Raw genomic sequence first — 72,089 nt, 5'->3', positions numbered from 1 at the left:
TTATTTTGTAGGTGGTGGAAAGATTTGGATTTTGTGACAACACTTCCATATGCTAGGGATAGAGCAGTTGAATGTTATTTTTGGACGATGGGGGTGTATGCTGAACCTCAATATTCCCAGGCTCGTGTCATGCTTGCTAAGACTATAGCAATGATTTCGATAGTAGATGACACATTCGATGCTTATGGCATTGTAAAAGAACTTGAGGTCTATACTGATGCCATACAGAGGTAGAATCTTTTGTCTTCACAGTTTATGAATTTATTATATGGTTTCTTAAATGAGAAACTTACTATATCTTTAATTTCTCATGTATTAGGTGGGATATTAGTCAAATTGATAGACTCCCAGATTACATGAAAATCAGTTTTAAGGCTCTTATAGACCTTTATGAAGATTATGAAAAGGAATTGTCAAAGGATGGCAGATCCTATGTTGTCCACTATGCGAAAGAAAGAGTATGACTCACTGATTTATAATGTTTTATTTCGAAAATCATCTTTATTTACCTTATTTGCGTTGTAATCAGATTTATTGTTGAAATATTATATTGATTAGTTTTTGAATTTCGCCTTTGTTCGTGTTAAATAGATGAAGGAGATTGTGAGAAACTATTTTGTCGAAGCAAAGTGGTTCATTGAGGGATATATGCCACCTGTTTCTGAGTATCTTAACAATGCATTAGCTACTAGCACATATTACTTGCTAACTACAACATCCTACTTGGGAATGAAATCAGCTGCCCAGGAAGATTTTGAGTGGTTGGCTACGAACCCTAAAATTCTGGAAGCCAATGTAACATTATGTCGAGTTGTTGATGACATTGCCACGTATGAGGTACACATCGCATTACATTAAATTAAAACATCTTATATGATTGTTGATTTTAGATATATAAATCGATTTTATTGCCATTTTAGGTTGAGAAGGGTAGGGGCCAAATTGCAACAGGAATTGAGTGCTATATGAGGGATTATGGCGTATCAACACAAGTAGCAATGGAAAAATTTCAAGAAATGGCTGAGATAGCATGGAAGGATGTGAATGAAGGAATTCTTCGACCAACTCCTGTTTCTACAGAAATTCTCACTCGTATTCTCAATCTCGCACGTATTATCGATGTCACTTACAAACACAATCAAGATGGATACACTCATCCAGAAAAGGTTCTAAAACCTCACATCGTTGCTTTACTGGTGGACTCCATTGAAATCTAAACCATTGAGTGCTTTTTTCATCTAGATGATCGTTTTTTTGATAAATAAAGGATCAGAACTGTGTTTCTGTGTATCCCTCTTTATAAGCAACTTGAATTTCCTAGTTCTGTTACCATGTGTTGTTTTTGACGTCTGAATAATATAATTTTGTTTGTCTAACTTGGTTATTCTTGTTTGTTAAATTAAGTGCTGAAGCTGATTTTTTAAATAAGTATTTACGTGTTTGGATAAATGTGTTGAAACTGATAATAAGTAGTTGATGTGTTTGGTAGAAAATTGCTGATAAGTTGTTATTTTAAAATGACTAAAATAACCTTAAAAACTTTACAAAAGATTATAGATTAAAAATTTCATTTGTAAAGAAAAAGATGAACAACAATATGGAATGAAAAGAAAGTTAGAAACTTTATTTTGGGAAAAATATTTTGTGAATTATAAAATATTATTAGGATAAACTAGTAAAAACCTTGGTCAAACTAAAAGTGCTTATAAGCTAAAAAAACCATAAGCTAGGGGTGTCCAACTTATGACTGATTTTAGCTTATAAGCACTTTGGGTATTTACCAAATGTGTAGATAAGCCAAAAGATACTTATAAGCCAGTTTGACCACCTTATAAGCTTAGCCAAACACCCTGATAAGCGCCACAAATAATTAGCTCATGTATCGGCAGGAAAAGAAAACCCGAAATCACTTTTTAGGTAATTATAGTTTTTTCAGAATAATTTGTGAGTGTTTTGTAAGTGGAAGAGAACTCTGCGAATTTGCAAATACTTTGTGAGTGAAAGAATGTCTTGTTAGTAAACTGTATTTGTAAAATAATGCTGGAGAAAATAAAATAACATATAAACAGAAATATAAAAAAAATAGAATTTAATCCGAGCCCGAATTCACAGTGTTTCCTTAAGGAACTTAATCCCCTCATAGTACCCGAGGCTGTGGATTATTTCCTCCCAGGATAGAATGAATTACACACTGGTATAGCAGTACTTCAAACCCCAGTATTTCAGCAAATACAATGATCGGTAGCAAATCACACTTATCGTTGCATTCTTTGTAGTTAAAATAATGCAGAAGAAAGGAGGATAATTCAGAATTTCGTATGGAAAATCTGAGAGAATGGAATGTTATTTATAGCAAACATGTTGAGTTCAAAAACGAAGAGGTGCAACTCTTCATAGGTCAGTTATAATTGTTCACGTAAAACAACTATAATGTAAATAGCCATTTACGCAAATTAAAACGGGCAGAGGAAACTTTATTTTCCGTTACAAAAAATGGATGGGCAGTGGAAACTTTATTTTTCTGTTAAAAAAATGGATAATTTAGATTTAATATTAATTTTTCATTACAGAAACAGATATTTAATAATATTACGTTAATATTTACTGTTAACAAATAAATTTGGTCCAAAAAATTAATCAATCAATCGATCATTTGACCAAATATGAATTCGAATCTGTAGTCGAAGCCGAGCCGAACAAGCGACGACGACGACAACGCGAGGCTTGCCTTTTTCTTAACTTTTTAAGAGCTAAAAGAAGAGAAATTATATAATATATATATATATATATATATATATATATATATATATATATATATATACCCATCAAAACTCTTTTCCTCCTCCAATATGGGACTATGTCCCTTTGTCAAGGAGGAAAACTCAAATATTTTATTTTCCTTACATTTCTCATTCACCCTCTTTTAAGCTAAAATAAGCTTAAAAAACTCAACAATCCCTCATATGAATGGGGAATGACTATATCACGGAAATATGCATAAAAAACTGAAGCCGATCAATCAATCGATCATTTGACCGAATCCGAATCCGAAGTCGAAGCCGAGCCGAGCGAGCGACGATGACGGCTGCGCGAGGCTTGCCTTCTTATTAACTCGTTAAGAGCTAAAAGAAGAGAAATTGTATATATACCCATCAAAAGTCTTTTCCTCCTCCAATATGGGACAATGTCCCTTTGTCAAGGAGGAAAACTCAAAAATTTTATTTTCCTTACATTTCCCATTCACCCTCTTTTAAGCTAAAATAAGCTTTAAAAACTCAACAATCCCCCACATGAATGGGGAATGACTATATCACGGAAATATGCATGAAAATCGGTGTGATTCGCTAGTAATGATTAATCGCATCTGGATACGTAGGTTTTCCTTTGAACGTTTCATAGTGAACTTATGTCGGATATACACGGTCAATAGGAAAATTTGATATCTTTGAACCGTCGAACTTTGGTGTATACCTAGACAACCATAAGTCACACAATCAACCCTTAACCATTTTGGTTCTCATTGTTGTGTTCGTTTCAGCCATGAACACTACCTAGTTTCATAAGTGTGTAGAGAACTGGCCTTACAAAAATTTTCTTGAAGTGGCTAACACTTCACACTTACATAGATGATTCCTAAATGTGTCATCTCCTAGATACACTATTTGATATACCCGGATCAAATTTAGAAATCATTAAAAAGCCTTAATATTTTATCCTTGGTACTGAACATTGTCTCATAATGAAAATGGACCAAAATTTTAGTTGACAATGTTGAACCGTCATTAATGACTTTATTTGATATCCTTGAACCTAGATCTTGGGATCTCTAGTCTTCTAGGTAGAGTTACTGCCACAATGACTTATCCTCGGCCATAGTCTCATTCCCCTAGATGATTTCTCAACTACCTCTCTAGTTAGGCCTTTTGTAAGTGGATCCGATACATTATCGCTTGACTTTACGTAGCCAATCGTGATAATTCCTCTAGAGAGTAATTGTCTAACAGTTTTATATCTTCGTCGTATATGACGAGATTTACCATTTTACATAATGCTCCCAGCCCTTCCAATTGCCGCTTGACTATCGCAATGTATGCATATTGGTGCCAACGGTTTAGGCCAAAATGAAATGTCTTCCAAGAAATTTCGGATCCATTCAGCTTCTTCACCGGCTTTATCTAAGGCTATGAACTCAGCCTCCATTGTAGAGCGGGCAATACAAGTTTATTTGGATGACTTCCAAGATACCACTCCTTGATCACGCCCAACTATGCCTTATAAAAATGACTAAGCGGTCGTTGCAAATATAATATGGTTTACATGTCCGGAGTCGAATCCAATAGAGAACTAAGGTTTAGCTACAACTGTTCACTATCACCAAGAAGAGAATCTTGAACAATTCCTAACTTATAGATATTTAGATTTTTGTGTTTAACTAATTAACTAACAAATTAAAAATAGTAAATTAACAACTAAAGATACTAAGGGTTGGAGAAAAGATTAAGAGGTCTAGAGTTATGATTTCCCCAATTATCGAAATCCTTCCCGCTATGTTTGCTATAAAATTTACCTAAGTCTTCTCTATCGATCATGAGCACTCTGACTACCGTAACTCTTTTCTGAGTAATTACAACAATATACTAGATATATTCTCCCGAATGATGCTAGCTAGATTTAATTGTAGCTCACTTAGATTGCACCCAAGGTTTCGTTATCCCTAATCCTACCTTTAAACCCTTAGTATTGATCCCTCATATACGTTAGGAGTGATGATGTTCAACAACAACCTAAATATACACTCTCTCTTGAGTAATGCACACTAAATAGGAACATCTAATTAAGGGCCCTTCAATGAAAAGCAATAAGCATATAGTTGAACAAATAGAGATAATACGATGGCAAATCTATATTAACATAACGAGAAAGTCATCCTTCAGCAGGCTCCATCAAAACCCTAGATTAGGTATTTAGCTACTCATGCTCATAATAACAATTCTACAAATAGTTTGCATAATCAAATTACAAACTGAAGATGAATGAATGTAGAATTCGATGATAATCTCCTTCCAAAATAGTATCCCTAGGTCTCCCAAATAGCATTTTTACATGTATTTATACCAAGTAGGGCGGGCCCAGATGAAACACCCTTTCCTACGTAGATGAGGACTTAACTCTACAAATTTTGTACAGGCACGCTGCACGTTGTGTCGCACAGTGCGATGCGGTAGTGGGAAACTTCAGAGAGCTTGTTTTCAATGCCTGTCATGAAATTGCACACATGCGGCGCATACTGCGGCGCAGTAGTGCAAATTTCTCAGAATGAATTTTTTTATCTTCTTTTGACATCCAGACTTGGTACACGACCTCCGAACACGATCCCGACTTAATGCATTGGGATTTTACTCAGACTTCAAAGCTCCAAATTGATTGATTTAGCTCCAAATTAACTTTTGAACTCGGGATCACTTCCTGCAAGGCATAAAACACGTACTAAGTGTACTTCACTATCATTTGATCTTAAGCACACGTAAAAATGCAGTAATTGGAATGTAATACTACGGCTAAAACATGAGTTTCTAACATCAATACCCCACACTTAAACCATTGCTCATCATCGAGCATTTGAACTACACTTTACCTAGGGATAACCTTACATCAGACAACCTCCCTGATACACCATGCCAAGAGTAATTAAAGTAGACTGAGCGCCTTATCATAATATCCCACCCTCAAGATTCGACTCAAAAGTACCATGCATTATTCACAACTCTCCCACTCACTCTAACATAAAGGTTAATGACGTTACCTTTCCTTCATGAATCACGTGTCCTCACACAATAAAAGAGAGTAGTTCCACAAACAATAAAATTAAAGAACAATTAGGAACTCAAAATAGAAAAAATTCACTCACTCTCAAAAATAATATTCATATGCCACAAAAGATATACCATAGGCTTGTCCGTAGTGTACTACTCTACTAATCGAGCTCATTCAGTCTAGGATCAAGTAGGACTTTATTTGGTTGTAATGTAGGCTGGGGGACGAGTAGGATACATTTAGATATAAGAGTGACTACACCTTCCTAAGCACTTTAATACATACATTTTAACACTTAAAACCCCACTTGTGTCAAACCAAATTCCATCTTCACATTAATGTATATTACCCCATACTTCTTTAAGCACAATTACATCAAGAGTCACCATTAATCCAGGAATATAATTTTTTTTCACAACAATACAACTATTAATTTTTTTTCAATTCAAGTGGCTCTTATTCTTTTTTCAACACAGTGCACATTTCTCCTTATTTCATTAGCTCCACTCAAAAGCCAAACCAACCACCCCACACTTTAACCTTTGCAAGGTTCCTTCCAATTCAAGTGCTCCTGAGAGGTGAAAAGGTTCAAATATATGATCAATTCAAACAATTGGGTAAGGCTTGTAATGTGGTTGCCAAAAAACAGGAGTACATGCTCAAAGGGGTTAACTACGTTACATAATATTAGGCGGATAAATATACATATCTGGTTCAACAAAGAAATGCCTATATCACTTACAAGATTGAACAAAACTACTATTTCGCTTTGCAAAGACACGGGGCAAGTTCTAGACATTGAATGCAATGTACCGAATAATATAAAATCTCACACACACATGGCACATAATTCACTCAAGATCGGGCTCGTCAAGACACTCTAGCCAAAGCTGTTAAGCACGCTTATAATCACACAATTAAAGGAACTTATTTAAGAGTAAAAAATTGAGCCTAGGTGTCACAACTAAGGCACTTACCACTCTCAAGGCATATGTCGTTAAGGGAAATTGATCCTATAAATTATCTTTTTGACTAGAGATTCTTAATTCCTAAAAATAAAAGATCTAACTATACCCGGTTCAAGCAAAACCCTTGGAAAAAAACCATGACATAAAGAAAAACCAAGGGAGAATTGTTACACTACCTAAAAAACTAAAATAAAAGACATATTTTTGGATTTTCACACACACACACACACACACACACACACACACACACACACACACACACATATATATATATATATATATATATATATATATATATATATATATATATATAAATCTTTATTTTTTTTCTTTCGACTCATCTCCCTCAAGAAACCAGTCGACGAAATCCATCATCGGGAAGAGTCGACCAAACACTTAATTACTAGCTATTACAGACCAATAGAGTTCATAATTATAGTTTACAGACCAAAGTATCTTTGAAAGCAAGAAACAAATCAAACAAAACCAACTGGAAAATAAAAAAAACTACAAGTACAATAGAACAGGAGCACCCCACCCCATACTTAAGAGATTGCATTGTCCCCAATGTAAAACAGTAAAATCAAGAGTGAAAAGAAAGTGAATCCCTAAGGCCCAAGGCCTAATCATCAGCACCCTCGAAGGTGCACAAATACTCCGCATCATCGAAGGGAATGGAGTTCACATCCTCATCTGGTAGTAGCGGTCCTCCTCTCGTCAACCCCAACCACTACTGAGTGATATAGCAGAAAGGGGGTGATCTTGCTGCAACTCCTCCAAATCAGCCTCCCCTCGAGCAGCACGAAGGCTCAAGTCAGCAAATAGTTGTTATAGTGTCTCCTCAATGCGGACCATTCTCTGGTCCGAATTACTAGCAGTAGTAGGAGGTCTATCACCGACGTAACATTATATGCCTTAATAGGATATGTTACTAAAATAATCTGGTCATAGTGAAACTCCTCATCTATATGGTGTGCTCGCAACAATCGAGTGATCATACTCGGGTAATATAGATGGCGGACCTCCAGTGGTCGCACTCTAGCCATATCCTCCAGCATGAGTTTGCTAAGATCAACTCGCCCATGTCAATAAGGCATAGATCAAACACACTTTCAGTCGTGGGACATCAGTGTCACTCTGAGTGGGCATGATTTTGGCATTAATCAACCGCAACACAACCCTGGCTGGCCTCTGGAATGTACTCTTCTTCATGTCCTTATGGAACTCATTTGCATCCTGTGACCATGCGACAGAAGAGTCAGCGCCACTTAGCAGTCAGTGGATAGCCGGATAGTCTGGCCGACGGAGAAACCTCTGAAAGAGCATGTGGGAATGCTCTGTGAAACCTATAATCTGATTGATAACCTGAGAGGAGAGAGGAATCACTTTACCCCTTACCTGCACTTCGTACACAACATCCGGGTTGGCCGCAGGTTGCCAGTTGGCATAAAATTCTTTGACTAGGGTCACATTCACCGCATCACTAGGACGGAACATGCTATCAAAACCCAAAGCCCGAATGTTGTTGTATATCTCACTATATTTTTTCTCGCCAACTTCCCATCATCAATAGCCACCTCAGGCTCTGGTGGCACCGTGGGGATAAATGTCTGGAACCAGCGTCGAGCATGTGCTGGGACAACCCATATACCATATTTGCACTCTGGCACCTCATCTGCATCAGTGTCAAAGTTCTCTTATTCCTCCTCCACTGGGGCGGGGGGAGGTGCCTGTCTCCCACCTTGACGACAACTAGATACAACCTCAGAAGAACAAGTGTTAGATCATTTGCTCGGGTGGCGAGACATTGTACCTGCACAAGAATAACAATATTAGCCACAACACGGAAACCAAAACAAAACCAAACGGGGTAACCACCCCACACTTATATTATTGGCATGTTCACAGGTAAAATGTATATCAGGAAATCAGACTACCCCATTAGAAGTGTGCCACAAGCAATCAACAACCCAAACAACTACCAACATAATGGTGCAATCACAAAACTACGGACTATTCTAGCTTAAAATAAAAAATTAAGAAGTTAATCTAGTACTAAGAAGAGAAAGAAAAGAAGTTATACTAATGCACTACTAACAAACTTCAGAAAGTACAACACAACACTACACAAGCACAAAGCATGAATCGAATATTCCAATTAGTACCTAGCACCACATTATCTCAGAGCAATTATCCGCCACTAAGCTACAATGTCACTTTCTATGTCATTGAGGCATTTAATCAAGCACATGGCATTTAATCAAGCACATGACATTCACCAAAGTTACCTCATAATTTCAACTTTAATTCTTCCAAGATTACTATACAACCATATCAATCAACCATCCTACCACCACCACAATGTAACAAGGGCACAAAGTGTGCCAAATTTGCACAAATATTCCACCAATCTTCGGCCTTTAAGGCACATCCACCCAACTTCACCATTAAAATTTTCTTTAAGCATCAAGACATACTAAAATTTTTTCACAATTATAAGCACAATGGAAACCTCACAAGTTAAGCACCAATCTTCGCCAAAATAAGTAAAGAAATTGAAAAGAGAAATTAGCACCACTACACTACCTAGGGTTTAGTTCAAATTAACTATACTACTCAACTACAAGAAATTACTCAAAGAAAATAGAGGTAGAGAAACACTTACCTTGAGGATGAATGGAAGGGATGAGAGGTGTGTGGGGGAGAAGAATTTGAGAAGATAAGAGAATGGGGGAATTAGGGGAAGGAGTGAACTGTGTATTCTGTGAAAAACAAAGAAAGGAAATATGGGGGGGGGGGGGGTTGGTGAATGGGCTGGTTAAGAGAAACAAGAATTTTTTATATATATAATTTTTGCACTTCCGCATCGCACAATGCGACGCAGCGTGCGGCGCGGTAGTGTATTTTCTCATAAATCGTTTTGTTTTTCGACATTTAGCTTATGGTTGCACTCTGACTCTATTGTATACTTATTTTATGTCCAATTCATTCTTATACCTTCCCAAACAAGTCTCACAACTCCTAACTTCTAATAATCCTAAACTACAAGTATGGGTTAGTGATGTTAAAAATTGGGTTTCCTCCCAACAAGCGCCTGATTTAACGTCGCGACATGACACATGTAAGCGCATTTAAGGTACGCTCAACATAGGAGGCTCGATATAATGGGTCACTGACACTCCCTTTGCCTCATCCATGCCCACATAATGTTTCAACATGTTCCTATTGACTTTGAATGTGCGAGGGTCCTTTTCCGCAACAATCTCTACGGCACCAGTGGGGTGAATTTCAACCACACAAAATGGCCCTGACCATCATGATTTCAATTTGCCCAAAAATAACCTTAGTCTTGAGTTGTATAGCAATACCGTATCTCCGGGTTTAAAATTCCACTCAATAATATTTCTATCATGTATCATCTTCATTATCTCCTTGTATAATCTTGTGCTCTCAAAAGCGTGATATATTAACTGATCAAGCTTGTGTAATTTCGTTACTCTACTTGTTCCTACCGCTTCACTATCAAGATTCAACTGCCTCAATGCCCACCAAGCTCGATGTTCCAACTCTACGAGTAAATGACATGACTTCCCAAAAACCAACTTGTATGGCGGCATGCCAATTGGAGTTTTGAAAGCGGTTCGATACACCCAAAGTGCATCATCTAACTTCCTTGCCCAATCTATTCTAATTGCATTCACAATTTTAGTTAGTACACTTTTTATTTCTCTATTCGAGACTTCCACTTGCCCCCTTGTTTGTGGATGATATGGGGTGGCCACCTTGTGGTGTACATCATACTTCTCCACCAACCTTATAAAGGCTCGATTGCAAAAGTGAGTGCTTCTATCACTGATTATTGCCCTTGGGGTGCCAAATCGGGTGAAAATATTCTTTCTCAGAAAACCAATTATCCCCTTTACATCATTTGTAGGGAGTGCTTCTGCTTATACCCATTTGGACACGTATTCCACAGTGACTAGTATGTACTTGTTGCCATATGAGCTGACAAACGACCCCATGAAGTCGATCCCCCATATATCAAACACTTTTACCTCTTGAATTGGGTTTATGGGCATCTCATTTATGTGGGAAATGTTCCCAGTTCGTTGGCATTCATTACACTCTTTTATCCATAGATGTGCATCTTTGAATAGTGTTGGCCAGTAGAACCCCGACTCCAATACTTTCACAGCTATCCTTACTCCTCCGAAGTGCCCGCCATATGGTGACACGTGACAAGCATGCAAAATAGAAGTTTATCTTGGGGATACATCTCTGAATCATGTTATCAACACAAATTCTGAACAGATAAGGCTCATCCCAACAATAAATGTGACAATCACGAAAGAACTTTTTCTTTTGAACAGAGGAAAGGTCATAAGGAATAATACCGTTCGCTAGGTAGTTTGCAATGTCTGCATACCACAGCATTTCCTCGAGACTCGTGGCTAGTAGTTGTTCATCTAGAAAAGTTTCTAGAATCTCTTCTACCTCAACCTTCTTTTCAGCTCCTTCCAGCCTGGATAAATGGTCGGCTACTTGGTTCTCCGTTCCCTTTCGGTAACGGATCTCCAAATCATATTCTTGTAGCAATAGCACCTATCGAATCAGGCGCGATTTTAACTCCTTCTTTTCAATTAAGGACCTGAGAAAAGCATGGTCAATATAAACAATTACCTTTGAGCCTATCAGGTAAGACCTGAACTTGTCAAATGCGAACACCACTGCCAGCATCTCTTTCTCTGTCATAGTGTAATTTTGCTAGACTCCACTCAACATTCTACTTGCATAGTATATTGGATAATTTTATCTTTTCGTTGCCTATGTTCCCTTTCGGTAACGGATCTCCAAATCATATTCTTGTAGCAGTAGCACCCATCGAATCAGGTGCGATTTTGACTCCTTCTTTTCAATTAAGTACCTAAGAGAAGCATGGTCAGTATAAACAATTACCTTTGAGCCTATCAGGTAAGACCTGAACTTGTCAAATACGAACACCACTGCCAGTATCTCTTTCTCTGTTATAGTGTAATTTTACTGGGCTCCACTCAACGTTCTATTTGCATAGTATATTGGATGATTTTATCTTTTTGCTACCTAAGAATTGCTCCCACAACATAGTCACTAGCATTACACATCAGCTCAAATAGTTGCTTCCAGTTGGGGGCAACTATGATCGGTGTTGTTACTAGTCTCTTCTTTAATTCCTCAAAAGCTACCCTACAATCATCAGAAAACACAAAAGGGTGATATTTTTCAAGCAATTTACACAAGGGGTTAGCAATTTTTGAAAAATCTTTTATAAATCTCCTATAGAAACTTGTGTGCCCAAGAAAACTTCTGATTGCTTTGATGGAGGTGGGTGGTGGAAGCTTTTCTATCACATCAACTTTTGCACAATCCACCTCAATACCTTTACTTGACACTAGGTGCCCCAAGACTAAATCTTCTTGTACTATGAAATGACATTTTTCCTAATTAAGTACTAGATTAGTCTCGATACACCTTTTCAAAACTTGCCTCAAGTTCACAAGGCAATCATCGAATGAATTCCCCACCACTGAGAAGTCATCCATGAAAACCTCCATTATCTTATCTACCATATCTGTGAAGATAGCCATCATGCACCTTTGGAATGTGGCGGGCGTGTTGCATAGGCCAAAGGTCATTCGCCGAAAAGCATAGATTCCATAAGGGCAAGTGAACGATGTTTTCTCTCTATCCTCTGGGGCAATGGAAATCTGATTATACCCTGAGCACCCATCCAGGAAGCAAAAGTGAGGCCTCTCTGCCAGTCTATCTAGCATATGATCGATGAATGGAAATGGGAAATGGTCCTTCCTGGTAGCCAAGTTTAACTTCATGTAGTCCATACAGATTTGCCAACCTGTTACTGTCTGTGTAGAGATCAACTCGTTTTTCTTATTTTTCACTACCGTCATACCTCCCTTCTTTGGTACACACTGCACTGGGCTAACCCAGTTGCTATTAGAGATGGGGAATATGATTCCCGCATGTAACCATTTAATCACTTTCTTTTTCACCACTTCTTTCATATTAGGGTTCAAACTTCTTTGATGTTCTCTGGAAGGTTTGTGCTCATCTTCCAGCAGAATCTTATGCATACAGAAGGCTAGACTGATCCCCTTAATGTCTGCAATGGTATACCCAATTGCAGTCTTGTACTTAGTAAGTACCTGCAAAAGTTGTTCTGCCTACACATCTAACAAACTAGATGAGATAATAATAGGTAGAGTTGAGTTAAGTCCTAAGAATGCATACCTGAGAGGAGATGGCAGTGGCTTCAGTTCCAACTTTGGTGGTTCTTCTATTGACGGCCTAGCTGGAGGAGTTTTTCTTTCCTCCAACTGCAAAGGTTCAAATTCAAGCTCCCTTTTCCAAAAACCTTGGCCTTTGAGAGCGAGTACCCATTGCCAAGTCTTCACCATTAGCTTCATCTAAGTTCATGAGATAAGCTGCTAGGGGGTATTTAACATTCAATGCTTCATCGTCCTCCTCCAACACTACATCCATTGTATCTATTAGAGAGCAATTGGCAAATTCACTGGGTCTGCGCATAGATTTATGAACGTTAAATATTATCTCTTCATCGTTTAATCTCATCTTGAGCTCTCCAGTTTCACAATCAATTAAAGCTCTCCCTGTGGCCAAGAATGGTCTTCCCAAAATTATAGGAATTTCTCATCAACCCGATAGTCGAGGATGACAAAATCTGTTGGGAACACAAACTTCCCAACCTGCACTAATACATCATCTAGAATCCTAGAGGGAATCTTCACGGTTCGGTCAGCCTGTTGTAATAGCATAGACATGGGTTTAGCTCTTCCAATGCCTAGCCTTTTGTAGATAGATAGGGTCTTAAGATTTATGCTAGCTCCCAGATCACACAATGCCTTAGCAAAAGCAAAGTTGCCTATTGTGCAAGGGATTGTGAAACTCTCTGGATCAGACAGCTTCTCGGCTATGGGTCTCATCACAACAGAACTATAGGTTTGAGTCCGTATAACCGTGGCCAAGTCTTGAAAGTCGAACTTGCGGGACATCAAGTCCTTCATCATCTTTGCATACCTAGGAATTTCCTTTAAAGCATCAATCAATGGAATGTTTACCTGAATTTGCTTCAACATCTCCAAAAATTTCTTGTACTGCTCATCTTTCTAATACTTGGCCAATCTTTGTGGGAATGGTGCTGGAGGTCGCTTCTTCCCTGTGATTTGGTTTTTCTCTTATTCAGACACTACTTCTACTGTCAGTTCCGGTGTAGCCTCAGTCTCTTTCACACTCTCTTCTTCTTTGTTGGTGTTCTCCTACGTATTTTGTATCGTCACCTCAGTTAAACCTGTTGAATCATCTATCTCAATGGGTACTAGCACCAGTGTCTCAGTCGTCCTACTTTCGCGAGTAATTTCTTGCTCCAGATCTAAGTCCCTACCATTTCGGAGACTCACTTCCATCAGCTGCTTTGGGCCCTGCTCCTTCGGATTGATTTGGGTGTCTGCAGGTAACGTCCCATGAGGACGATTATTTAGGGCCATGTAAATTTGTCCTAACTAGATCTCTATATTCTTAATTGCTGACTCATGTGAGTCTACTCTGTCAGCTAGTTTTCCAGTGGACCCAATCACTTGTTGCATCATACCCTCGAGTTTAGCAAACCCATCTTCATGTCTCACAATTTGTTGTTGTGGAGGTTGTTGATAAGCCTGTTGCTGATTTTGCTGGTTGTACCCTTGTTTCCATTGGTAAGGCACCATTTGCCCCTGTGGTCACATAGCCCCATGATTATTGTTGTTATTGTACTGTTGCTGATCTGGTCTGTATTGTTGATTCTACTGACCCCAATTCTGACCACATGGTCTCGGTTGTCACACCTCCTTTTTTCGCCCCCGCGAGGGGTGAAGGAGTTTTTCCAATTAAAGGACAATCGAAACGGGATTTGTTTGTTTATTTTAGAGTCGCCACTTAGGAGATTCAGGGTGTCCCAAGTCACCAATTTAATCCCGAATCGAGGAAAAGAATGACTTTGTATTACAGTCCACGAACCAGAAATCCGGATAAGGAATTTTGTTAACCCGGAAGAAGGTATTAGGCATTACCGAGTTCTGTGGTTCTAGCACGGTAGCTCAACTGTCATATTCGGCTTGTTTATCTGATTTTATATATGTTTAACCTAAGTGTGAATTTTAACTTTTAACCGCTTTTATCATTACTATTATTTTTATCAAGAATTGCAACATCGTGGAAACACGTCTCGAACCACGTCACATCAATGCACCCGTGGTTGTTGGCACATTTCAACTCTGTTGAGATTTGGATTTGGGTCACATAAATGTGCATCCGAATTTAAGAAGATAACATTATTAAATACGCGCCTAAAGCGACTAGCGTATCATTATTTTGGGTAGGGCCGTGAAATTTGCTAAACGGCCCGTCCCGGAATCTAAGTACTCGAAATAACTATCCGTTGAGGGCCCCGCACTTTGGGTATTCTTGTTTGTCGAGGTTCGTCTCATTCGTTATTTATTATTATTATTATTATTATTATTATTATTATTATTAGGGGAATTTGCAACGTTGTGAAAACGCATCTCGAGCCACGTCACAATCAATGTACCCGTGATTAGAGACACATTTCGACTCCGTTGAGATTTGGATTTGGGTCACATAAATGCACACCCGTATTTAAGAAGGTAAGATTAATTAAGACGCGTCCTAAAGAAACTACGTATTGTTGTTTTAGAAAAAGGCCGTGAAAAATTCACTAAACGGCCAAATCCAAAGTCTAGTCAATGGTTATGTATTTATTAAGGGCCCCAGTGATATGTGATTTATTTGGCGAGGCTCGTCTCATTTTTTATTTAAAAGGTCGTCCTATAGTGTCTATGTTTTCTATTGAGTTTGTCTCTAATAAAGAAAGAAGAAGAACGGTCCAACTTTATTTACATGCTTACAAGTTAGTTATAGTCGGGTTCCGAATATGATTTGCCAAATCCAAAACATGAACACGTGTCTGGGCAGTCGTTTAGATATTATGGGCCCAGGCCCAGCGCACACTGTATGGACTGGACCTGGGCCATTCCTTTTCCTATAAGGGCCTGTTAGTTCATTCGACTCAGGCCCAACATTTATAAGGCTGAAATGGAAACTGGTGTTATTTTATTCTAATGGTATTGTTGCAAGTTATAGCGAGGCAGCCTGCTAAATGGAGTGAGATTAACTAGCAATGGACAGTTTAACACTTAACATGCGTTAGAAGATATGCTAATCACAAACACAGCTAAAATTCCAGATATTGTTTACTACATTCTCACTTCTTTTCTATCTACCAACATACATACATAAGGTGATACTAAGTAGCCATACGTGATGTCTAATTATACATGATGACTGCCTTCATTATCCTAATAGATGATATGAACTATTATATATACAACTTTAATGTTCAATATACAGACTGAAATAGATTCGAAAAAAACAACATCTTCAGCTCTTCATTTTTGTATTCATGTTTCAACTTTCAGCTTACATTGACAGTGTATCAGTGGTGTACCTGGTATTTGGGAAAGCAAGAGAAGAAAAGGAATGATCAGTGGAAGCAGTAGCATACACAACAACAACAGCAACAAGAAAAATAACAATCTGCAGCAACACAACCCAACAGTAAGATTTTTTAACACTAAAACAAAGAACCCAATTTGCAACCCAGCAGCACCCCAAAACAAATACAGGCAAAGCAGAGAAGAAAACAGATGCAGAAAAATAGTAGCCTCTGATTGTTATGTTCAAAATCCAGCACACTCTTAACTCTATATCACTCTGAAAACAGATTGTCCTCTAAAGGTTGAAAGACCAGCCTTGTTTTTTGCTTTTGTTTTCTCTATCCAAACTTAAAACTGTCCAGCCCCTTTCTTAGCCAAAAATAGCTCTATTTATAACCTGAAAAAGACCCCTAAGGTCTGCCTAGAACTTCACAGCCTCTAGGTCTACCCATACACTTCACTTCCCATGCCTAAGTGCCTTTTCTTGATGTAAACTATTTTGTTCCCCATGCTTGTCCTATTGCTCTAATCAAGAGTTATGAGTTTATTATAATATTCACTTAATTCCCATGCTTGTTGTTTTGTTCCCCATTGTCATTAGGTTAATAGTATATTAATTACCACTTGAAATGCTTTTAACTTAACCCCTGATTAAACTCTGTCAAATGCCAAAATTACCCTTAACAATTGCATATTACTGTATTACCCTAATTTTAATAGTCAGTATATAAACCCCTCTGAATTTAGCTAATCACTAAACTGACTGTATCAACTTAAGCCTAACACTGATTTCAGGTTGCCCTGTTAGATTTCTACAACCATACCCAATTCTCAGCCTAAGTTCAACCAATGATTCAAACCCAATCAAACAAGGGTGCCAATCAAATGGTATAAGTTGGTCATATTGGGACCAATCCTGACCAACTCAAAACCAGAATGCAAACAGGCAACATCCAACAGGCTAAGATCAAAGCAGTAATGAACAGGCTTCCATAGCAGACTATGAAGATCATCAGGTTACTGAATGAAGGAGTAGTCTAGTTCAAAGACAAAACTGAACATATTCAACAGGTTCATTATAAGTTAGCATACAGACGTGGTGCTGGCAAACATACATGGAGGACATTACTGAGCTACTGTCCTATTTCCTCTAATTTTCAAACAAATTAATTGACGACACTTATTTAAACGACTATACAAGCTATAATATACAACAGACAATCAATAAAACACCAAAACAAACTAAACATTACCTCAGGATTCACAGACTTGACAGAAAAATCAGAAATAAACCAAACTAAACATGAAAAATAGATAGAATTCATAGGAGAACAAAAGAAAGGGAAAAATTACCTCAGGGATTTGAAATCAAAACTGACCCAGGCTCGAACTCGGACTCGACCATTTTTGGGGTCGAATAGACCTTAATCGAGTGTTCTCAACTGAGAACACTTCGACCAAGGTCGATTAGACCCCACATCGTCTTTTAATTCGGACAGACCTCAACTTTTGGTCTTTTTAGGGTTCTTTGTGGTCTGATTTAAAATTCCTTCAGCTCTGTTCAGATTCGAACAGAACCAACGACGTTTAGGGTGTGAGGGAGGTCAGGAGGTGTTGTGGTATGAGTTTGGGGTCGGTGGGTGTAGATCTGGTTTTTGTTCGACCCTTCAAACAAAGATTCGAGATGATTGAGAATGATTTTAGGCAAGAGGCTAACGGATTCGTGTTCAGGGTGGTTGGGTGCATCAGGGGTGTTATTTTAGTAGTCATCGGAGTTGTGGTTGCCGGGTTTATGGTGGGGGAATCCTAAGGCGGCTAGGATTTGTGAGGGGGGGTTTCTGGGGATGAGGATGAACAGTAGGCGAGGGGGGGTTTGGTTTGAGGCGTGGGGGTGATGGATTGGGTCTTATATACGGGGTGGGTGGTTTAATCCTGGTCGCTGGATCAATCAATATTGATGGCCAGGATTAGGGGAGTTAACCAACACGGCGTCGTTTGGTTTAGGTAGGGGGGTCGGTTCGAACCAGGAAATTGGTCGGGTTCAGGTAACGGGTAAGGGAGATGAAATCCTGGCTGTTGGATTGATTTAATCCAACGACTCCGATTAAAAGGAACCAATACGACGCTATTTGAGGCGTCTCGAAGCTTGACAAAATTGGACCAGATATGGGGGATGTTTTGGGCCTGGATTTGGGTCCACCTAGGGTGGCCCAATTCTGATTTCCTTTATTTTCACCCATTTTCCTTCTTTCTTTAATTATCAAAATTAAACAAAAATCCTAAATAAATTATAAAATCAAAAATAAAATTACACACATATTATTTAACACCTATAATAATTAACCCACAATATTAAAAAATAAAATCACACAATGACAAGAAATACACGTGCATATTCCTCTCGTTATACAGGTGGGCGCCTATTTATCTAAGACATGAAATAATTCCTCTCGTTATATAGGTGGATGCCTATTTATCTAAGACATGAAAATATTCTTCTCATTATACAGGTGGGCGCCTATTTAACTAAGACATGAAAATATTCCTCTCATTATACAGGTGTGCGCCTATTTATCTAAGACATGAAAAGTATTCCTCTCGTTATACAGGTGGGCGCCTATTTATCTAAGACATAAAAATATTCCTCTCATTATACAGGTGGACGCCTATTTAACTAAGACATAAAAATATTTCTCTCATTATATAGGTGGGCGCCTATTTAACTAAGACATGAAAATATTCCTCTCATTATACAGGTGGGCGCCTATTTATCTAAGACATGAAAATATTCCTCTCGTTATACAGGTGGACACCTATTTATCTAAGACATAAAAATATTCCTCTCGTTATACAGGTGAGTGCCTATTTATCTAAAACATAAAAGTATTTGAATTTGTTTCCTCGTTCCTCCGAGAAATTTTTCTGCCCCGGTTTTGGTGACCTTCTTTGTGGCGTGTCTTTCTGCCATCATCAACCTTTATTTTCCTGTAGAAATCAAAGAAAATTTTGTTAGTTTTAACATGGTGAGTGATCGTGTCACTCCTGCTGGGGGACGATTTTTCCTTTCCCTTTCCCTTGCTCTGTGCTCCCAAAACTGGTTGGGGATAAAGTTGCTTGCTGGGGATGATATTTCTGCTGGGGATGGTTTTCCATTTATCCCTTCCCCGCTCTTTTGTTTCAAAACATGCTGGGGGAGTCCTCTTCAACTCCAAAACTATTCCCTTAAAAGTTTATTTTCTCTCAGCACTGCAGGGCATAAAATGTTATCATCTGTGGATAACGTTATTGAGGATAGGACTGTTGGGGTTATCTTACTGCGGATCAGTCCTCTCTTTCTCCTTCTCCCCTTCTGTGATGTCTGACCACCCTGGAACTTGGTTAGTGATCTATCGAAATTCTGCTGGGGATCCTCTTGGAACTTTATCCATAAGTTCCTCAACTATTGCTTTCCAGCTTTTCTCCATGTTCTCCTTAACTTTCTAGGCCGGTTTGTCATTTGGTCTTGCAACAAACGCATTTTGTCTTATTCCCTTGACTTTGGCATGTCCCCTTCGCATTTTGCTTTGTACCATTTTAGCCACTGGTAGTAAACTCTGAAGAATCCTTCTCAAAACAAATTTCTGGAAAAATCTTTTTAGACAAAGAAATAAAAAGATAGAAAGAGAGAAAAATCTTTCTAAACAAATGTTGGGGGAGAAGAAAAGGAAAGAACTTATCTGGACGGTATGACTAGTCTCAACGATCATGTCATGCATTACGGATTAATCGACCCAGTCTATTTGTATCAATCAATCTTCCTGATGGCCTCATTTACTGGGAATGACCAGACGCCCAATTTTTGCCATATGTGGATTCTTTCTGCCGATCTCAGCTTATCGCCTCATAGTGTCCTTCGAGGAGTTTTCACTAATAAGACTCTCTCCTTTCTCTCAGCTCCCGTCGCCTTATGGTGCCTGTGAAGGTTTTCACCGATAAGACTCTCTCGTTTTATTTCTCTCATCTTTCGTCGCCTTATGGTGCTTGTGAAGGTTTTCACCGATAAGACTCTCTCATTTTATTTTATTTTTCAACGAGGGATTGGAGTACTGCCGATATGACTCTCTCTTCTGGGGATTCTTTTTGGCTATCAATTCATTTCCAGTTTATGATCCTCTTCTTTGCTGGGGCTCAGAGTGTTGTTCCTGACTTCCGTTTGCATGACTCGACACTTCTCGGATACTGATCGGGAGGTCTTTTTTGGACATCGATGTTGGTTTTGGTGTGGGGCTAAAAGAAAGGCTATCAAAAATTTAAAATAACTTTGATGGGTGAAACACTACAACTCTTGGAATCAAACCTTTTTTGAAACTTTAAAACATAACTTCTGCCCCAGTTTTCTTGCTTGGGGGATTTTATTTTTGTTACACTATGTTGAACTATGCACACATGACCGAGCCGTGAGGCACCTACGTATCCTCTTTGAGGAATCAGGTCAAACGTAGTTCCCATGATTCCTTTGTTTTTCTTATGACCTTTATCTTGTTTTCATTTTTCTTTTCTTTTTTTTCATATATTTTTTCCATTAGTGACTCCAAAAGAGGGGTATGAAAGAATAAATAAGGCTCAAAGGGGGAAGCAAAGGTTAAAAGTGTTTGGATAGAAGAAAGAATTGCCTCCGTCATTTCATTATCCAATAAGTACCAAGTACAAACAAACGAACCAATAACTATCATAATCAAAGAAATTACGCATAATATCTTTTGACTGCATCAGAATTGATAGCCATGTCGACGTATCTTCCTTCGATATCTGTTAGACATAAAGCATCGTTGGATAACACTCTGGTCACAATATAAGGCCCTTGCCAATTTGGGGGGAATTTGCCTTTTGCTTCGATCTGATGTGGGAGGATCCGTTTCAATACTTGCTGCCCTACTTCAAATTTTCTGGGGCGCACCTTCTTATTGTATGCCCTTGCCATTCTCTTCTGATATAACTGGCCATGACACAATGCTGCCAATCTTTTTTCATCTATTAAGTTCAACTGCTCTAGTCGAGTTTTGACTCATTCATCGTCGTCAATCCCGGCTTCAGCGACAATTCGGAGGGACGGAATTTCGACCTCTACTGGTATTATTGCTTCAGTTCCATATACCAATAAATAAGGAGTTGCACCTACGGAAGTCCAGACTATAGTGCGATAACCCAACAAGGCAAAGGGTAATTTCTCATGCCATTGTCTAGATCCTTCTACCATCTTCCTCATTATCTTCTTGATGTTCTTATTGGCTACTTCAACTGCTCCATTCGCCTTGGGACGATATGAGGTGGAATTGCGGTGTGCAATCTTAAACTGTTGACATACCTCCCTCATCAAATTGCTGTTAAAATTTGCACCATTATCCGTGATGATCACTTTTGGGACCCCAAATCTACAGATGATATGGGAGTGGACAAAATCCACCACTGCCTTCTTGGTTACCGACTTGAAAGTTTTAGCTTCGACCCACTTGGTGAAGTAGTCGATGGTCACCAGAATGAACCTATGGTCGTTGGTCACTGCCGGCTCAATAGGCCCAATGACATCCATTCCCCATGCGACAAATGGCCATAGCGCTGACATTGTATGCAATTCCGTCGGCGGAGAATGAATCAGATCTCCGTATATTTGACATTGATGGCATTTCCGCACAAAATTGATACAATCATGCTCCATAGTGAGCCAATAGTACCCTGCTTGAAGAATCTTCTTTGCTAATACATATCCGCTCATATGTGTCCCACAAACTCCAGCATGCACCTCTGCCATAATTGTCGTGGCTTGACCGGCGTCTATACATCTTAGCAATCCCAAATCTGGGGTTCTTCTGTACAACACTCCTCCACTAAGGAAGAAACCATTTGACAAACGCCGAATGGCTCTTTTTTGGTCTCCGGTGGCCTGCTCTGGGTATATCCCCATCTTGAGGTACTCCTTTATGTCATAAAACCAAGGCTCACCATCCACTTCCTCCTTTATCATGTTGCAATAAGCATGCTATCACGAACCTGAATGTGGAATGGGTCAACATGAATTTTATCGGGGTGGTGTAGCATTGATGCTAAGGTGGCCAATGCATCGGCAACCTCATTGTGAACTCTTGGGATGTGTCTGAATTCCACTGATCGAAATCGCTTGCTCAGATCGTGCAAACATTGTCGATATGGTATGAGTTTCAAATCCCGTATTTCCCATTCACCCTGAATCTGATGCACCAGGAGGTCCGAGTCTCCCAAGACCAAAACGTCCTGGACATCCATGTCTGTAGCTAGTCGCAGACCCAAAATACATGCTTCATACTCGGCCATGTTGTTGGTACAATAGAAACGTAGCTGAGCTATAACAAGATAGTGACGTCCTGTTTCAGAAATGAGTACCGCTCCTATTCCAACCCCTTTCGCGTTTGCAGCTCCATCAAAGAAAAGCTTCCAACTTGGTTCCTCGGGTAATGCCAGCTCACCTATATGCATTACTTCCTCGTCCGGAAAATACGTCCTCAAAGGCTCGTATTCTTCATCAACGGGATTCTCAGCCAAGTGATCGGGTAGAGCTTGGGCTTTCATGGTCGTCCTCGTCACATAGACGATATCAAACTCTATGAGCAAAATTTGCCATTTTGCTAACCTCCCTGTAGGCATAGGTTTCTGAAAAATGTACTTTAATGGATCCAAATGGGAAATGAGATAAGTAGTATATGAGGACAAAAAGTGCTTCAACTTCTGAGCCACCCAAGTTAGGGCGCAACATATCCTCTCGAGTTGAGTGTACTTGACCTCATATACTATAAACTTCTTGCTAAGATAATAAATGGCATGTTCCTTCCTTCCTGTAATGTTGTGTTGCCCCAACACGCAGCCAAACAAATTCTCCAGGACCATTAGATAAAGAATTGATGGTCTCCCCGGCTTAGGTGGGACCAACACAAGTGGATTTGACAGATACCCTTTGATCTGGTCGAAGGCTTTTTGACAGTCTGTCGTCCAATCTACCGCAACATCTTTCTTCAGCAGCCGCAATATGGGTTCACAAGTCGCCGTGAGTTGAGCGATGAACCTGCTGATATAATTTAGTCTTCCCAATAGACTCATTACCTCCGTTTCGTTCTTTGGCGGTGGCAAATCCTGGATGGATTTGATCTTGGATTGGTCCAACTCAATACCCCGTCGAGTGACGATGAATCCTAACAGCTTTCCTGATGGAACCCCGAAGGTGCATTTGGCCGGGTTGAGCTTAATATCATACCTTCGCAGTCTTTGAAAGAACTTCTTTAGGTCTGCTACATGGTCTTCCTGACGCTAAGACTTTATGATCACATCATCTACGTACACTTCAATTTCTTTGTGTATCATGTCATAAAACACAGTAGTCATTGCTCGCATGTACGTTGCCCCAGCATTCTTCAATCCAAATGGCATTACTCAGTAGCAGTAAGTTCCCCATGGCGTAATGAAAGCCATTTTTTCCGCATCTTCTTCGTCCATTAAGATCTGATGATATCCTGCATAGCAGTCCACAAAGGATCCGATCTCGCGCCTAGCACAATTATCGATCAAGATATGGATGTTGGGCAATGGAAAATTATCCTTAGTACTTGCCTTGTTGAGATTGCGGTAGTCGACACATACCCTGATTTTCCCGGCCTTCTTCGGCACTGGCACCACATTGGCCAACCAATCGGGATATCGAGTGACCTGAATGACTTTCGCCTGCAGCTGCTTGGTCACTTATTCTTTGATCTTCACACTCATATCCGTCTTAAACTTCCTCAGTTTTTGCTTGACCGGAGGGTATGCTGGGTCAGTGGGCAATTTGTGAACCACTAGATCGGTGCTTAATCCCGGCATATCATCATATGACTATGCAAAAACATCTTTGAACTCAATGAGGGCTTTGATTAATTCCTCCCTGATGTTTGGCTCAATGTGGATGATGATTTTGGTTTCTCTGACGTTATCTGCATCCCCTAGATTTACAGCTTCGGTGTCATTCAGATTAGGCTTGGGTTTCTCTTCGAATTGGCACAATATTTGGTTTATTTCTTCGAAGGCTTCATCCTTGTCATATTCGGACTCATCATCATAACCGATATCTTGTATAATTAAGTCGGAGTCAGATTGATTTATTAGACTAGGTCGAAGATCCGTTGTGCATCCCATGTCATTAGAACCAGTAAAAAGAGAACTGTTCAGAAAGAGAAAAGAACAAAACAAAATTAAAATGAGACAAGAAAAGAGAATCTTATTAAAAATGCGGGATAACAGGGTTCACACTTTACAAAATAAAATGAGATTTGGATTACACCCTGGAATAATCCGAAAAAACAAGAAAGAAAAATCAAAGCCTACTACCAGGACTCCCCCCGGGTAGGAAGAGGAGTAACCGTCCAAATGTTGGTGTTGGCCTCAGGCCCCGCAAACTGTATGTCTGCCCTGCTGGAACCCTCTCCAACTTATATTACATGGACATCAGTGAACAACCTTTCGAAGCTCTGATTCAGATCCCCTTCCATCCCAATCAATGGTCCGAGAATTTTCGGGACTGGTGACCCCTTGGTACTTGCTCTAATAAAGGATCTGGAGAGACGCGGAATTGGTTTGGGAAGAACCCAAACTCTCCTCTTCATTTTTCGCGCTCGCTTTACATCTGTCGCAGTAGGTTTGAACCCCAGTCCAAAGGTCTCTAAATTCTTGGGCAAGGAGACAGGTTGAACAATCCCCTGAAGCTCAGCCCCCAAGCCTTTTCCTGGCACAAAGCCATTACCCAGCATCTCTGAAACTATCATGACTGTTGCGGAAGCTACCCTAGGGTGTGGAATGCTTTCACCCTCGGGAATCTTGTTTGCTGACACTGCATCGAAAATCTGGTAAACCCAGGGACCTTTGTCATCAGTGGTTTCTATGAAGGGCACAATGGCGCCTCCCCCAATGCACGTAGTGTCTTCCCCATGCAGCACAATATCTTGTCTGTCCCATTCAAACTTGACCGTTTGATGCAAGGTGGATGGCACCGCTTTGGCCCCGTGGATCCACGGTCGTCCCAACAACAGGTTATAAGATACTGCGGCATCCAATACCTGAAACTCCATAGTAAACTTAACCGGGCTGATGGTTAACTCAAGTATAATATCCCCCACGGTGTCCGTTCCACTTCTGTCAAATCCTCGGATGCAAATGTTGTTCCTGTGGATTCTACCATGGTCAATCTTCAACTGGTTCAGGGTGGATAATGGACAAATATTGGCACTTGAGCCGTTATCCACCAACGCCCGAGTAATTGCCGAATCTTCACATTTGACAGTCAAGTAGAGAGCTTTATTATGTTCTGTGCCTTCCACTGGCAGATCATCATCAGAGAATGTTACCCTGTTTACCTCAAAAATTTTGTTGGCAATCGTTTCAAGGTGGTTTACTAAAATTTCATTGGGCACATGAGCTTCATTCAGTATCTTCATCAGGGCCCGGCGATGTTCATCCGAATGGATCAGTAGTGATAACAACGAGATCTGGGCCGATGTTTTCTTCAATTGTTCGACAACGGAATAATCCTGCACTATCATCTTTTTCAAGAATTCCTCTGCCTCTTCTTCTGACACGGGTTTCTTTGTTACTGCTGGGTTGGACCTTCTCAACTCCACTGGAGCAAAACACCGCCCCGATCGAGTCAGTCCCTACGCCTCACAGCTATCCTCCTCCACTTGCTTTCCCTTGTGCATTACCACCGCATTTTCATACTTCCAAGGCACGACCTTGCTATCAATCACTGGCAATTGGACTACCGGCTTTATGATGGCCGGTTCCCTGCAGACCCCTTTCACAACAACTACGGGTGTGGATGAATTTCCCGATACCACCAATTTGGCTGGCTCTGGTTTCTTTGTTGCGGTGGACAGATTCTTCCCTAATATCACCACTGGCTTGACATCTTCCCCCTTCAACTGTACCCCTGCTTCCCCACCGGTCGATTCTTCTTTCAGAGCGGCATGGATCATCATCACCGTCGGTAAGGGTTTCCTCGGCTCTCCTCCCTTGTACACCAACTCGATCATGTGAGATTCGTGGTGTACTGGCAATGGGTTCTAGTTGATGTTGGGGGCCTACGGCGTCTGGACCTCGATCTTGTTGGCATCAATAAGATCTTGTATTGCATGCCTCAACCTCCAACATTTTTCGGTATCATGCCCTAGCATTCCTAAGCAGTATTCACAACTTATTGATCGGTCCAATGTTTGGGGGGGGGGGGGTTGGCCCCTAGGCTCGACAGGACTCACCAAACCTAGCTGCCTCAATTTGTAGAACAAGGCGGTATAGGTCTCTCCCAACTCAGTAAAGGCTCTCTGTCTCTGTAGCCTGTCATTTCTAGAAGCTTGATTTCCTCGAAAACCTGTCCCTGGAGGGTTCTTGTAGGCCCTCGGCGGAGGATAGGCGTTTTGGGGTGGATGGTATGTGTTTGGTGGAGGTGCATATGCGTTTTGGGGAGCCGGCGTACGCCATTGCGGGCGAACCGGAGGCTGAGTGTATGTTTGGGCTTGGTGCACAGAGAAGTGTGGCTCTTTAGGTGGATAATAGTGTTGTGGCGGGCTGTATGGATAATTTTGACTGTGGAGTCTGGGTTGGTTGTAGTATGGTTTGGTGGACCTGGACCAACCGCCTATCTCAACCGTGGCGACTTCTTCTTTCTTCTTCCTCCCCAGCGCACCTCCCGTGCCGCTCTGAATAGCCTGGGTTGTTGCCTTGAGCGCTGGGTAATTCAGGATTTTATCGGACCTCAGTCCCTCCTTTATCATAACTCCTATCTTTACTACTTCATTGAAGGATTTTCCAACCGTTGTCACCAAGTGACCAAAGTAAGTCGGATCCAGCGTTTGCAGGAAGTAGTCCACCATTTCCTACTCTCTCATGGGAGGATCAACCCTGGCTGCCTGTTCTCTCCAGCGGAAACCAAACTCACGAAAGCTTTCCCCAGGCTTCTTTCCGATCCTAAGTAATGTGAGGCGGTCAGGGACTATCTCGAGATTGTATTGAAAGTGACCCGTGAAAGCCTACGCTAGATCATCCAAATGTACCATCTGCTGGAATCTTGTCTGGTATACCATTCCAATGCCGATCCACTTAAGCTTTGACCAAAATAAGCTATCAGTAGCTCATCTTTGCCGCCTGCTCCTCTCATTTTGCTACAAAAGCCTCGCAAATGTGCCATAGGATCACCGTGCCCTTCATATAAGTCAAACTTAGGCATCTTGAACCCTGCCGGGAGTTGGACGTCCGGGAAATGGCATAGATCCTTGTAGGCCACGCTGACCTAGTTGCCCAATCCATGCATGCTCCTGAATGATTGCTCCAGGCTTTTGAACTTCCTCATTACCTCATCCTGCTCTGGAACCTTAGCCGGCTTTTCAATCTCCGCCGGGACCTCCAAGTGTGGATTATAGGTATGGGGTTTTGGTGCATTGAATGTGGGTTCAGGGGGATAGTACTGCGCATCGTGAGCCTGAAACAACGGCTCACTAGTTGATCTTTGCAGCGTGGCTGGTGCGGGTCCCATAAACGTGGGAACATTTGGTGGTGGGAAAGGTTGATGGGGTGGTGGAGCTTGGGAATCATATAGGCTTCTCCCCTGATAATAGGGGTGATTCGAGAGGCTTGTTGAAGGGCTGGAGTGAGGGTATTCTGGCATATGCCCTAGCGGTTCAGGGCTCTTTTATACTTTAGCCAAGGCTAACTGCATCGCATTCATCTCCAATCCCATCCTCTCTATCTTCTCCATTGCCTCTTTCAGCAACTGGCTTACTGGCCTTTCTTCCTCGGCACTATTTTCTGAAGTAGTCATGATTATTGGTATAGGTCCCTTGGATCTGGTTTGATAAGGATGTGTTGCCAGAACGTTTTAACAACTAACTGGATGGTATATGTGGAAAACAACAAACTTGTTAGCGTTAGAGTTTAATAGATTTGGTAATCGCACATTGTGGATGCAATGCTCCTAAGCACTTAACCATTTCTAACATGTTTTTGCTTCAACCGCATGCGTCATCCCGACTTGCTTTATTTGTGCCTTTAAAGTGTTTTGGGAACCCCCCGCTTTTCTCTCTATTATTCTTTTCTTCTTTCTTTTCCTCTCTTTTTTTCTCTTTTTTCTTTCTTTTCCTTTCTTTTTTTTCTCTTATTTTTTTGGTGGTCGAATCTTATGTGGATTGCCTACGTATCACGTCCCCGCGTGAATCAGACCGGGCGTTGTTCTGCCACAAAGTAAAGACACAAAATTCTTTTGGAATCATTCAATTCATCACCAAAATTTGCCATTACAACCTACTTATTTTAAATAAAGAACAGCAATAGTACAGATTCCAAATTCTTAACCTGACTCGATGAAAAGAAAAAAACAACATATGGGAAGATAACGGACCCATAAAGTCAACAAACAAGACTCGAACTAGGGATACATTAAGGATTTCAACTTAGGTGCTCGCGAGGCATCGTTCGGCCTTTCCGCGGGCTTTGGTGTGAGACCCATTTGTAAGCTTTTCAACTCATTCATGATCCGGTGAACGTAGCCCATGACGGAGGCGAGTAGGGTATCACGAGGCATTTGCTCACATGCCAAGCATCTCATGTAAATGTAGAACCTAATCTCGTCAATCCTACCTCGGATGTTGTCCCTTTCAATGAATAATTGCTCTATTCGTTGGTTTTTCAGTCCTAGTGCTTGAGCATTGTTGGCGAGTCAATCCTGGAATCTCTCCATTTGTTTTTCCATTCTGGTCATCACATCATAACAACGCCTTCTGTCAGCTTGGGCATCTCGGGCTTGTTTAAAGATCCGCTCCTGAAGAGTGGAGTTCGTTTCTCTTAATAGTCCAATGCTTATTTCAAAATCCCTTATGACTTGTTGTAGATGCTTCCTCCGGGCCATTGTACCTTTTGCCCATCTGACCAGCATTCTTGCTATGCAAGCTTCAGATCTCTCCAAGTCCTCTCGGCTTTTGCTGACCTGACTCCTCAGCTCTGCTATCAACCTCTCGTTGGACCGATTTTTCTGTTGGTTACCGGCATTCTTTCTGTCTTGGTGGATTCGGGCTCTCAGGGCCTTATTTTCTTGAGTCAACTTGCTTTTCTTCCCTGTATCATCATCAATTTGCAAGTTGTTTTGGTATTTAAGCCCCTCAATTTGTTGTTTTAGTTTGCCAATCTCGACCCGATATTTTTTCTCTTTGTCTAGCCAACCCCATTGTGCTTGCGATGATTCTACAAAGTCTTGGACGTGAGCTCTCTTAGCTGGTCTCTGGTGCTCAAGATCTTTTCTGTACCATGTGAGGTATTTTGTCGACACTTCGCCTTTGGCCCGGTCTTGTACACAAGTATCTACTTTTAGGGTTTGACATTCATTCCAGATTCTCCGAACGACTGCTTCAGGGAACTGCCCACTAGGCCCGATTTCGACCACCTGGCTACTAAGATCTTCTTCCTTTGGGACTATTTGGCATTGCCCCAACTGCCTCAATACTCTGTATGGCGCATAGGGCTGGATACTTTGGAGACCCATCAACAACAAATGAGATTTGGCGGTTGACATGTGTATGATCTCATCTATGGGTAGCCACCCAAATGCCCATTCTATTTGGTTTGCTGAGACGGAACGCAGTAGAGTGACCCATTCAGCGACCCCTTCTAGCAGGCTGAACCCGTCGACCCTTGTGGAAAACTCTTCTATACAAGTCTTTTGTGATGACCCATATTTCAGAAACTGAGGGCGATGACATATGTGTTCTATCATCCACATTTGCAGTAGTATATTGCAACCCTCAAAGAAACCTTCTCCGGTTTTGCAAACAGTGAGAGCACGGAAGATGTCTGCTATTATCATCGGTGCTAAAGGTGTTGTTATCTTGTTTGAGCAAAGTGCTGACGACCCCAGCGACTTGTATGTTAATTTTCCCATCCTTTCTAGGGAATACCAGAAAACCCAGAAAGGCTACCATAAAAGCAATACACCTATGTCTCTCCCATTTCAGCCGGCTTTCCCCGCTGCAGATCTTACTCTCGGGATTGTTGAACCCTCCAAGATGACCGTACCTGGCGTACAGGAATATCAAACTACAAAAACCTTCTGATAACTTTGGGTTGTGTACAGTTCTGCGGATCTTCACGGTGTCTAAGAACCTGTGTATGGTCATGGTCCTTGGTGCAATAAGATACTGTCCTCTCATAGGGATTTTAGGACATCCAACGTACCCTGCCAGTTCCTCTAGCGTCGGTGTGAGCTCAAAGTCTGAGAAATGAAATACATTGTGTGCTGGGTCCCAAAATGAAATTAAAGCCCTTATAATATCCCCTCGCGGATCGATGTCCAGTAATCCAACCAAGTTTCCTAAGTATATCTTGACTGTATCTCGCCCTGATTCTTCCAAGGCGTTCCACCACATGCGCAAGCCCAAAGGGACTCTGTTTATAATGGCCCCAGATGAACTCTTACTCATGCTCATTCTGCACATTTATTAAGGTGATTTAGACAAAAACAAAATCTTTATTTTGACTCAAAACTATTTTTCCCATTTTCCTTAATTTTGAGAAAAGAAAGACTGATTTTCCAAATACGGCATTTCAGCTCTTCAGGGATGAAGATTTTAAGGCTGTGAGGATTTAACCGGCCAAAAGGTAAGAAAAACGGCCAAAGGCGGCTGTTTGTGCAAAGACAGCCTTCCGGCGTCCTTTTTGGGAACATGCGGCTATTTTTGCAAAAAATGGCATCACCTGACTCTTTTATGAAAGTAGCAATATTTTGTCATTTTCTTGATCGTTTTTGCAAAAATGGGAAGTTGGGCCTGATAAGGGTTGCCTACGTATCTCATATCCGGTGAGAATCAAACCGACGCAGTTCGGGTAAGAAAAATTAATTAAATCACGAATCCAATTTTTTTTCTTCAAAAATCAAATTTTTTGTAGAGTTCTCACATTATTTGGACATTGGTTTTTTCTTAAATGTGCAGCTCTCAATTTTTTTCAAAATTCTCATTTTCACCCACCGGTCAACATGCAAGTTCGAAGCAAATTAAATGCGCCAACAAACAAGATGCAGCAGGATGGTCTTTTTGTTCCAGGTTGCTTTTCCTAGATGGGCCCAACCCCTGTGTTGAGCCCCCTAAGTCAAATGCAACGTGATGCAAATAAACGTTTCCTACTAGGGATCCAGTATGATGTCATGTTTTACTAAGTTTCAAAACTGGGTTTTGTTCTAGACCTGGCTTACCCGAGCGGACAACTCGAGTCGAGGAGGGGGCTATGTACCGGGGACCCGCGGGATCGTCCGGCTTTGTAACTTATCCGAGCCTCTTTCTACTTGGGTATGACACTAACAGAATAGGGAGTCTCAAACCAGTGAGCAGCATCCCCGAAGGTAAGAAGAGAAGGGTTCGGCACAGTTTATATATACAGTCAAATAATATCAGAGCGGTAACACATATCATCGGCATATGAAGCACATATCTCATGATAATATCAGATAATAAACAAAGCCAAAAATAACAATTATTCTAAGCTCGAATTTCTAACCCTGAACCGGTCGTTCTGGGTTAATTCCCCAGCAGAGTCGCCAGAGCTGTCACACCTCCTTTTTCCGACCCCACGAGGGGCGAAGGAGTTTTTCCAATTAAAGAAAAATCGAAACGGGATTTGTTTGTTTATTTCAGAGTCGCCACTTGGGAGATTTAGGGTGTCCCAAGTCACCAATTTAATCCCAAATCGAGGAAAAGAATGACTCGGTATTACAGTCCGCGAACCAGAAATTCGGATAAGGAATTCTGTTAACCCGGGAGAAGGTATTAGGCATTCCCGAGTTCCGTGGTTCTAGTACGGTCGCTCAACTATCATATTCGGCTTGTTTATATGATTTTATATATGTTGAACCTATGTGCGAATTTTAACTTTTAACCTCTTTTATCATTACTATTATTTTTATCAAGAATTGCAACATCGTGGAAATACGTCTCAAACCACGTCACATCAATGCACTCGTGGTTGTTGGCACATTTCAACTCTGTTGAGATTTGGATTTGGGTCACATAAATGTGCACCCGAGTTTAAGAAGATAACATTATTAAATACGCGCCTAAATCGACTAGCGTATCATTATTTTGGGTAGGGCCGTGAAATTTGCTAAACGGTCCGTCCCGGAATCTAAGTACTCGAAATAACTATCCGTTGAGGGCCCCGCACTTTGGGTATTCTTGTTTGTTGAGGCTCTTCTCATTCGTTATTTATTATTATTATTATTATTATTATTATTATTATTATTATTATTATTATTATTATTATTATTATTATTGGGGGAATTTGCAACGTTGTAAAAACGCATCTCGAGCCACGTCACAATCAATGTACCCGTGATTAGAGACACATTTTGACTCCGTTGAGATTTGGATTTGGGTCACATAAATGCACACCCGTATTTAAGAAGGTAAGATTAATTAAGACGCGTCCTAAAGAAACTACGTATTGTTGTTTTAGAAAAAAGCCGTGAAAAACTCACTAAATGGTCAAATCCAAAGTCTAGTCAATGGTTATGTATTTATTGAGGGCCCCAGCGATGTGTGATTTATTTGGCGAGGCTCATCTCATTTTTTATTTAAAAGGTCGTCCTATAGTGGCTATGTTTTCTATTGAGTTTGTCTCTAATAATGAAAGAAGAAGAACGGTCCAACTTTATTTACATGCTTACAAGTTAGTTATAGTCGGGTTCCGAATATGATTTGCCAAATCCAAAACATGAACACGTGTATGGGCAGTCGTTTAGATATTATGGGCCCAGGCCCAGCGCACACTGTATGGACTGGACCTGGGCCATTCCTTTTCCTATAAGGGCCTGTTAGTTCATTCGACTCAGGCCCAATATTTATAAGGCTGAAATGGAAACTGGTGTTATTTTATTCTAATGGTATTGTGGCAAGTTATAGCGAGGCAACCTGCTAAATGGAGTGAGATTAACTAGCAATGGACAGTTTAACACTTAACATGCGTTAGAAGATATGCTAATCACAAACATAGCTAAAATTCCAGATATTGTTTACTACATTCTCACTTCTTTTCTATCTACCAACATACATACATAAGGTGATACTTAGTAGCCATACGTGATGTCTAATTATACATGATGACTGCCTTCATTATCCTAATAGAAGATATGAACTATTATATATACAACTTTAATGTTCAATATACAGACTGAAACAGATTCGAAAAAAAACAACTTCAGCTCTTCATTTTTGTAGTCATGTTTCAACTTTCAGCTTACATTGACAGTGTATCAGTGGTGTACCTGGTATTTGGGAAAGCAAGAGAAGAAAAGGAATGATCAGTGGAAGCAGTAGCATACACAACAACACCAGCAACAAGAAAAACAGCAATCCGCAGCAACACAACCCAGCAGTCAGATTTTTTAACACCAAAACAAAGAACCCAGTTTGCAGCCCAGCAACACCCCAAAACAAATACAGGCAAAGCAGAGAAGGAAATAGATGCAGAAAAACAGTAGCCTCTGATTGTTATGTTCAAAATCCAGCACACTCTTAACTCTATATCACTCTGAAAACAGACTATCCTCTAAAGGTTGAAAGACCAGCCTTGTTTTTTGCTTTTCTTTTCTCTATCCAAACTTAAAACTGTCTAGCCCCTTTCTTAGCCAAAAATAACTCTATTTAGAACCTGAAAGAGACCCCTAAGGTCTGCCTAGAACTTCACAGCGTCTAGGTTTGCCCATACCCTTCACTTCCCATGCCTAAGTGCCTTTTCTTGATGTAAACTATTTTGTTCCCCATGCTTGTCCTATTGCTCTAATCAAGAGTTATGAGTTTATTATAATATTCAATTAATTCCCATGCTTGTTGTTTTGTTGACAATGCCCAATGTCATTAGGTTAATAGTATTTTAATTACCACTTGACATGCTTTTAACTTAACCCCTGATTAAACTCTGTCAAATGCCAAAATTACCCTTAACAATTGCATATTACTGTATTACCCTAACTTTAATAGTCAGTATATAAACCCCCCTGAATTTAGCTAATCACTGAACTGACTGTATCTACTTAAGCCTAACACTGATTTCAGGTTGCCCTGTTAGATTTCTACAGCCATACCCAATTTTCAGCCTAAGTTCAACCAATGATTCAAACCCAATCAAACAAGGGTGCCAATCAAATGGTATGAGTTGGTCATATTGGGAGCCAATCCTGACCAACTCAAAACCGGAATGCAAACAGGCAACATCCAACAGGCTAAGATCAAAGTAGTAATGAACAGGCTTCTATAGGAGACTATGAAGATCATGAGGTTACTAAATGAAGGAGTAGTCTAGTTCAAAGAAAAACTGAACATATTCAACAGGTTCATTATAAGTTAGCATACAGACGTGGTGCTGGCAAACATACATCGAGGACATTACTGAGCTACTGTCTTGTTTCCTCTAATTTTCAAACAAATTAATTGACGACACTTATTTAAATGACTATACAAGCTATAATATACAGCAGACAATCAATAAAACACCAAAACAAACTTAACATTACCTCAAGATTCACAGACTTGACAGAAAAATCAGAAACAAACCAAACTAAACATGAAAAACAGATAGAATTCATAGGAGAACAAAAGAAAGGGAAAAATTACCTCAGGGATTTGAAATCAAAACTTACCCAGGCTCGAACTCGGACTCGACCATTTTTGGGGTCGAATGGACCTTAATAGAGTGTTCTCAACTGAGAACACTTCAACTAAGGTCGATTAGACCCCACATCGTCTTTTATTTCGGACAGACCTCAACTTTTGGTCTTTTTAGGGTTCTTTGTGGTCTGATTTGGGATTCGTTCAACTCTGGTAAGATTCGAATAGAACCAACAATGTTTAGGGTGTGAGGGAGGTCAGGAGGTGTTGTGGTATGAGTTTGGGGTCGGTGGGTGTAGATCTGGTTTTTGTTCGATCCTTCAAACGAAGATTCGAGACGATGGGGAATGATTCGAGGCAAGAGGCTAATAGATTCATGTTCAGGGTGGTTGGGTGCATCAGGGGTGTTATTTTGGTAGTCATCGGAGTCTTGGTTGCCGGGTTTACGGTGGGGGAATCCTAAGGCAGCTAGGGTTTGTGAAGGGGGTTTCTGGGGATGAGGATGAAGAGTAGGCGAGGGGGGTTTGGTTTGGGGCGTGGGGTGATGGATTGGGTCTTATATATGGGGTAGGTGGTTTAATCCTGGCCGCTGGATCAATCAAGATCGATGGCCAGGATTAGGGGAGTTAACCAACACGGCGTCGTTTGGTTTAAATAGGGGGTTGGTTCGAACCAGGAAACTGGTCGGGTTCAGGTAACAGGTAAGGGAGATGAAATCCTGGACGTTGGATTGATTTAATCCAACGACTCCGATTAAAAGGAACCAATACGACGCCGTTTGAGGCGTCTCGAAGCTTGACCAAATTGGACCGGATATGGGGGTTGTTTTGGGCCTGGATTTGGGTCCACCTAGGGTGGCCCAATTCCGATTTCCTTTATTTTCACCCATTTTCCTTCTTTCTTTAATTATCAAAATTAAACAAAAATCCTAAATAAATTATAAAATCAAAAATAAAATTACTCACATATTATTTAACACCTATAATAATTAACCCACAATATTAAAAAATAAAATCACACAATGACAAGAAATACACGTGCATATTTTTTGTGATTTTTTTAAAACCAAATTATGGTTAATTAATTCCTAAATGTACCACTAATTCCTAAATGCATGCAACATGTATTTTTGTATTTTTAACTATAGCAAGGCGAGCATTTACGGACAGAATAATTATCAAAACATCACGCAAATTCTCAAAATTGTACCCGAAGGTAACTTGTTTTACTTTTTCGATTTCTTTTGGAGTAGTTTTCGCGAAGCAAAAATCACGTGCTCACATCGGTCCCCCGTAGTTGGCCACATAATTGATGTTCTCTTGATATTGTTGATTATCACCTTCAGTACTCCACGAGTAGACATATGGTTGGTTAATGCATGATGTACGTAGACCCCCATTGGTTGCATCAACTATGTGTACCTGCTGCTTCTGGCCTGATTCTTCAACCATTTTGGTAAGGATGCTCATTTGTGTCATCAGAGTAGCCATATTTTTAGCTATGGAGTTAGCCGGGTCTATAGCCACTGAGTGAACCATAAGAGTGACTGGAGTGTTCCTTGTCGGTCATCTTGAGTTTTGTGCCATCTTGTCAAGCAGGATCATGCTCTCTCTGAATGTCTTGCTCAAAAATGCTCCACCTGATGAAACATCAACATTGGCTTTCAAACTATTTGCCAAATCCATGTAAAATCACTGCCCCAACATCTGCTCTAGAATACCATGATGTGGACATGTAACTAGGAGACCCTTGAATCTCTCCCACGTTTCATGTAATGTCTCAGTTGGTCTCTGTTTGAAGCTCAATATCTCATCAATTTGCTGAGTAGTCTTGTTGGGTGGATGAAATTTGCTCAAATATTACTTGACTAATTCCTCCCAAGTAGTGATGGAGTTGATAGGGAGTGAATTAAGCCAAGTCTGGGATGCTCCTATCATTGAGAATGGAAACAACAACAACAACAACAACAAACGTATTGCTTCCGGTGTCACTTTGTGTTGCCTCTGCGTGGTATAGATTGACAGGAAGTTCTTTAGATGTTGTTGAGGATCTTCAACGTATGGCCCAGATAATAGTCCCTTGTTCTGAAATAGATGTAGCATGTTATTTGTGATCTGGAATGAATCTGCTTGTATCTGAGGGACTACAATAGCAGTTGCTAAGTTGCCAGCTGTGGGTTGTGCCCAGTTATATAGTGTTGCTTCTGGCACAAGAGGTGCCACACCCTAATCATTTGGGTCATTTGCATTGTTTCTGTTGATTGGGTCATTCACATTATCTCTATTTTTTAGATTATCATCTTCCATGTCTGGTTCAATTCTTTCGGTTGAGTTCTGTTGTTGTTTGTCTTTCATGTTTGCACGGTTCAATGCCTTGAACACCTTCTCTGGATCTGATAATGCTTCGAACAATTCTCCAGTTCTTGAGGAGTTTCTAGGCATGCACCTGTAACAACCACGACTACAAACATTAGAATTTCAATGATCAATTTAAATTGAAGAAAATTGACTACACTAAGAATTTTTGCACTTTTTTTTAACTGCAATCAATAACACTGTTAATTCCCCGACAATGTCGCTAAAATTTGATCACGTCCAACTATGCCTTATAAAAGGACTAAGTGGTCGTTGCAAATATAATCTGATTTACAAGTCCGGATTTGAATCCCACAGAGAACTAAGGTTTAGTTACAGTTGTTCATTATCACCAAGAAGACAAGCTTGAACAATTCCTAACTTATAGATATTTACATTTTTGTGTTTAACTAATTAACTAACAAATTAAAATAGTAAATTAACAACTAAAGATACTAAGGATTGGAGAAAAGATTAGGGAGGCTAGAGTTATGATTTCCCCTATTATTAGAATCCTTCCCGCTATGTTTGCTATAAATTTGCCTAAGTCTTCTCTATAGATCATGAGCACTCTGATTGTCGTAACTCTCTCCTGAGTAATTATGACAATATACTAGACATATTCTCCCGAATTATGCTAGCTAGCTTTAATTGCAGCTTTCTTAGATTGCACCCAAGGTTTCGTTATCCCTAATTCCACCTTTAAACCCTTCGTATTGATCCCTCATATACGTTAGGAGTGATGATGTTCAACAACAACCTAAATATATACTCTCTCCCGAGTAATGCACACTAAAAGGAGCAGCTAATTGAGGGCCCTTCAATCAACAGCAATAAGCATATAGTTGAACAAATATTGATAATACAATGGCAAATCTATATTAACATAACGAGAAAGTCATCCTTCAACAGGTTCCATCAAAATCCTAGATTAGGTATTTAGCTACTCATGCTCATAGTAACAATCCCACAAATAGTTTGCATAATCAAATTACAAATTAAAGATGAAGAAATATAGAATTTGTTGATAATCTCCTTCCTAAATAGTATCCCTTGGTCTCCGGTGTGTCAAAAGTCCCCCAAATAGTGTTTTTACATGTATTTATACCAAGTAGGGTCGGGCCCAGACGAAACACTCTTTCCTACGCAAATTAGGACTTAGCTCTGCAAATTTTGTATGGGCGCGCCGCACGCTGCGTCACACAGTGCGGTGCGGTAGTGGAAAACTTCAAAGAGCTTGTTTTCAATGCATGTCATGAAATATCACACCTGCGGCGCACACTGCGGCGCACACTATGGCGCAGTAGTGAAAATTTCTCAAAGTGAATTTTTTTATCTTCTTTTAACATCTAAACTTGGTACACGACCTCCGAACATGATCCCGGTTTAATGCATTGGGCTTTTACTTAGACTTCAAAGCTCCAAATTGATCGATTTAGCTCTAAATTAACTTTTGAACTTGGGATCACTTCCTGCAAGGCATAAAACACACACTAAGTGTAATTCACTATCATTTGAGCTTAAGCACACATAAAAATGCAGTAATTGGAATGTAATACTACAGCTAAAACACGAGTTTCTATCCTCACATCACTCATCTACCAATAGTGAATGCATATCCACTTGTGGATTTAGAATCAGTTGAATTGGTGATCCAATTTGCATCACAGTATCCCTCAATCACCGTAGGATATTTACTGTAGTGCAAAGCAAAATCCTGGGCATGTTTTAAAAATCCCAAAACTCATTTCATCGCCATCCAATGAGATTGACCTGGATTACTCATGTACCGACTCAATTTACTTATATCATAAGTTATATCTGGTCGTGTACAGTTCATGATATACATTAAACATCCCAACACACGAGCATAATCCAATTGTGATATGCTTTGGCCTTTGTTCTTTTCTTGTGCAAGATTCACGTCAATTGGAGTCTTTGCAACCTTAAAATCTAAGTGCTTGAATTTTTCAAGTACTGTCTTAATATAATGAGATTGTGACAATGCCAGACCTTGAGAAGTTTTATGGCTCTTAATACCTAGAATTAAATCAGCAACTCCCAAGTCCTTCATATTAAACTTACTAGTTAGCATACGCTTAGTCACATTTATGTTGGTAATGACATTACTCATTATCAGCATATCATCCACATATAAACAAATAATGACTATGTAATTTGAAACATTTTTAATGTATACACATTTATCATATTCATTTATCTTAAAACCATTTGACAACATTGTTTGGTCAAATTTCGCATGCCATTAATTGGGTGCTTGTTTAGTCCGTAAAGGGATTTAACAAGTCTACGTACCTTCTTTTCTTTACCTGGAACCATAAACCCTTCAGGTTGTTCCATGTAGATTTCTTCCTCCAAATCTTTATTTAAGAAGGCCATCTTAACATCCATTTGATGAATTTCAAGACCATAAACTGTAGCTAATGCTACTAACATTCGTATGGACGTAATTCTTGTAACTGGAGAGTATGTATCAAAATAGTCAAGACCTTCTCGTTGTCTATACCCTTTGACCACATGTCTTCCTTTATATTTATCAATAGTGCCATCATCTTCCATATTTCTCTTAAAAATCCATTTAGAACCCAACGGTTTATTTTCAGGAGGAAGATCAACCAATTCCCATGTATGGTTATTCAACATGGATTCTATTTCACTATTGACTATCTCTTTCCAATAAGAAAATTACAAAATCTGGTCCAAATTAAGTAGATGTTCTTTGACGTTTACTACGTCATGGATCATCATGATTAAATATACTTTCACCAATCGACTCACATTACTTTTTATACGGATATATATTTTCAAAGAACTCAGCATTATTTGATTCTATAACTGTATTATTATGAATGTCGGGATTTTCTGATTATGAACTAGAAATCGATATGCTTTACTATCAATCAACGGTTTTCGGTCCTATTTTTACCCTTTTGGGTTTAGGAACTTGCACTTTTGCCAAACATACCCACACTTTGAAATAATTCAAGTTGGGCTTCCTTCCTTTCCATTTTTCATATGGAATCGATTGCGTTTTGGTATGGGGTACTCGATTTAGTATCCAGTTAGCCGTAAGAATGACTTCCCCCCACAAGTTCTGTGGTAAATCAGAACTTATCAACAATGCGTTCATCATCTCCTTTAATGAACGATTCTTTCTTTTCGCAATCCCATTGGATTGGGCGTGTAAAACGGCGTTGTTTGATGAATAATTCCATATTCTAAACATATTTCTTCAAAAAGAGATTCATATTCACCACCCCTATCACTCTTTATCATTTTGATTTTCTTGTTAAGTTGCGTTTCAACTTTATTTTTGTATTGCTTGAATGCGTTTATTACTTCATCTTTGTTATTAAGTAAGTAAACATAGCAATATTGAGTACAATAATCAATAAAAGATATGAAATACTTCTTTCAACCGCGGGATGGTATTGACTTAATTCGCAAATATCTGTGTGAATTAAGTCTAAAGGATTTGAATTTTTTTCAACTGATTTATAAGATGTTTAACATACTTAGATTTTACACATATTTGACATTTTAATTTGTCGCATTCAAACTTGAGCAATACTTTCAAATTAATCATTTACGCAAGGTTTTATAATTGACATGTCCCAAACCTATATGCCATAAATCATTTGACTCAAGTAAGTAAGAAGAAGCTTAAATTTTATTATTCTCAACGACCATTACATTCAATTTGAAAAGGCCCCCAGTGAGGTAAATTTTTCCTACAAACATCTCCTTACTTATTACAACCTTATCAGATACAAAAACACACTTAAACCCGTTCTTAACAAGAAGTCCAACAGAGACAAAGTTCTTCCTAATTTCGGGAACATGAAGGATGTTGTTCAGAATTACCACCTTGCCAGAAGTCATTTTCAGAATTATCTTGCCATATCTTTCAATTTTGGCCGTTGCAGAATTTTCCATAGAAATCGTCTCTTCGGGTCCAGCGGGAGCATATGTAGGAAACGCTTCTCTAACAGCACAAACATGGTGAGTGGCTCCAGAATCAATCCACCACTCCTTAGGATTTCCCATCAAGTTGTATTCAGAAAGTATAACACACAATTCATCAATATCTTCGTGCTTTTCAACTATGTTTGCTTAACCCTTCTTCTTGTCTTTCCTTGGATCACGACAATCTGCAGATTTGTGTCCAGCTTTCCCACATTTGTAGCAATTTACGTTGAACCGCTTCTTGCTTGGGTTGCTTTTCGGTCCAGAAGCCTTCTTCCTCTTTCTATTATTTTCAGGATCATCCTCAATAATGTTTACTCCCATTATTGTTGAGTTTTCACGGCCTTTCTTTTCAGCAGTTTTGTTATCCTCTTCGATTCTCAACCGAATAATGAGATCTTCAAGCGACATCTCCTTGCATTTGGGCTTCAAGTAGTTTTTGAAGTCCTTCCATAAAGGAGGAATGCTTCATTGATGACACAAACCTTAATGAAAATTTTATTAGTAAAAATAATATAATTAATACTTTCAACATTAGTATTAATTCAACTTATACTTTTAGCAAGGAGATCGTGAATAATCACTTGCAATTCCTGGACTTGGGTAATAACAGACTTGCTATCTACTATTTTGTAGCCCAAAAATTTAGCGGCAATGAATTTCTTTAACCCGACATCTTCAGTTTTGTATTTCCTTTCAAGCGCAATCCACAGTTCTTTTGATGTCTTCACATTACTATAGATGTTATACAAATCATCCTCCAGTCCGCTAAGAATGTAATTCTTGCATAGAAAATCAGAATGCTTCCATGCCTCAGTCACGAGAAAGCGATCATTGTCTGGAGTTTCGTCGGGCAGAACAGGAACATCCTCCTTAATGAACTTTTGTAGACTTAAAGTCGTCAAGTAGAAGAACATCTTTTGCTACCACCGCTCGAAATCAATCTCGGAAAATTTTTCGGGTTTTCTTGCCGGTGCCAATGCTGGTGTTGTTCGGCTTGTCGATGCATTAACAGTCACCATAGGAATAGTATGCTTTCCGTTGTCATTCGTCATTTCTATAAAAGAATGACACAAACAAACGTTTAATAAAATGACGTAGATTTTAATCTCCAATGGAGTAGAAAATCACACGAAGGCTTTAATCTCCAAAACGGGAGTTGAAAATCACAAAGGTTTTAGTCTCCAGAACAGTGAATATAACACAAATACAGAAAATAATTAAGTTCCTTAAGCTTGTTAGTAAACTGTATTTGTAAAATAATTCCGGAGAAGATAAAATAACATATAAACAGAAATATAGAAAAAACAGAATTTAATCCGAGCCCACTGAATTCACAATATTTCCTTAAGGAACTTAATCCCCTCATAGTATCCGAGGTTGTGGATTATTTCCTCCCAGGATAGAACAAATTACACACTGGTATAGCGGTACTTCAAAACCAACTGTTCGGCAAACACAATGATCGGTAGCAAATCACACTTATTGTTGTTTTCTTTGTAGTTAAAATAATGCAGAAGAAAGGAGGAGAATTCAAAATTTCGCATGGAAAATCTGAGAGAATGGACTGCTATTTATAGCCAACATGTTGAGTTCACAAACAAAGAGGTGCAACTCTTCAGAGGTCAGTTATGATTGTTCACATAAAAGGCCATAACGTAAATGGCCATTTACGATAATTTACGCAAATTAAAATATTAATTTTCCGTTACAAAAACGGATATTTAATAATATTACGTTAATATTTACTATTAACAAATAAATTTGGTCCAAAAATTTAATTAATCAATTGACCAAACCCGAAGCCGAGCGACGACGGCAGCGCGAGGCTTGCCTTCTTCTTAACTATTTAAGAACTAAAAAGAAGAGCAACTGTATATATACCCATCAAAAGTCTTTTCCTCCTCCAATATGAGACAATGTCCCTTTGTCAAGGAGGCAAACTCAAATATTTCATTTTCCCTCCATTTCACCCTCACCCTCTTTTAAGCTAAAATAAGCTTAAAAAACTCAACATGTCTCTTCTTAGAAAAAACACACTTACCACTTCTTCAACAAATAGCTTTTTAAAAAAAAATAAACTTTTTGCTAAAATTTCTTGAGGAAACTTAAACAAACATATTTTTAGAAAAACTCTTTGCAATATATCAACGAGTTTTCCATGAACAAAACGCCACTAATTGTCACATAATGCACTACTTTTCCATATCCTGATTATTTTTTTGGTTTATTTAGCTTCCTAGGCCTATCCGTTTGATCAGTTTTGAAAGTGAAACAAAGAAATGATATTAGTTGAATAGTATTAATTACTCGAAAATGAATTACAAAAATTTATACCTTCTTACGTTTCAAAAAATTTGGACAAGTAATCTGATCACTCATAGGAATTATTTTGCAATCCAGAAATAATAGGTCAAGTTGATAATTAAAGTTGAAGAGTCCATAGACTTGGTGCTAGCTCATTATAGCTAGCTTTTAGAACATGTTTAAAAAAAAAAAGAGACGACCGATAGCGTTCTTAAAAATAAAATAGCGAGTTTAAATTACCAAGTATTTGGTAAACCATTTTTAGTACATATTGAAGAAGATTTAAGACAGCACATCACCATATATACAAGTGTTCTAGCCAAGCAAATGTCAATCTCATGCATTTTTTCAAGGAGGCAGACCATCTTGCCAAATTAGCCACCATCAAATCTAATGGCTCCTACTTTTACTCATTTCAACCATTACCAAGAGGGGCCAAGGGACCTTTTCAATTTGAGAAATGGCAAATGCCAAGTATTAGAAATATGATAATGACAAAAAAAAAAAAAAAAAAAAATACTTGTACATCTCGTAGAGGGGTGGTGGATGGTATAGTTGATCCCAATCCCCTTGAGGTAATGGTTTTATGGTTTTTTACAAATTTATTTTTAGTTTAGGCAAAATTAATAGGCAGCCCCTTATACTTGGCAATATTTTTCATTGAACACCTATACTAGGGATAATACCTATTGAACACTTGAAGTGCAGGGGCAGATGCACTTTAGTATAAGCGGTGTCATCCCATACTGCTTTGCCGAAAAATTTACTAAATGTTATTAATATGTACGAAAATATCCTTATAAATAAATTAAAATGACACCATTTTATGCATTACATCTCGCTAGCTCTCCTGGTCAAGCGCTTCTCCTTCTTATAGAGGTCTTGGGTTTGAACTGCGGTAGTTTCATGTCGTGTTAACTAAAATTTTGTGTGGCTTTTCTTCTTAAAAATATGTATCATCGAGGGTTGAACCGTTGACCCCTTAGCTGGTGAGGGCAAACTAAATCAGTGGGTCACACTAGAGCTTGGGGCACAACAACAATTTTTTCCTCTAAGTAGGTTCCATGGTAACTGGCAAATGTCATACTATTTTTTTCTTTCCATCTTTTTCTTGGGCGACGATGAAGTTGGTCGAAACCAATTTGCAAAGTCAAATAGTGAAAGAGTTTTTAAGTGAATGTTTAGTGTTATATATAAAAAAGATAGCATTTAGTATTATTTCTAATATGAATATTTTGAATACATTTCAAAAAAGAAAAACTTGTCAAGAAGGGATACATGAATTCTTTTTTTCTTTAATGAGATTCGAATTTTGTTATTTTAATGTGCATTGTTACAGTGATGCGTTTATTTGTTGATTTCTTTAAATGTCGACACCGCTTACGACATTTTTTGCGTACGCTTGAAGTGAACACAAATTATGTCAATTAGGGCATCTCCAATTCTCCCCCATTTCTTTATAATGCAGCCTTCTTTTTTTTTGTGCCAAAATGTGGCTCCAATGCTCCCCCATTTTTACCCCAAAAATGAGGGATGAATAGTGTTACTTCAAATTTGAAGTGACATTATTCATCTCCTCTATTACTATTCATCATTACCTTATTATTATTTTTATTATCTAACTCTTTTAATTTATCTCTTTATATATACCTAATTATGTTTATGTAATATCTTTATAATATTAATTTTATATCTTAACTTTGGCGTATAATTTTGATAAATTAATTTTCGTACATTTATTATTTTTATGTAAAATTATAAGTTAATTTTATTGGGAATGTCCACCTCCAAAGATAGAAATGGTAGTAGATGAAAATCACCGATTTGAGCAATTTTTAGCTCGACACAAAAAAATTAAGAATAAAGATGCTCATTTTGCAATTCATAATGCATTAATAGATCATTTAGGAGGGCATACTAGAGGTGAAAGTTGAATATTTATATAATATTTAATTTGAATTTTACTATAATGTAATATGTATTTAATTATCTTGTATCTCAATGATTTTACTATTATTTTAATTATCCGTTAATATATATAATATATAATATATAATACTTTCTTACAAATTATATTATTTAAAAATTTATGGTATAATATAATTTTATATTTAATTATATGTGATGAATATGTAAAAAGAAAAAAAAGATAGAATTTCTTTAATAATAGAAAAAATAAAACTTAAAATAAAAGATAATAATATATTATTGAAAAAAGAGAAAAATATAAAATAAAATATTCTTTTTGGGAGTTAAAAAGGAGTTATGGTTAAAGTAACTTTATTCAATTTTGAAGGAGAAAATGGAGGGAAGAGTTGGAGATGGCCTTAGACACAAATTTTGCAGCTCCCAAGTCCCGGCAAACAAAATGGTGTGTAAATCACTTGCTCTTGACGTGGCAAATAAAACCAATGAGAAGAGAACACGTAACAAAAAAAAGCCAAAACCGAAAAAATAAGAAAAGCAAAGAGAAATATGAATGTATACAAATTTCCTATATTTTTTGTGCTTTTTTCCATTGAAAACATTGATTAGAAATATGAATGTATACAAATTTAAGCATAAAAAAGAGATTATTTGAAACCATCAATATTTTAAAGGGAATTGTTCACCATCAGGACCTCATAGGAAAAAAAGAAAACTAAAGCTCAAATTTTCAGCGAGAACCCATCTCCTTCTTCGTGCTCTTTTTTTTTTTTTTCTTTTTTTCAAATCTAATAATACGATATTTTGGATTGAACTGATGGATATTTTTGTTTGTGATGGCAGGTTATTTGAGACCGTGTGATGATTTTTGTAAGTGAAATCCATGGCAGTGCAATAAAAGTGGAGACTAAGGGTGTGTTTGGTATAACGAAAAATATTTTTCGTGGTAAATATTTTTCAAGAAAATGTTTTCTTGGAAAATAAGTAGTAATCTTATTCATTTTTCGATGTTTGGTACGCAAATTAAGGAAAATGACTTCTCAAAAGTATTCATAAATAATTTAGATATAATAAACATGAAGCCATAAACTTTCAAACCAACAACCTTCCGAACCCACAAATTTCATAAACTTTCGAACCACTAAAATTTCAAAACCGCGGAATTTCGAACCCGTAAACTTCCAACACATAAACCTCCGAACTCATAATTTTGGAACTAGTAAAATTTTGAACCTTTAAACCGATAAATAAAAAAAATTAAAGCTGAAAAATATATTTATATTTTTTTCCGGGGAGAGGGGGAGTGACAGTAAAACGAAAAAAAATAGAAATTTATATTACAAAAAAAAAGTAAATTTGGGGGGGGGGGTTAGGGTGAGTGGTGGGTGGTACAGAAAAAACGAAAAAATAAAAAGTTAAAAATACAAAAAAATAAAATTAAGGTAAAATAAATAATTTTGTTTGCGGGAGGGGGTGGAAGGGTAGTAGGGTGGGTGGTAGCAGAAAAATTGAAATTTGAAAAAAAAAACTTTTTTTTGGAGAGATTGGATGGGGTGTGAAAGTTTGAGAAAGAGTTTTGGAAAATATTTTCCCTTCTCTTACTAAGGAAAATATTTTCCAACAATTGGAGGAAAATGAGTTTATAAGGAAAATATTTTTCAAAATATTTAAGCCAACCAAACATGAAAAAATTGAAAAACATTTTCGTTTCCTTCATACCAAACACACTCTAAAAAGTGACGGAAGTGAAAGAGTGGAACTAGATTTGGGCCCGGGGTTTGAGGTGGTGCCATGGTGGCGATGCAGTAGAGTATGGGAGGAGTTGGGGGCAGAGAGTAATAGAGGAAGATAAAAGTAATTTTGTGGTTCCCTATTTCTGTTGAATTTAAGTGATTTTACTGTTATAAAAATTTAGTGTTGGCTGTAAATTTTTTGGTCACATTGAATTTGAAAGGTAGAGCAGCGACTATGGTGGCAATAGAATGGAGGAGGAAGGAGATTGGAGAAAAAAAAGAAAATAATGCCTCTCACACGCTTCAATAGCCGTGTGTTACATACATCATGCCATGTCAGCAGTTTGAGTCTAATTGGCATAATTTTTCTTCACTTCAAGTATTCAATAGGTATTATCGTTAGCTTAGGCCATCTCAAAGGCTGCACCAAATTTTGCACCAAATCCAAATTTAGTGTAAAATTTGGTATTTTTTTGCTCCAATGTAACACCAAATTTTGCACTATTATAGTGCAGGAATAGATTGCACCAAATTTGGTGCAACACTATTCATCATACTAAATTTGATTTATTATTATTTTATTCATCTTTTTATGTTTTGGAGTTTTAATTTATCATATATTGTGTATATAACTAATTTTTATATTAAGATCTTTATAATTTTAATTTTATATCCAATTTTTTGATATATTAATTTTTGTATATATTATATTTATATAAAATTATAAGTTAATTTTATTATTATTATAATTGTATAAAGAGAAATATAACCATTATTTAAAAATAAAAAATGCAAATGTAAGATATCCAATGTTGCTAAAATTGAAAAGTGAAAACTAAAATTTAAAAAAGAATTAACAATACATAAAATTTAAAAAAGAATTAATAATACATAAAATAAAAATACATTATAATTAAAGTACATCAAAAGAGGATACATTAAAATTGAAATTACATTAAAAAAAACATAAAACATAAGTTTAGTAATCCCCTATGTCATTTGCAGGTGCACCAAAATTACCAAAATACTGAGAGAACGAGGTAGAAGATTGTTGTGCTTGTGGTTGTTGAAATTGTTGACTTCTTTTATAGATTATTCGTTTTTGTTCTTGTCGCAAAAAATTCACAAAGATTTGGATCGTCAATGAAATTCAAGTTCGTCAATTAAATTTGACTATGATGTAATATTTATTTAATTATCTTTTATCAAAGATTTCACTTTTAGTTGATTTATCCTTTAAAATAATTTTGTAATAAATGATTATATAAGTGGTGAATGTGAATTATATATAATGAATATAGAAAAAAGAAAAAAGAAAGTATTTGTTTGAAGGAAATAAAAAATGAAATTTAAATAGAAGATAATAATATAATATAGAAGAGAGAGAAGAAATATTATTTTTTGGTGTAAAAAATGGTGTAATGGTTGGAGTAAATTTAGTGTTACACCATTTTGGTGTGAAATTTGGTGTTATGGTTGGAGATGGTCTTAAGGGCTCGTTTTGTTCGAGTGATAAAGGATAACTAGTTTCAGGATTAAATTTGAGATGAGTTTATCCATGTTTGGTTGGGATAAAATAGTGGTATAATTAATCTCAGTATTACTTATCTCATAAGGGCTCGTTTGGTATGAGGGACAAGGAATAATTAATCCTAGGATTAAATTTAAGAAGAGTTTATCCCATATTTAGTTGGGAGAAAATTGTGCTATAATTATTCTCGGGATTAATTATCCCGGGATTGTAATGCTTTTTTATCCCTATGAAAAGGTGGAATAACTAATCCCGGGATTAATTATTCCCGCATAATTAATTCCGGGATAACATCTTTCCAAACATACAACCCCTAATTGTAATATTTTTTTTATCCCTATGAGAAGGTGGGATAACTAATCACGAGATAAATAATAATGAAATAACTTGTTTTCCAATCAAATAACCCCTAAATGTTCTAGTAAAAAATATTGACAAGTTTAAAGGGTTGCTTATGTATTATGCTCTAGTTTTATGACCCTTTTCTTTATTTACACATGATAGATTTACGTTTACATGTAAAAGATATAAAAGGCTATATACTTTCTTAATTTCAAGATGGTAAATGGTCATGAAAGCCTATTTCCTCCTTAAAATACAAAGTATGTTAAATAACAACTACAGACATGGAGTAAAACGTAAAACCACCGTAAGTCCCAGACACAAAACTACTTACAAGATGAATTATGACAATACATCAATATTGCTTGTACACAATCTTGCACATGTCACAGCGAACAAATTAAATAAATATCTTGTGATCATTTCATAATTTTAGCAAATTACCTTAAGGTATTTTTCAAGTTCCTGGGCATTATAGTCAGAAATAAAACACAAGAAAAAGAGGGTTGTCGAGGGAGGAGAGCCAGGGAAGAGGCAGTGCATAGAATGGGCAAGCAAAAATTGCACATCTCATGCTCTACCTCGTCCCTGTCTATCCTCTCCATCTTCCATATTCCACACCATATTTTACCTCAATAGAGACTCCCTTTGCCACTGCCCTTTACCTCAATAGAGACTCTTTGTCAATGCTTTCCATAGTAGAAGTATATAGAATAAATGAAAAAATCTTTTCTTGAAAATTGCCAATGGCCAAATGGTTAATGCAATGGCTGCTTTATTAAGGAGTAAAGAAAGGCAAGATATAGTCATAGTACTAGTGCTAGTACTACTAAGGAGTACAGTCATACGACTTCTCTGTTTCTAAGTTTCAAATATGCCTCACTGTACTGCAGATTTCAGTTTGTAGTACAAAAAACAAAGTTTGCCCAAAACCTTCTAGATAAAAGGTCCTTTAATAATTTATTACGATTACAACTCAAGAAAACAATGTAGAAAATCTTTTTTCTTTCCTTTTTTTTGATAAAAAATGTGAAGGTAATCTACCAAGAGAATGAACAGAAATTAGTTTTTTTAATAGGGTCATGGGATTTCTTGATCATTTCCCCTTCCTTTCTTTGCTTTTATAGGTCATTGATAAGGAACCTTTTTGTAATACAAGCTATTTTATCTATTATTATCTATTTATCAACTAGCATGGTTGGACCAACCTCTAGTCCAGAACAACTAGCAACTGAATTTAAAGGTATTTGATGATGACACAGCAAAATGCCTATATATTTCTTACTGTCTGCTCTTGAAACAAGTACCACAAACAGAAAAACAATTGAAGGATTGCACTTTAAGTTTCACGACCAGAAGTCGCGTTTTTTTATCACTAATGATGAAAACCTGAATGTAGAATTCACCACATTTACATTACAACAGAGGGAGACTAACAAGAGAATCAAATATCCTCGTTTATGAGTCACTAACATTATTCTCAAACAACTAAATAACTACCAAGAACCTTAAGTTAGAAGTACAGATGGGAAGAATGATCAAGAAAAGGAATTTTCCTCCCAATGCTGGACCATTTTTTTGTCCATTGACCTGAAAGAAGAAGAAAAAAGTTCATTAAGAAACATAATCAATTTTGCCACTCCCAAATGAGGCTTTTCGGCACAGATACATACATATATATATATATATATATATATATATATATATATATTCAAAATTTCCCCAATGCATCTCAATCTCCTAATTATCTTGTCCAAATGCTTATATTTTCATTGGACGCCATTTCTTCCAATTTGTTTTCACTTCTTAACAGCAAGACGTCTCAACAATTTGAGACCATCTGAATGCAAGTGGTGTAACTGTTGTGAAGGGCACAATATACGAGGATCAGCCTGGTAAAATTTATCCATGAGATCCAACATAAAAAATAAACAAATACTTCAATTTCAAGGTTAATTCATACTCAATCATCAAGGTCACCCACAAATAATCTTTTTAGGTACATTGTCAAGCTATACAAGTATATAATCGCATATTGCGGCAACAAAAGATACATAATGACTGTATGTATGCTCCAAGTTGTTCAGACTTCAGAGAAAATAAGATATTTTCTTGGGGAGAAAATGCAATGCTAGACCTCTACCATTTGGTCTTTCATTCTATTATTATATAAGTTATTGTATTGACTTGAGCCATTTTCCAAATCATTTACATACTGGATTGTCGAACTGAACCAAAATTCTAACCTATTGCATTGGCAACTTGTTAGGCAGCTTACACAAATAATACATGCGAATAGCAAATTAAAAAAAATTGTATACATGTATAAATAGATAACAGCACCAATTACCCCCCCCCCCACCACCACCACACACACACACACACACACACAACAAACAACAACCCATAAGACAGGAAAAATAATAACAAAAAATAAAGTAGATACCTGTAGAGCTTAACTTTCCAATAACACCTCTTTGCAAGTTGATTTATTGTGGCCTGTACCCTTGCATCTACTGCATTGGAGTTGACGCCTAGTTACTTCATGGGAACCCACCTTCTTAGTAGTTGGCCTCCCTGGTGGACGACGGGTGGGAGGAGGGTTTACTGTTACGGCAGCTTGAGAAGCATCCTTTTTTTTGGGCCTTTCTAAGCTTGGAATTGGATGTATTGATTCTGAATATGTTGATCTATAACTATCAGCAGTAAAGTATCTGGCACAATAGTCGTATGGATCACGGCCAAGGCAAACCATGACAGCTATTGCGTGGCAACAAGGTAAACCAGTTAGCTGCCAACCTCTGCAAGTACAATCGCAATGGTCAACATCAACAAAATCTACAGTATCCCCTCGTACCTCAAATTTGGTACCACTAGATGTCAACACTTGAAGAGAACTAATATTTAGGCTTTCCTTCTCTAGCCTTTCCTCCAAAGATGGAGTTAGCCTTGTCACCCACTGATTGGACTCATTCCGCCGGGTATAAATGAGCTCCATAATCTTACCCCTTATTGCATCAACCATCTGAGTGATTGGCAAGTCATGAGCATCTGATACCCAACCATAGAAAAGCTCTCCAAAGTTTGATGTCATGTGATTATATCGCATCCCACGGAAGAAAGCATTTGCCCAATTAATAGGCTCACTTTGCATTACCCAGTTGTAAGCATCTACTGAAATACTTTTTATGCTATCAACACACCTCTGGAAGCCGTCAGGCTTTGATGCATAAGCTGCACCATAAAAATCCTCAACCAAAAGGCGCTTGACTTCATGAGAAAATTGGCCTCTCACATCTCTGATAAGTTGTTCAGAAAGATAGCGTAGACAGTATCCATGAAAGACATCCTCGCCCTGAAATATTTCAGCAATTGATTCTCTAAGGCCCTTCTCTCTGTCTGCCACAAAAGTAATACCACTACACATTGACAATGCAGTTCTAAGCTGTAATAGGAACCAACTCCAGTTATCATCAGATTCTGCGTCTACTATGGCAAAAGCAACAGGAAAAACACCGTCATTCCCATCAGCAGCTGTTGCTGCTAATAGAGTGCCTTGGTATTTAGACTTTAAGAATATACTATCAAGGAAAATCAGGGGCCTGCAGCCTTGTTCGAAGCCATAGAGTGAAGCATGAAATGATACAAATAGCCTATGAAAGCTTGAGTCATCCTTTGTAGTGAAAGTTGCAAGACTTCCAGGATTTGTCTCCATCACTTTTTCACAAAAAAATGGCAGCTGACTATATGCCTCCTTATACGAACCTTGAAGCTGCTCTTTAGCAATCTCTTTTCCACGCCATGCCTGGAAATAATTTAACTGGATGCCGTATTCCTTTTGTATGTCATTGACTATGTCCTTTGGCTTGTAATTCGGGAAAACTTTCAACTTCTCCTTTATAATACTAGCCACCCAACTCCTCGTTGCCTGATATCCATTAGTAACAACAGCCCCTTCACATGTATGTGTAGGATTCATTTTTTTAATGCAAATCAATTGGGTGGTTGACAACCTTGATGCATGAATTCTCCATGGACAGCCCTCTGCTTTGCATTTTACAGTAACTCGATGACTGTCATTCTTCTTGTACTTGAAAGCAAATTGATTTGCAATAGCATATTTTCGCAATGTCTCACGAAATTCATGTACGCTATTAAACCTTTGACCCACACCAGTTATATCATTCTGCCACTGCTGAGCAGCTTTAGCATTCTTTTCGTCATAATTAGCGGCAACAAATGAAACAGGAACAGGCATTTCAGATTCTATCCCAATTGTGTCGTCAATGTTGTTTGTATCACTTACAACATCAAAATTGGCATCAAGCAAGAGGCCAGGCTCGTTGGGGTCATCCACGATATCCTCCACGACACTAAGAGGAGCGTCAACAGGGATCGCCATTTCTGATAAAGTCGTTCGGCTTGACCTGCAACACAGTATATCCCCATATATTTCATCCTTTAAAAAGGGAGAATTCTACATATTTAGGCAGCAGCAAGGAATCTACCTACTGCCAGGCATGTTTGAGAAATCAGGATCAACAGCTTCTTCAGTCATCACATAGATCTCAGCAGAATCAGAGTCACCATGGAATTTGATCATGCGCTTAAGGTCTTTGTCATTGGAGATTGTTATAAGTGTCTTCCTGTTTCCAGGAAGAAAATATTTAACTGACATGGTAGCAAGGCTGAAGTTGAACATCTCAGCTACCTCCATCTTGAAATCATTATAGTTCATTTTGTCATCCATTTCCATAGCATGAGCATCTCCACCTTTATACGAAAGGAAACCATCTTTATCAGTCTCAAATTCACCACCTGACTGACATATGGCTATAACTCGCTTCCCAGCCATGACCTAAAGCAACATTCACGAAACAAATATAAGATTAAGCGCCAATTGCACACATCCAGCCACCAATAAAGCATTAAAATTTCGCTCCCAAAATACCTCAGAGAACCAAAAAGAAATTCAATCCCGAGGAAACAATAAGTCAATGAAAAGCCTTAACATTCAACAAACAAGTTTGAAAAGGGAAGTGATTTAAATTTGTATAACCAAATTAAGGACCAAACATCTACAAATGCAGAAACTAAAACCCATAATTCTCGTCAGTATTTATGAAATATCTGCAGGTGAAGATTATGCAACCTTAAACAATACAAACAGTGTGCCATTTGGGGAATGCTAAACCAGTCTTAAACTCCAAAAAGCTAGTAATTATTTCCCCAACATATGTTACAAGACAATCCAGATAAGCATCTTATACAAAAATCAAACAAACCCAACATAATTGACAAGATTTCCCAAGATAAAACACACAAAAATTAACCACAGAATCAAAAACAAAAACCCAATTGAAGAATAACGGTAACAAACACAAAGCAAAACCCTAGCCAATAAACAAAGGGGTAAAAAACATGAAAAGACAGTACCTTTATGCCTGGGAGATGAAATCTTGAAGTGGGTATTCAAGAATGGCACAAAATTGTTACAACCTGCGAATTGGAAAAGGACAATAGAATGGGAACCTGGAATCTGCATAAAAAGGGGAATGAGGGATTTGAGGGGAAGTATTTTAGTAGATAGAGGAGAGTGGTGATTAGATTTGGGGGTGCATCCAGTTATGGAAAGATGGCTATGTTAAGCGTAACAATATAAAAACGTGGCTGCCTTCCACCATCCAATCATACTGCGTATCACTGAGGCCTACTTTTGTACTTATCAGTTTGACCCTCTCCTTTTAGTACTCCCTCTCTTGCCAAAATTCCCATCTCCAATGGGCTTTGGTCTCTTTTGTCGCACGGCCACGCCATACATACCAAAGGCAAAACATGGTACATCAATTAACTTTTTCGTCTTTTTTTAGCTTTGCACTTTGCTTGCAATATTTTCAAGTGTATCCTAAGAATCGAAGGCACAGTTAACCACTAATTAGACATGTTTTTACTTTTTAGCCATCGTTTAAAATATATTTACTCTTTAATCAGTACTTGATAAATTTTTACCTATTCTGACGAAAATACTCTGTGCTAAACATGAGTGTTGTATAAATATTAAGGACATGGTATCCTTAACTTCATGAATGTTATGTAAATATTAAGGAAAATTGTCATGTATTTGCATCTTCAATTGTTAAACTTTATCATGTCCTTAACTTCATAAGTGCAGTATAAATGTTAAGGACATGACGTCCTTAACTTCATGTGTGCAATGTAAATGCTAAGGATATCTTGTCCTTAATATTTACACAACACTCATGAAGAAAGGGTACAAACGCCTTTTTATATTAAAAATACATGATAAAAATTAAATACCATATTAATAAGTGGCTATCCGATGCCATTTCTACCGAATCGAACTCATGAGTATAAAATTGGACTACACAATGAATTGTCAACTGCACCTAGTAGGAATGGGACATTATAACCTTTCATACCTTATCTTAGTTTTATTACTAATTAACTCCACTTTATGTGAGTTTCACAATAGTTGATTTCATATATTCCGATTTTAAAAATGTTTTGCGATAGGTTGATAGTTACTGAAAAATAGTTATAATATCGTAATCCTCTAAACATTTGTCGCATTGATGAAGTAGCAAGAAGTGGTAGAACCATAATTTTTATTAAGATGTGTCAAAATATAAAAATATTAGGTATACCGAAAAATTAGGGGGAGTCAACATATAGTAAATATACATAAAACGGAAAAAATTATTTAGCAATACAGCATAATTTTCCGATGAAGGAAGGTCTAATGTGGCTCTGCCACTGGTAGCAAGTAAAACAACATATGTGTTTTAAAACCTAAGAGGTTGGCTACAATATTTTTGATGATTGGAGTGAGAAGTTAGAAATAATGACTAAAGCAACAGATAGTTATATAGCAAATTAGCAGCGGCAGAAGATGGAGAAATTTTTGAAGTGTATTCAAGAGCCAATTGAAAAGTTAAGAAAGCAACAAGCAATTGTATCAAAACCTAAGGACACGGGAAAGGGAGATAAAAATGCTAAAGCTGCCTCTTGGGTCCAAACGTACACGCAAATATATGTATACGTAGTCAACAAGTAATAAAGTGACGAGAAAGTATCATTTTCACGAGTATTTATCATCAATTACTGCCTAAACTAAACGAGTTATGAGTTATTTGTTCAAGGAATTTTGAGGAAGATGATTGTGGGTTTACTAACTAAATCACTACAAAACTAATAAGCAACGAAGAAGATAATATCACAAGTAGAGAAAACAAACACTTAGAAAGAATTCAATGAGATGGGAATATTTCAGGGTTATAGGATTAATGTCTCTCCTATTGCGTTTTTTCGATTGATTTAATCATTTGATTTACCTAATTTGTTGATTAGCAAGGTTTATTTTGTTCGTGAAGTTCTTTAGACACTTTGCTCGCCTATTCAAGCCAACTCAAGACTATATGTCTATAGAATCGGAATTAAAAAGAACGCATGTGTATTTCCTATATAAATAACCAAGTAAGGCAACTAGAATATGTCTATCCTAATTGTGAATCTATTCTTCGATGCCCAGATTCAAGAACTTATCTATTCAATCTTATATGCAATCTATAGTTTCCACTTTCGAGTTCAACTATAAATTCGTAGATAGTACTCTTTTGTTAGCTACGCAATAGAATAATTAAGTGCAAGATTGAATAAATAAAATAATATGATAAGATCAAGCAATATTATCGACAGTCAAACTACAATAGTCAATAACAACCCATAACCCCAGAAGAATGAGGTTTTTAGTCACTCATGTTCATGAGAATACTCAAAAAATTATTTTTAATCATAAAAGCTATGAATACTAGATGGAAGATGGAAAATGATGAATTCTATGCTCTGTGTTTCTTTGCCTTTTCTTGATGAACTTAACAAATGCGGCAGCAGTAACATTTTTGCATGGAACATCATCACACTTTCAGAAGATGATGTAGACTAAGAGTCCACCAAACTGTAAAGAGAACCTGGTTCTCTATCAATTCTCACATAATACACATACACAGTAGTAAGTAAATGACACGGTAATATTTTACGTGAAAAACTCCCAGCTCACGGGATTAAAAACCATAACTTACACTCATAAGATTTCAACTTTACTAACCAAGCAAACTTTAGATTACAACCTATTACAATATAGGAATTAAACTCTTAATCCCTCATCTACTTGCAATAACTTTGTTGCAAGCCTCTTTATAGTAACTCTATTACAAAGTTCACCACTTGACTAACTCTAGCCAAATGCAAACACACAATTATGATGTTACAGAAGATATCCTACAAAATGCTTCTAACTAAGTAGGAATTACAAGTAAATAATACTAACAAAGATGCAACAATACTAAGGACACTCAATAAACTCAGTGCTGGAATCTGGTCCTTTGTTCTATTGCTACTTTGTCCTTCAAACCTTGGAGTCAATGAAAGGCGACAACATAATTGAGAGAGACTTAATGATTTAGGGTTTGCAAGTGTGTGTTTTTCCTTGCCTCATATTTTTAATATATAAATGAGTTCATTGGGATGATATAAGCAATTATCCGGTACAAGGTATATTCCATAAAGTGACTGCTGCACTATTGCGTGTGTAGAGAAACAGTGCATCGACTTTAATAGTTGTAAGGAGTTGACTTGTTGTAATTACCCGACTGGTCGTTTTGATCTCTAGTGCTATGTTCGGTAGTTTGAGGTCTCGAGTAGTTTCACTTCATATTTTATGACTTGTACGCATAGTTAGAATCAAATTTCAGGAAGTTCGGAGTTGATTCAGATGGAAAATTCTCAATTCGGAAGCTTTAAGTTGAAAGAGTTGACCAAGGTTTTACTTTTGAGTAAAAACCTTGGAATTGGGATATGAAGGTTTCAATAGGTTCGTATGATGATTTCGGACTTGGGCGTATGTTCGAGTTGAGTATTGGGTAGTCCGGCTGCATTTCGGTGCTTATTGTGGAAAATTGGTATTTTGAAGGTTTTAGAATATCCTAAGATTTATTTGAAGTGAACTTTGATTTTGTTGATGTTCATTTGGTATTCCGAGCCTTGGAAAAGGTTCGTATCGTGACTTGTGACTTGCACGTAAACTTTGGTATTATTCTGGAATGTTTAAGTGTAATTCAGACGCGTTTGGCAAAGTTTGAAAGTTGAAAGAGGTATTTTGATCATTGATTCATAGTTCGGATGTTGCTTGGTGTGATTTGAGGCCTCGAGCAAGTTTGCATCATATTTTGGGAATGGTTGGTATGATTGGACAGGGTCTCCGGGGCCTCAGGTGTGTTTCGGATAGGCTACGGATCATTTTGCCATGTTTGAGATGCTCTTTTTTAGATATTGTGCATCCGTCTTCGCGATCACTAAGAAAAGGCCGCGATCGCGAAGAGAAAAATGTTGTTCCAGGACTTGTGAATCACAATCGCAGAAGGAACTTCACGATCGTAGAAGGATTTTCTACTGTTAGTGGTTTGATTTCGAGAGCTTATATCTTGCAATCTATAAGGATTTGGGAATACTCCAAAAATAAAAGTTGTATCCCTTTGAATCTAGTTTTTAGAAAGTTAAGTCGTTTGTCATTTGAAATTTTGTACAAAAAGTTATGCCCATCATACCGAAGACTACCTGTGAAGCGAAAACTAAATTTGTACATCGCAATCATGAGGTTTAGACCACGATCGCGATGAAGGAAAACAATGTTGTAACTTTTGTTAATCGCAATTGCATGGATAATAACTGTGATCGCAAAGAGGAGGCCTGGCGGGTGTATTAAACATCTAATAGGTGTTATTCTTGTTATATGCTACATATTATGGGAGCTGCACACGTATGAGGTGGCGAGTGTCTGTGTGCATGCTAGAATTTTTGATTATATCCAGGTAGACTAGGGTTCACGCCATTCTTTATTTGTATTTGTTGAGTTATTATTGCTGGCTTAGTTACTTAATTTCGTGTTACGACCTGAGACTAGGCTTGCATAGAGTGATGGACTCGTTATGGTAAGAGATTTGACAAGCTACTTGATTGGCCGCAGAATAATTGCTTCCCTTACGTATTTCTATCGCGTTGTGTGTTTTCATCGAAAAGCTTCTTTAAAATTTCATAACTCGCACGTATATTCGTGAATGGGGTCAAGGACCCATTAAAGCTTCTTATTCTACTAGGATTGAGCCATTCGCCTCTGTAGGATTATATACCACACTCTTTTGGGATCGGGTTGTTTGCCTTGGCAGGATATTGTAACATACCCTTATGGGATCGGGTTGTTCGCTATGATAGTATCATATTCTTATGTGATCGGGTCGTTCACCTCAGCAGTATCATATATCACATTCTTATTCAATCGGGTCGTTCATCTCGGCATTTCTATAAAACACTCCTATGGGATCGGGCCGTTCACCTCAACAACTTCATGAAATACTCTTATGGTATCGGGCTATTCGCCTCGGCAGAATCGTGCGTAATATTTGACAAGAAGCCAACGTATCTATGAGTTTTCCTGATTTGAGTTGTGATGGCCTATCTGGTGGGGACCATTTTATATATATACTCCGGTTGAGGAGGTATCCGATTAGTGAGATCTAGTGTTTACCGTTCAGAGGAGATCGTACCACGTACCTATATTTGCTTACATTGTTTATTTACCATGCCTCGTATTTGTTCACTTTCTATTGTACTTGATTTATTAGACCACTAGTAAGTGTCGATGTCGACCCCTCGTCACTTCTTCTCCAGGTTTAGGCTAGATACTTACTGAGTACACATTGATTTACGTACTCATGCTACACTTCTGCACTTATTATGCATGTATATATTTTTGATGGTCTTTTGGGCGCAAACGCACGGCTATTGCGAGGACTTTACTGTACCAACCGGACAGATCATTTTGAGAATTTGCAATTTGCTCGGTAGTTTACGGGATTAGTATCTCCGTATGATGTATTATGACTTGTTTGAATCGTCGTTTGTGGTTTTCAGGTTATTCGAAATTGATTTGGAAGAATGATTCTCAACTAGGAAGCTTTAAGTTGAAAGAGTTGACCAAGTTTGACTTTTTAGTATTTGACCTTAGATTGGAGTTTTGACGATTCTGTTAGGTCCGGATGGTAATTTTGGACTCGTACGTATGCCAAGATTTGCATTTGGATGCTAGACGAATTCGGCACTAATTGGCAAAAGTTGAAAATTTGAAGATTTAGAAAGTTCATAAGTCCGAGAGTTGCCTTTGAGGATATCAGATTCGGATTGTGGTTCCAGGAGTTGTAATAGCTTCGTTGTGTCATTTGGGACTTGTGTGCAAAATTTGGGTTCATTGCAGATTGATTTGCTATGTTTCGGCATGAGTTTTGGAAGTTGAAAAGTTCAAAGTTCATCAAGTTCGAATTGAGGTGCAATTCATCATTTCGATGTTGTTATGTGTAATTTGAGGCCTCGAGTAGGTCCATATTATGTTATGGGACTTGTTGGTATGTTCGGACGGGGTCCTGAAGGGCTCAGACGTATTTCAAATTAATTTCGGACTATTTTTCTTCATTTCTGCATTGCTGGTTCTGCTGAGTTATGGGTATCTGGTTTCCTTAATCGCGATCGCGGAGTATGGATCACGGTCGCGTAGAGTTGGTTGCTGGCTAGGAAGAAGTTGTTCTTCGTGTCCACGACTCCTCAGACGTGGTCGCATAGCTTGCTGCAGATTGTGCAACGCATTCATGCAACTATTCGCGCATTCGTGTAGTGATTTTGGGCTGAGCTGGGCAGACGCTATTTCTCTTCATGTTCATGATGTTATTCCCGTGATCGCGTAGCTTTGAGAGACTTGTGTATCGCGTTCGCGAGGCTGTTGTTGTGATCGCATAGTGTATCTTTGTGAGGCTGCTGAGTTTGTTCCATGATAGCGATGTAGGTCCCGCGATCATGTAGAGTATTTTGGTGGAAGATTTCTTTTGTTCATCGTGAACGCGATGTCTTTTCCGCGTTCGCGTAAGAGGGATGCCTGGGCAGATTATAAAGTACTATATTTCGGGGGTTTCTGCCATTTTAGCATTTTTGGAGCTATGGAGCTCGGATTGGGGCGATTCTTGAAGCAATTTTCACCATGTGGGTTAGAGTAAATGTTTTCTACTCATTTTTTATTTTATATCTGTAAGCACGTGATTTTTTCCCTATGAAATAATTACTCCCAAAAAATTCAAAATAATATGATTTTCTTTGGTGTGCAATTTTGAGAATTTTTGTGACATTTTTTGGATAATTATTTGTATTTGTCTGTGCATGTTTATTTGTTAAATTAATAAAAAAATACAAAAAAATACGTCGCATTTGCATGTAGGATTTAATTCTACAATTAGGAATAATTAAGCTTGTTTTACAAGAATGAAAATTACAAAAAATGTGCATCGTTTGCATTTTTAGCATTTAATGTCCAATTGTACAATTTTATGCTTAATTATTACTTAATTATGTGTTAATTGTTATTGGGAGTTAATTTGCGCTTTTATAAATTAATTTAGTTCTATATAATAATTTAAGGATTTTTAGAATTTAGTTTTAGAAAAATAAAAGAAGAAAAGAGAGCAAAAATATAAAGAAAATCGGAATTGGGCTCCTCTTCAAATTCAAGCCACAAGCCCAAAGAATACCCAACCTTCCCCATGACCCGGTCCATTTCAAACCGGGTCGACCCGGTCCATAACCCAAATACCCAACACCCCCTATCTTACATTTGACAAAAACAAAAAAACAAGGACAAACCCTAAAAACCACCTACCCGCCCCCTTCTTCGTCTTCTCCCTTCATCCCAAATGACCCCCAACGTGAGCAGCAACCATGGCTGCCTCCCCCCCCTCACGTCGCCACACACACATACACACACACGCACCACCACGATAGTTCATTGCCCAGCTCCGTTTTTCTCCATTGTCGAGCTCAAGCTCGACCATGGTTACCTTCACGACCGCTGTCAGTCGAGGTCCAACTCCCATGGCTGCCTCTTGCTGCTTTTGACTTCTCCATGGTGAGCTCGAGCTCGTCCATGGCTGCTCGCCCAACCTCCGTCCTCGTCGAAACCATATCGACATCCACGGCAACAATCACCTTCGAGCTCCATATCGACATCCATGGCTGCTGCTGCGTCTTCTTCTCAACACCGTCGCTGCGGCTTCATCTTCAGCTGCCTCGTCGAGCTCGAGCCTGAGCTCCCATGGCTGCTGGTCGCCGCATCTTCAGCTTCACCTTCTGCTACGTCCATCACGTCCAAGCAAACCCCATCGCCATTGCTTCGTCAACCAACCAGAACCTTGCCATGAATGAACCACCCAGACCACGCTTCTACTTCGTCGACCCCGCTGCTTTTCTTCTCCACCTGAAAAAAAAAGAAAAGGAAAAAAAAGGGCTGCACAGAACAACCTTCTCGTTCATGGTCGTCTTCGGCGTCGAGCTATTTTGGCACGATAATCGTTCTTGGACAGATTTGTTCTCATTCAAATTCTTCGTCGTTTCGATCCGGTTAGTGGGTTTTGAGTTTCACTTTTGTCCGTATTTTGTTTTGATATTCTCGAATCTAAAATCGGTAAATGTTTGATTCTTGTTTTGTTCGTGTTTATCGTTTTGTTAATTTTTCAGTTTGTTCATGTGAAATTGTTAGTTTAATGTTGTTAGATTCAAATTGAAATTTAATTAATTATTTCTTCAGTTTGTTTCATGTGTTTTATGTATTTTTCAAAAATTGTTAATGTCGTTAGATTCAAGTTTAAATTCATGATTGTTTCTTCTTCGGTTTGTTTTTATTTGTCTAAAAGAATTTAGTTGTAATAGGGAAATATGTTGGTTTAATCATTTGGATCCGTCATGTTTGTTATTTAAATATGGATTTAATGCATGTTCATTCTTTGTTGAAGTTCATTTTTAATCCAGTAATTTAATTTGAGTTTGTTTTGGTTTTTGATTTGTTGATTTAGTTTGAATCATATATTTTGTTATTGATATTGTTGTCTCTTTGCTCATTCATTTTTTGGTCTAAGTTAACCAGGATTGGTTCCGTATATGGTTAACTTATTCCCATTAATTTGAAGCTGCATGATTCAATATGTGTTCATGAGATTTGTTGTTGAAATTTGTTTAGAAATTGGTCATATTTGCTGTATTTTGGTTGAGATTGATTAGGTGATTTGGTTATAGCTGATGGGGGTAGTTTGGTAAATTTCAGTATGTTTAGGGGTAAAATGGTAATTACAGTAAGGTCGAAGGAGTATTTTTGGAATTGAACATTTGAACAATTATTTAAGTTAAGCATGAGGGAAAAGATGTAATGGGTTGGGGTTTGATATAATTGTTTAATATAATGGGGGACAAGACATAATGTAGTGGGGTGAGAATAATGTAATTATTTATTTTAAGCATGAGGGACAAGATGTAATGGGTTGGGGTTTGATATAATTGTTTAATATAGTGGGAGACAAGACATAATGTAGTGGGGTGAGAATAATGTAATTATTTATGCTAAGCATGTGGGACAAAGGTTTAAAATAAAGAAAACATTAAGTAGTGGGGACAAAACATGCAATAAGGGAATATTTGGGGTTGGGGATTCAAGACGAGAGTCTTGTTATAAATAGAGTCATTTGACACATTTTAAAAGGACTTGAACATTGAGAAAAAAGACTTGAGAGAAAAAACTTAGACTGAACTTGAAAGATTTTTGAGGATTATTTTGAGAGAGGAAGACATTCTGAAAATCTCAAGAGTGTTAGAGAGTATTAAAAAAAAGAAAACAAAAACAAAGGGAGAAGCGAGTTTAGTTTCGGGTTTAATACACACGTGGTTTGTTGTTGTTTAGTTTGCTTACAAACTTTTGGGTTTGTTCTGTTGAGTTGTTCGGTTTTTCTTCAAAGTTTTCTGGGCCTTGAATCTGGTTCGAATTGTTGCTGTTGTTGAACCTGTTGTTGCTGTGTATTTACACTATTGCTGCTTCTACTGATCTTCATCTTCTTACCTTACTTTCCAAATACCAGGTACACAAACTGATACACTGGTTCATCTTGTAAGTCACTCGAAGCATGAATGCAAAAAAATAAGAAAGATTTGAAATTGTAGTTTAATGTAGTCTTTTCTTTCTTTTACTGTCTGTATATAGAACATTATATCCGTTGTCCATGTAAACTCTTTAAACGACTCACTTTCGAAACTTGACTATAATAACTCGAAAGTATGTAAATAAAGTAGGACCTTTTTCTTCATTTATTTTAGAAAACGAAAATAGAAAATGTAGTCATGCTAAGATTATCCTTTTAAAAATAATGAGACGAGCCTCGCCAAATAAAATATGCAAATTGCGGGGCCCTCAATAATTGGTCAAAAATAAAATACGTAGAATTTGGGATGAACTGTTTTAGTGAATTTCACTGCCTTCCCCAAAGATAATAACGCGTTAGACTCTTTAGGCGCGACTTAATTAAATTACATTCTTAAATTCGGGTGCACATTTATGTGACCCAAATTCAAATCTCGACGGAATCAAAATGTATTAACAACCACGGGTGCATTGATTGTGACGTGGTTCGAGATGCATTTTCACGACGTTGCAATTCTATAAAATAATAATAATAATAAAAGCGGTTTAAACTTAATAAAAGCACATAAGTCATAACATGTATTTAAATCAGATATTTAGCCATTATAACAATTTAAGCGACCGTGCTAGAACCACGGGATTCGAGGGTGCCTAACACCTTCCCTCGGGTCAACAGAATTCCTTACTTAGAATTTCTGGTTCGCAGACTTCATTTGGAAAGTCGAATATTTTCCTCGATTTGGGATTCAAGATAAACCGGTGACTTGGGACACCAAAAGCCAAACCTTTCCCAAGTGGCGACTCTGAATTAAATAAATAATTCTATTTCGAATATTGTCACTTAAATTGGAAAAACTCCCTCTCACATTTACCCTTTTGGGGGCGGGCGCACAAAAAGGAGGTGTGACAGCTCTAGCGACTCCGCTGGGGATTGAACCCAGAACCTCTGGTTCAGGGTTCAAGAATTCGAGCTTAGAATAATTGTTATATTTGGCTTTATTATCTAATCTTTATTACATGTTTTGGCATAAAGTGCTAAATGTTGTCTTTTACCGCTTTGATATTATCTGAACTGTATATAAACTGTGTCGAAATCCTTCTCTTCTTACCTCCGGGGAGGAGCTTGCTGGTCAAGACTCCCTATTCTGTTAGTGTCATACCTGAAATAAGAAAGAGGCCGGACAAGTTACAAAGCCGGACGATCTCGCGGGTCCCCGGTACGTAACCCCCTCCTCGACTCGAGTTGTCCGCTCGGGTACACAGTTTAGAACATATACCCAGGTTATAAACCTAGTATAACAAAACCTCATGCCGGATCCCTAGTAGGAACACTTATTTGCATCATGTTGCATTTGACATAGGGGACTCAACACAGGGGTTGGGTCCGTCTAGGACAGGCAACCTGAAATGAAAAGACCATCATACTGCATCCCGTTTGTTTTGCGCATTTATTTGCTTCAGTTCTGCATGCTGACCGGTTTCTAAAAAAAACTTTAAAAAAAAAAAAATAACAGCGTAGGGAGATAATTACTTATTTTTGGAAAAATAAAACCAATGTCCAAGTAGTGTCAAAACCTCGCCGGAATTTTCTTAAAAAAAAGAAAAGAAAAAATGAAAACAAAATTTGTCTTTTAGTTTGATTTATTAAAAAAAACATATAAAAAATTCCTTTTAATCACTTTCAAAATCCAAAATATATATATATTTATTTAAAAGTAAAAAAAAGAAGGGAAAATTCAAAATTCAAAAAAATGTTGTTTCTTTCATAGTATCTCTTTTATAAATTCAGACTAATAGTCCAAATACTTCCTTAAAAGATTTTTCGAAATTTCAAAAAAAAGGTAAAAAAAAAAGTTCAAAGAAAAAATATTTCTTTAGTCTTCATCTCTTTTCAAAAATAAAAATAAAAAAACAAAAACAAAACAAGATGTGAGATACGCGGGTCTGAAGGGGTTTAGTTTATTTCCTCTACGCCTGATCGGACCGAACTACGCGGGTCTGATTCTCACCGGATGTGAGATACGTAGGCAAACCTCATCGGTTCCGACCCCAATTTTCAAAAAATCCAAAAAAATATTTTTCATTAGTTCCTTCTTTAGAAATCTTTCCTTAGAAAACTCAAAAAAAAAGAAGAAGTTTTTAAAACTCAAAAAAGAGGTAGTTTCCTTCTTTCTAAAGTATTTCATACGGAAAAAGAAATAAAAGAAAAAAAATAATAATAAAAAGAAATAAAAATCAAAATCCAAAATACAGGTTTCCTTTATTTTGAAGTATTTTTCCAAAAAATCAAAAAATAAATCAGAAAAAAGAGTCATAGAATGTCATAGAATTATTCGTTCTTTTAAAGTCTTTCTTTCGTAAATGTCATAGAATTAAAAAATTAAAGTCCAAAAAAATTTTCATTTTTTTAGAAGTACTTTTGTAAATTTAAAAAAAAAACTCGAAAATCTAAAATAGTTTCTTAAAAGTGTCTCTTTCGAAAATTAAGAGACGACAACCAAATCCAAAGAAAATATTTTATTTCTTATTTAGAAAAAGAGAGAACAAATGAAAATTCAAATAAAAATATTTTTTTTTTACTTTTAAAATTCTCAAGGTTCCAATCAAAAGAAAAGGAATTATTTTTTTTAGAAGTCTTTCTTTCAAAATAAAAAAATAGAGTCAAGTTCAAAAATCTCAAAAAATAAATAAATATCCTTTTCTTCTTTTAAAGCATTGTTTTTAGTAAAATCCAAAAGAAACAAAAATCCAAAAAAAAAACCTTTATTCTTTTAAAGCATTTTTTTTTAAAAAATAAAATTATTCCAAAAAAAAAAAAAGAGTTAGTTTACTTACTCTATTCACGATCGCCCGAACTACGCCGGTTTGATTCTCACAGAGTATGAGATATGTAGGCAACCCTTATCGGGTCCAACCTCCCCTTTTCAGAAATAGCCGAAATGTTAGAATTTTAATTTATGAGTCAGGTGATGCCGTTTTGTCAAGAATAGCCGAATGTTCCCGAAAGGGACGCCGAAAGGCTGACTTAGCATAGACAGCCATTTTGGTCATTTTTTTTTAAAAATATTTTTGACCAAATTGCCCAACGGCCTTAGGATCCTCGTCCCCGAGGCTCTGCGAGGCCATGTTCCCAATGTCGGGTCACCATTTTGAAAAAAGAGAGTCATAAATAAATCAAGTGATGATGTTTTTGTCAAAATTAGCCAAATGTTCCCGAAAGGGACGGCGGAAGGCTGACTTTGCATAAACGGCCACTTTCGATCATCCTGTAGAGTCTGGATCGATTGACCCTCACAGCCTTAAAATATTCATCCCCGGAGTGCTGAAAGGCCGTGTTCGAAAATCAGATCTCTCTTTTCTAAGAAATAGTCAAATTATTTTTCGAGTCAAATCATTTTTGCTTAAATCACCTTAATAAATGTGCAGGATGAGCACAATGCAAAATGAACACTTGTTTCTTTATTTTTGCACTTGTTAGTCCCGAACTACACAAGATCTGATTCATGCGGGGTCATGATACGTAGGCAATCTCCATCGAATTCGATCATAGCTATAAAATAAATTGAGTGAAAAAAAAACTGAAAGAAAAGAAGAAAGAAAATTGAGTGAAAAAAAGAAAAGAAAATAGTGAAAAAAAAGAAGGAAAAAGAGTGACAAAATAAAAAAAGAAAAAAAGACAAAAAAGGAATAAAAAGGGCAAAAAATAAAAGAGCGGCAAAAACAAGAACAAAAGTGGTTAAAGAGAGGCAGAAATAAAAGAAAAGAGGTACATAGTGAAGAGGGCTAATTTAAGGTTGTGATGAAACATGCAACCCGTTCAAACACATGGTAGAAGCGTTTAGCTGTTTAGGTGCATTGCATCCCAACGTGCGATTTCCTATATGTTAAATGCCTCAAAACTAACAAAGTTGTGTATGTGATTAAATTAGCCAGGTTCTGTTCAGGTGATTGGTTTTGTTGGTATGCGGTGATGAACATGCAGCCTTGCACGCGGCCACAACATTATACACAAAACTGAGCTCCACCTCCCAGAAATGCCCATCCTTACCAAGCTCCATATAGTCCCCAATCAAATGTTCCTCAGTACAATCCTCACCCAAGAGAGTCTTTCAAAAGGAATCAGTTCACCCATATTGGCGAATCATACTCAGGCTTGTTCCAAAAGCTAGTCAGGCGAAGTCTGTTGCAGCTAGTGGCCCCAAAGCGGCCAAACACTGAGTCCCCCCTCCCCGCATCGAGCTGATACTATATGTGAATACCACTCTGGAGCAGTGGGGCACAGTACAAAGGACTGTTGGTCATTGGACCCTCAAAATGGCAGTTGAAGACTTGATTGAAGCTGAAAGAATCGTTCTCCGGGACGAAAAGGTTCCTAATATGATGAACATTCCCCTGCCTACTCTCACAAACGGGCCAATAGACGGAATGATCTGTGAAGCTAAGGAATTTGATCCGGCACTGAAGGCTATTGCATCCATTGCCGAGACAGAAGAAAAGCCAAAAAAAAAACGATTGCCAAGCCTGAAAGTTCCCCATCAGACGGGAGTCTCGGTAGCCAGTCTTGCTATCCTTTCTGCATCTGGATTGTCTCAGGGTGTGATCCAGATGTTTTACTTTATTGTCTTACTTTCCGATGTAAACCCTTCTACCTTCAAAAATAAAAAAGAAAAAAGAAAAAAAAATCAAAAAAAAAATCAAATGAAATTGATATTTCATTTTTCTGGAATGTCTCTTTTCTTGAATCTTGTCAATTTTCTCATTCTCTTTTAGTTCTGTCAAATGCAGATTTCGATAATATGACATGCTTGCGGACTTCATGCCCGAATCTTAAAACTCTGTCAGACCTCGAAATAATGAATCAAGAATTGGGTCGCTATGAAGAATAGCTTAAGGAAACAAGACAAAGAGTTGGAACAACTGAAGGAAAATTGCTTCCCGAAATTGGAAAGGTCCATACATTACAACAAGAGTATTGCCAAAAAGAGTGCATTGTACTTGGGACACATCGAAGGAAACGTCCTTGAAATAACTGTTAATGCAAATGCAGTCAAAAGGTACTATGTTGGATCCTTTATATAATAAAATCTTTTCCGGTTGAGATGACGAAGGCTTTCATTCTCGCTACCCAAACACTATCAACCCTTTGCAAACCCATTTGAGCTGGTTACTCTTCTTTGTTACCCTCTTTGGAACCTGAAAGTATTATTAAAAATAAAATGAAAAAAAAGAAATTGAAATGAAAAAGAAAAAAAAAGAAGAAGAAAGAATTGGAAAAAAATAAGAAAACATATATAAAAAAAGGGAAGAAAAGACAATGAAAATGAAAAAAAAGAAGAAGAAAAACGGAAGGGAAGAAGAAAGTGAAAAAAAAAGCAAATCAGAAAAACAAAAAAAAAATGATTTGCCTGAACTACGTCTGACTTGATTCCGAAAGGATACGTAGGCAACCTCTCCTAGGGGTTCAGTCACATCAAAACAAAAATCCAAGAAGTCCCCCAAAAGTAAAATTGGGGCAGAAGTTATAATGGTTCGACAATGATCCCGCCCAAAAGGTTCCAAAGTTGTAGTTCAATCCAAATTCTTTTCACCCCAAACCTTGTTCAAGTCTTTCTGATCAATCAACAAAGTGTTTCATGGGAGGATGAAGTCATTTGGATCTGATACAACAAAATGAGAAGAATAAAATGAGAGAGTCTTGTCGGTGAAAACATTCGGGCACCATGAGGCGACGGGAGTAGAGAAATAGAAAATGAGAGAGCTTGTTTAGTAAAAACTCGCAAAGAGTGCTATCAGGCGACAGTAAGAAGAGAAATGAGAGAGGTCGACTAGTGAAAACCCGCAAAGGGCGTTGTCGGCCGAAAAGATGATTCCACCTCAGAAAGTTCTGGCAAGGTTCCCTGATTTGAAAACATAGATCCGTTTTGGTTCATAAGGAAATGCAAGTTCTTGAAGGTCGGGCATCCAGTCCAAAAAGCATGTCATGTCAATTTAAAGTCAGCATGTTGCCTCAGATAAGTCTTTCTTATCCCGAAAGGGACACTTCTCTTTTTAAATTCGTTTTCTCCGCTCTTTGTTTTACCTTTCTTTGAATCCCTTTCGTTTTAACCCTAAATTCCAAAATGTGCTGGAAAGAATAGGTGGCAGGACTGGTTTCACGGAGCTCCATTTAGTAGGAAGTAAAATACCCCGCTTCAGTAGTACATCAGTCCAATCCCGACTGATCATGTTGTTGATTGCTTTCGAAGTAAAAAAAAACCCGGCAAATCCCCACAGAGTCTCCCCTTGTAAAAATCCCCACAGAGTCTCCCCTTGTGAAAATCTCCACAGAGTCTCCCCTTGTAAAAATCTCCATAGAGTCTCCCCTTGTAAAAAATCCCCAACGAGTCTGCCCCAATAAAAATCCCCACTGAGTTGGCCTCGTTAAGAATCCCCAAGCAGAATGGGATGAAAGAACCAAAGCCTTACACGGACAAATCATCACAAAATCCGAAAATGCGAGTCTGATCAGTTTAAAAGGGGTCGCCTGTGAATCCAATCAATGACAGAGTTTCTCAACCGAAATTAGGCAGAGACAAAGCAATTGGAACGATCAAGGCCACCGAACCAACCACCGTTTTCAAACTGACAATTTTTTTTTGTTTAGGAAAATTGAGACAGGTGCGATCCAAAGCAACCGTGCAAGAAGCAGGTGTAGCCCAAAAAGAAATGAAATGCGCGAGCGTTGAAACAGCTTTGCAGCAGGAAAACGACCAAAAGGAAGTTTCCCTAGAATTCTTTCATGCATTTTGATAAATAAAAGGAAATAAAAAAGGAAACCCAAAGAAAAGAAAGAAGACAGGAAATAAAAATGAAAATACCAAAAGAAAAACAAATCATGGTAGCATAGGACCTCATTCCTCAACTATCCCGGTATAAACCACGGATCTCCCTGGCATAACCCAAAGAGCTTTTTCTATCCAAATCCCCGGCATAACCTGAGGACTCTTTTCCTTTTCCGGCATAACCCGATGACTTCCCCGGCATAACCCGATGACTTCCCGGCATAACACGAGGACTCTTTCCCTTTCCGGCATAACCCGATGACTTTTCCGGCATAACCCGAGGACTCTTTACCTTTCCGGCATAACCCGATGACTTCCCCGGCATAACCCGAGGACTCTTTCCCTTTTCCGGCATAACCCGATGACTTCCCCGGCATAACCCGAGGACTCTTTCCCTTTTCCGGCATAACCCGATGACTTCCCCGGCATAACCCGAGGACTCTTTCCCTTTTCCGGCATAACCCGATGACTTCCCCGGCATAACCCGAGGACTTTTTCCCTTTTCCGGCATAACCCGATGACTTCCCCGGCATAACCCAAGGACTCTTTTTGGCATAACCCGATGACTTCCCCGGCATAACCCGAGGACTCTTTCCCTTTTGTTGGCATAACCCGAGGACCTCTTTTCTTCACGGCATAACCCGTGAACCTCCCTGGCATAATCCAGGAGCCCTTTTTCCTTTCCTCCCGGCATAACCCGGTCAGTTTTTCGGCATAACCTAGCAATCCTCCCAACATTAGGGCTCCAATCCCTGAGTTGAGTGTTTTTCCTTTAGCCGACATTAGGGCTCCAATCCCTGAGTTGAGTAGTTTTTTTTAGCCAGCATTAGGGCTCCAATCCCTGAGTTGAGCGTTTTTCCCTTTAGCCGATATTAGGGCTCCAATCCCTGAGTTGAGCGTTTTTCCTTTAGCCAGCATTAATCCCTGAGTTGAGTGTTTTTCCTTTAGCCTACGTTAGGGCTCCAATCCCTGAGTTTAGCAATTTTCTGTAAGCCAACATTA

The 72,089-nt window shown here is 38.1% G+C and overlaps 3 protein-coding genes and 1 non-coding gene across 5 annotated transcripts in view; 2 read left to right on the top strand and 2 right to left on the bottom strand.

The window, feature by feature from the left end:
* Positions 1-1,376, top strand: part of LOC104216447 (viridiflorene synthase) — a 2,528-nt gene extending 1,152 nt beyond the window's left edge. Inside the window, exons 4-7 of the mRNA XM_009766483.2 lie at positions 12-230; positions 320-458; positions 592-837; positions 921-1,376. Coding sequence (XP_009764785.1) covers positions 12-230; positions 320-458; positions 592-837; positions 921-1,217 — 901 coding nt within the window. The 3' untranslated portion in view covers positions 1,218-1,376. The remainder of the gene's footprint in view (positions 1-11; positions 231-319; positions 459-591; positions 838-920) is intronic.
* Positions 1,377-11,878: 10,502 nt separating this feature from the next.
* LOC138874538 (uncharacterized) lies at positions 11,879-14,341 on the bottom strand. Its single transcript, XM_070153144.1, has 5 exons — positions 14,135-14,341; positions 13,536-13,915; positions 13,221-13,356; positions 12,306-12,982; positions 11,879-12,005 (listed from the first exon to the last, which is right to left on the bottom strand). Exons 1-5 carry the CDS (start codon positions 14,339-14,341, stop codon positions 11,879-11,881), a joined length of 1,527 nt encoding a protein of 508 aa, XP_070009245.1.
* A 22,388-nt stretch (positions 14,342-36,729) lies between these two features.
* Positions 36,730-36,835, top strand: LOC138882064 (small nucleolar RNA R71). The gene has a single exon (XR_011403529.1). It is a non-coding gene; the product is annotated as a small nucleolar RNA R71 (small nucleolar RNA).
* Positions 36,836-50,447: 13,612 nt separating this feature from the next.
* On the bottom strand, positions 50,448-54,998 carry LOC104245620 (uncharacterized). 2 transcript variants are annotated; one of them, XM_009801243.2, is made up of 4 exons: positions 54,630-54,997; positions 53,702-54,051; positions 51,640-53,620; positions 50,448-50,783 (listed from the first exon to the last, which is right to left on the bottom strand). In XM_009801243.2, the coding sequence occupies exons 2-3, from the start codon at positions 54,046-54,048 to the stop codon at positions 51,649-51,651; spliced, it is 2,319 nt and encodes a 772-aa protein (XP_009799545.1). In that variant the 5' UTR covers positions 54,049-54,051; positions 54,630-54,997; the 3' UTR covers positions 50,448-50,783; positions 51,640-51,648. The 2 variants fall into 2 exon arrangements, with proteins under 2 accessions (XP_009799545.1, XP_009799546.1); XM_009801244.2 differs by lacking the exon at positions 50,448-50,783 and adding an exon at positions 50,865-51,085 and having other exon boundaries at positions 54,630-54,998.
* Between the last annotated feature and the right edge of the window lie 17,091 nt (positions 54,999-72,089).

This window comes from Nicotiana sylvestris, chromosome 1 (assembly GCF_000393655.2).
Source record: "Nicotiana sylvestris chromosome 1, ASM39365v2, whole genome shotgun sequence".
Classification (NCBI taxonomy): Eukaryota; Viridiplantae; Streptophyta; class Magnoliopsida; order Solanales; family Solanaceae; genus Nicotiana; species Nicotiana sylvestris.
Note: the sequence above shows the minus strand (reverse complement) of the source record. Positions and strands in the feature narration are given on the sequence as shown.

What these genes read in the sequence shown, in the direction of transcription:
- LOC138874538 (XM_070153144.1), bottom strand. Translation starts at nt 14,341, where the DNA reads ATGGCCCTAAATAATCGTCCTCATGGGACGTTACCTGCAGACACCCAA. An exon ending in GTATTAGTGCAGGTTGGGAA is followed by an intron (nt 13,357 to 13,535) that starts GTTTGTGTTCCC and finishes ATCTATGCGCAG; the next exon opens with ACCCAGTGAATTTGCCAATT. An exon ending in GATTGCCTTGTGAACTTGAG is followed by an intron (nt 12,006 to 12,305) that starts GCAAGTTTTGAA and finishes TGATGATTGTAG; the next exon opens with GGTAGCTTTTGAGGAATTAA.
- LOC104245620 (XM_009801244.2), bottom strand. Translation starts at nt 54,048, where the DNA reads ATGGCTGGGAAGCGAGTTATAGCCATATGTCAGTCAGGTGGTGAATTT. An exon ending in TCAAACATGCCTGGCAGTAG is followed by an intron (nt 53,621 to 53,701) that starts GTAGATTCCTTG and finishes ACTGTGTTGCAG; the next exon opens with GTCAAGCCGAACGACTTTAT.